This window comes from Pinus tabuliformis, chromosome 3_1 (genome assembly GCF_031772625.1).
Source record: "Pinus tabuliformis cultivar Carrire ecotype Pingquan chromosome 3_1, CPIR1, whole genome shotgun sequence".
In the NCBI taxonomy this organism is placed as follows: domain Eukaryota; kingdom Viridiplantae; phylum Streptophyta; class Pinopsida; order Pinales; family Pinaceae; genus Pinus; species Pinus tabuliformis.
Window position 1 is genome coordinate 583,582,907 of NC_142301.1, and position 72,089 is coordinate 583,654,995.

Below are 72,089 nucleotides of genomic sequence, written 5' to 3' on the forward strand. Positions count from 1 at the left end.
TAAAGTATTGTACTTCTTGACTTGACTTGTTTCATTCAATTTTTATGGAACACCAACTTGCGATCAATTCACTTCCTTCCACAAGCTAATTTTCTCAAATCCCATGTCTCATTCTTATGCAAAGAATCCATTTCTTCCTTCATGGCTCTCGATTAGAGCTTACCCTCGATCAAGTCTATTTATTCCTCAACTAAACTGGGTTTATCATTAATGATAAATATCAAAAACGAAGACTAAAAATTAGGTGGGGTATAACTTTTAGGTTATTTCCTTTACCAAACCTCCTCAAAACTTTTTTTTTTCATTCCATCTCTTCGTTTAACTTAGTCGACTCATCTAACTATCTTTCCTCCAAATTCAAGTTAAGCACTATATTTTGTTTTATTTCTCTTTTTGTAGAGCTTGTTTAGTATTGGAAGTACACCTAACTTCCCTCAAGTTCACATCGTGATTATAAACTATCTTCTTTATCATCAAATCCCACAGCTTATATCCTTTCATTCCATCCTTGTAACGTATGACAATATACTTAAATTCCTTATTATTTAGTTTTTCCCTCTTCTCCTTTATATTGTGGAAATATTCCTAACAACTTAAAACTTCGAGATGACATGTGAGTGATGGAGTTTTACCAAACCATACTTCATATGGATTTTTGTAGACAAACGGTGATAATGGATACCTATTCGCCAAGTGTAAGGTAGTGTTTTCTACCATCACCCAAAAATATTGTGCTAATCTCACACTATTGACCATGGTCCTTGCCTTGTCCATCAATGTATTATTCATTTTTTAAAAAACTCCATTCTACTAAGGAATGTGTGTAGTAGTTATTTGGATTTTTAGCCTATGATTCTTGGAGAAATTCTTAAATTATTTACCACATAATTCACCTCCATTGCCAATTCTTAATACCATTATCTTTCTATTTGTATGGTTTCCCATAAGAGATTTGAACTCATAAAAAATATCAAGAACCTCTGACTTCTTCAAGAAATACACTCATGTCAGCGTAGATAAATCATCAATTAAGGATACATAAATGACATGTCATCACCTAGCAAATACATTGATGCTGGCCTAAGTACATCACTATAAATTAGCTCCACAATTATTTTTTCCCTTGTAGCACTAGATGGAGATCTATCATGATTATATTTCCCATAAAAAAAAAATCATGAAAGACTTCTAGAGAGTTGTTAGAAAAACCTTTGACCATACTTTTTCTTTACATACATTGAAGTCCTTTCTCCTCAATGTGTCCCATCCTTGGATGCCAAGGTATGTTATTTCCAACTAAAGAAGAGGACGACTCAACAATTTTGGGAAACATTGCACCACTACATCCACTTAAGTGTCTAAGCCCAAATAACTTGTATAATTTCCCTATCCAAACATCTTTCATTAACACCATCACTCCATGAACCATTTTACTCGAATCCTTCTCGAATATAATATGTACACCTGCACCACACATTCAATTGACAAATATGAGGTTTCTAGCCAGACTTGGAATTTATAGTGCCCTCAAAAATGTTTTTCTCTGACAGTTCTTCAATACTTTTCAAACTCAAATTCGACTGACTATGTCGGTTATTGAATCATCACCTAAGTAGACATCCCCTCCATCGTATTTTTTATATTATCATAACCACTCTTTATGGGGTGTTATATGATAGGATTCTTCTGAGTTGATCAACCATTCCTTGTGATTTGATTGTGTGCTTATTGAAGCTAAATACATGTCTCCTCCTTCATCTGATAAATTTATCCCTTTAGTCGATTATTTATAAAATCACTTGCTCTATTTAGAAGTATTCAATTTGCAATCTATTTTGTAATCCTCAGCTTTATTACATTTTTGATATATTCTTGTCAACTTGGCTGGAGAATTAGATATTCCTTTTGATCTATATCTCACTTTAGAGAATTTTCCCTTTCCTTAGTTTATTTTCCGATCTATCACTAACAACACATCTTTGGTCGATCCTTCCATATTCCTTCACCTCATCTCCTCTGATAATAGATATGTTACCACATCATCAAGGTTAGTGTGGTTGTGTTACTCCCAATAGCCATAAGTAGACTATTCCATGAGTCCAGAGAATAATAAAACTTATAGATACACTTTTATTCTTATTTAACAGAGATATCCATAATCAATATATGAATGGTCACAATATTGAATGCATGTATGTGTTTTGTGACTAAATCAACCTAATTCATTCTCAAAAGGTTGATTTTGTTTTTAAGAAACAACTTATTCACTGATGATTTTAAATGGTATAAGTTTCCCAACTTATCCCATAGTTTTTTGTCGTTGTCTTCCCCTATGATATTCAACAACACTGAATTTTCAAGATAAAGTCTAAATGTAATCCATGCTTTTATTTAAGTTTCTCCTTGTCAGACTAGGAAGTAACTCCTCAAATCAAATCATGAAATTCATTCAGGCTATTATTATTATATACAGGAGGGAGAGACCATTCATTTCATCTCCCGTTGACTTCATCTTTTCTATTATTTATTTACATTAATTATAGTTTTTCACCCAATCCCTATGATTAGGTGTCAACATTCCCCACCTTAATCTGAAGGGATTTTGGTGAGTCCAGGCATCGTTCTGAATCTTTCAAGCTTTTCTGTTCCAAGCGCTTTGGTGAAGATGTCTACAATTTTCTCATTAGTGGAACAATGGCGGAGATGGATTGTTTTGGCCTCAACAAGATGTCGAATCAAATGATATTTAGTATTGATGTGCTTCGTTCGATCATGGAACTTTGGGTTCTTGGCCAACTTTATTGCCAAGGTATTTTCAATCATGAGTGGAGTCGATTGTACTTGTTTTACTTGCAAATCTTCAAAAAATTTCCTGAGCCACACAATTTCTTTTGTTGCCTCAACTGCTGCCACATATACTGCCTCTGTTGTGGAATCTACTAGAACTGATTGTTTGTGTGATCTCCAGGAGACAGCTCCCGATCCAAGACTCATAACATAACCTGAAGTAGATACCCTAGTTTCTTTGTCTCCATCGAAGTCTGAATCAGAGTATCCAATCAAGATGAAGTCGCCCACTTGTGTATACTTGATTGCAACGTCTTGAGTTCCCTTCAAGTACTTTAGAACTATTTTTGCAGCAGACCAATGTCCCTCACAAATATTTTGCATAAATTTGGAGAGGATTCCAACAATGAACGAAATGTCTGGTCTGGTAGTAGTTAGGTAGTTGAGACTTCATACAAGCTGTCTATACTTTGTTGCATCCTCAAATTCTTTTCCTTCAATGGATGTGAGCTTTAAGTTTTGTTCCATTGGAGTAGTCAGAGGATTGCATTCAGTCATGCTAAACGTGTTCAACAGATTTCCAATGTACTTCTTTTGAGAAAGGAATATGGACTTTGGATGTTGAGTTACTTCAATACCCAGATACTAATGAACATAGCCCAAATTAGTCATTTCAAAACCTTTCTTCAATTCCTTCTTTATGGATGCAATGTAGCTTTCATTGTTCCCTGTCATCAAAATATCATCTACATATACCACAAGATATACAACTGTTTTGCCAACTTTCTTGACAAAGAAAGTTGCATCATCAAGATCATAATGTTCAAAATTGAGTTTCAGAAGATGCTCAGTCAGTTTTTCACACCAGGATCATGGTGCTTGTTTGAGGCCATACAAGGATTTCACAAGTTTGCATACTTTATGTTCATGTCCTTTCACAACAAATCCTTTAGGTTGGGACATAATATTTTATATCTCCATTCAAGAAAGTAGTTTTTACATCCATTTGATCAAATTTCCAACCGTTCTAAGCTACTAGGGAAAAGAGTGTTTGGATGGTAGCCCATTTTGCTGTGGGGGAAAATTTATCCTTATAATCAACCCCTTCCTTCTGTGCAAGACCTTTTTCCACAAGCCTGGCTTTGTGCTTATCAAGTGAGCCATCAGCTTTGTACTTGTTCTTGTAGACCCACTTGCAGCCAATTGGTTTGGTTCCTAATGGAGGATCGACCAGCTTCCAAGTGCCATTCTTTATCAGGGCATCATACTCCTTTTGCATTGCTTCTTTCCATTCATCATGAGAAGCAGCTTCTTTGAATGAAGTTGGTTCAAAGTCTGTAGAAAAATTCAATTCACAATCATAAGAAACATCCATATTAATAGGTGAGTTAGAGTCATCTACATCACCTCCATTTTGCCGGTTTGAATTTCTAGTTCCTATCTTTCCAACCTCATCAGGATGAACACTTTCAAGTGTCTTTGTCAGCCACTTTGGGGTACCTTTCTCAGATGGTCCAGGCTGCTCCGTTGATTAAGTTGGGATTGAATCAAGATTGAGTCTCCCAATTCTATCAATCACATCACTTAAAGTATCATCCATTGTTGGAGTTTCATGCGGGGGAGAGAGTTCTTCAGAAGAATATTCCACAAGTTGATATAGTATAGGAATCCCCCCTTCAAGATGTGGAATCTGATTATCAAATTCTTGAAATGATTTTGCATTTGCAAATCTATCCAAGCGATCAAGTTGCCGCTCAACAACATTGTCAGTTTTGGATGATTCAAGAAAGATTACATCTCTAGATACAACAAAATTTTTATTGACTTCATCATAAAAACGGTATGCTTTGGAAGTGTTTGAATGCCCCAGGAAGATACACTTATGACTTCTTGCACCAATTTTGTTTCTATGTACCTTTGGTATCAAGGCATAACAGGTGGAACCAAAGACCCTGAGATGCTTTACTGAAGGAATGTGCCCATACCACATTTCATAAGGAGTCTTGTTTTTGATAGCATTAGATGGACATCTATTCTTTATATATACAACACATAGAACTGCATCAGCCCAAAACATCAATTTTACATTTTTGAAAAACATCATGGAGTGCACCATATTTAAGATTGTCCTATTCATTCTTTCAGCTACACCGTTTTGTTGGGGATTATAAGGCACAATTCTTTGATGTTTTATCCCATGTTGGTTAAGATAGTTTTCAAATTCATTTGAAGTGTATTATTTTCCATTATCAATGTGAATAGAGCCAATATGAGATTGTGCATCATTTTCAATCCATGTATGAAAGTTCTTGAATGTTTGAAAAGCATAAGATTTGTTCTTCAATAAATAAACCCAACACATTCTAGTGTAGTCATCAATAAATGTCATCATATACTTATTTCCATTTGCAGAAGGAACAGGAATTGGACCACAGAAATCTCAATGAATTAGTTCAAGTTTTCTATGTGCTCTTGAATGTGAATCATGAAAAGACTGTTTCTATGCTTTCCTAGAATGCAAGCATCACATTGCTTAAGTTTCCTAGGAATTGTAGGCAAACCATAATACCATTTTTCTTCAACAAGCAGAGGCTTTCATAGTTCAAGTGTCCAAATCTAGCATGCCATAATAAACTTAATGGAAGTGTACCTTCTTCATAATGAGAATTGTATGAGAAATGTTGTGCACGAGCAGAGGTACCCTGCAGCTTGAGAAGCCTTTCTTCTTCTATATCTATCATGACAAGTGAGTGGTTAGATGCTTTTCTCACCTCAAGCTTGCCATCAAACATATGAATGGAGTGACCTTGCTAGTATATGTGGACCAAGGACAACCAGTTTCTCCTCAGCTGTGGGATATATAGAACATGATGCAAAAGAAACTCTGGAAGACCAGGCAATTTAAGCCCGATTGTGCCAAGCCCTGATGGCTTGATTTTTGATTGGCCTGCAAAGTATACTGCTCCATCAACATTGTCAGTAAATTCTTCAAAAAAATCTTTTCTATGAGTCATGTGGAAAGTTGCTCCTGAATCAAGCAACCAATCATTTTTCCAAGAAGCAAGTGAAGCATTAAATAAGTCTTCATTTAATCCAATATTACAGTGTGCCACAACATATTTAGTGGATTCAGGTGCTTTAGCTTTCTCAGTGTCATTAGTTTTACCTTTGGGCTGGTTTCTTTGCTGCTCAATTTTGTCCCAAGGTAACTTTCATGTGGAGGCATCATGTGATCCATTTATTTTGCAGCGTATGTAGTGCAAATCTGACTTTTCTCCTTGAGTGTCTACCCTCCCTACCTCTGAAATATCTTCCACTTCCTCTTCAACCACCTCTTCCTCTGGAAGAATCTTGAGCAAGATTCTTTTCTCTTTGAGCAAGACACACAACCTCTTCAGAAGATTCAGGGGTTGTCTTCTTTCCAAAAGCTTTCTCTCTTTCAACAATTTTTTTCACAAGAGAGTCAAAGGTAATATTTGTGAGATTTCCATTCGCTTGCAATGAATCAAAATAATTGGAGTAAGTAGGATAAAGTTCCTTGAGAAAAGCGATCAGAGGAATATCCAATTCAACCTTAGTGGCTTTGATATCATGCATTATAGATTTTACTTTAGTCTGAGGTAGGTTGTTCTGGCTCTTTGTCTCCGTCTCCAACACACACTCCTTTCCACAACTCATTGAAAATGAGAGTGTGTTTCATTTTCCTGGACCACTCAGGATAGTTCTCCCTTCTAGTGAGAACTACTCCCACAATAGATATGATTGAATGCATTGTAAAATTTGTGTGCTGTAAAAAATACTTCTACTGGCAAAAAATTTGTTTTTGATGTAAAAAAAAAAAATGCACTGTAGTAGCAATATTATAAATTCTTATGAAAATCAAGAAACAAGCTACACAGATCGGGGTTTCTAAGGCTTCTTTTGGAAAATAACAGGATCGAATAATATTAGATTTCACAATGAATAATATCAGACAACCAAGTTCCAATCCATTTGGAGCACAACCAACATTTAGGCAGACCAACGCTGCAACAAATACTAATCCATTTATCCTGAGGCCTTTTGGGAACATGACATGGATCACAACCTTTAAAACATTCACACCATATATCAAAATGTAGTCAACACATATCTGCCTTTTCAACCATGGGCAACGCACATAATTCAATACGACACTTCATATAATTCAAGATCGTACAACACTCACCAAAGGCAGGAGAATGCGCTATAAAAAAACATACAACCCTTCACACTATCAACACTTCTCAGATGTCAAGAACTTCCAGACATTGCTGATTACATAGTTGTTGGAATTCAGACAGTTTATTTGTAGTGCAGATTGGCAGTTCAATGTTTGGCGACACAACAACTAGTGTTTTTTGGAGCCACACAGACTCCATCGCCACTAGCTTCTTTCGTGCCAGCAAAAGACACCTTTAATTGTTACGCACAAGATATGGTAACAGAGTGGGGAGTAATACTAAAAACGTGCTCCAAAAATACTCCAGAGTGGCTGGGAATGGGAGCAGTAACGCTTTTTAGTTCTTTTATCGCATATGGGAGTGAGGACTCCACACTCACCGCATCTCCACCAGACTGTGTACGGGAACGAGGTTTAGGGGAGAGGCCGAGGGGCTAAGGTCGATACCAGGTGGGAGGGTACTATGATACCACTACGTTTTGAGCGATTCCATTGATACCACCGAGCATGATTCAATGAGATACCACTGAGCCAGTGGATGGTTGGAGGGTCGACTGTTCAGAGGGAATATAAAACGCATATGATAGTGTATGGAAGGTGGGTCCAGGCCTCAGGAGCATGGAAGTGGTGTGAGATCTGCAAAAGAGGCAGAACATAGGCAGGAAACTAATACCAGGAGTTACACAAAAGCTAATTTTGGGAGCTTGCTCTAATACCATGTCAGACCAGGAGGTAACTCGTCAAATCAAATCATGAAATTTATTCAGGATGCTCATTATTATATACAGGAGGGAGAGACTATTCATTTCATCTCCCGGTGACTCTTCATATTTTCTATTATTTATTTACATTAATTACAGTTATTCACCCAATCCCTATGATTAGGTGTCAACAATCCTAATCCTCCATCGTGTTGTAGTGGCTGAAACAACCTCCAAAATTTTGGCCTACACTCAATTTTGGAGCCTATTGTGGATCTTGTGATCAGTCATTCCTTAGTCACTTGTTGGTAAGCTTATGATTTCAATATCTCTTCTTCGATCTCAATATTCGTTCACACTTATCTATTTATATAGCAAGTGTCATCTTCGAGCATGGGAGTTACTGCTTGTCATGAAAAGGGAAGTTTTGGTTTGCTTCAAGGGCCAATATTTATGAATCTGAGTTGTTCCCATCATGTAGACATGTTTCGCACTCATTTCCAAAATTTCACGCACTATTAAACGTGTTGTCATTATCCTCACAAAGTCTATCCTCGGAGCCACACTTGTCGTAAGTTGCCACAAAGGGTGTTTTATTAAGTGAAGTATGTTTTAATATGTTCTGGATGATCTATGTTGTATAACTAAGTGTCCAAGTGTGTGGTGACAATCAAGTTCTATCAATATTCACATCAGTTCCACTAATCCCACACTTAGCCAAATTCTAGAGGATTCCTCGCAACCTAGCCTAATCTAGCCTTCCTAAATTGTGAACTTTGCATTTGCAACCCTCAAGAATTTTTATTTCCTATTGGAACTGTGCAATGCGTAGAAATCCCATCATCCCTTCGTATCCAGAACTATGCATATTTTTCCTCTAGGCCTCTCTCTTGCCCAACCCCCCTTGCCTCCGAAAACTATGCAAATTTGTTCTCTAAGGCCTCATCCCGCAACTGCCACTTCCTTCTTGAACTACGCAATTTTCTCCCTCAGTGGGAACTACGAAATTTTTTCCTTTAGTGGGAACTATGGAGTATAATCCCTTAGTCCATCTCAGTCACTGAACCTTGCCCACTTGACCTAATATCAGTCCCTATCTTAGTTCGTGGATAGTAATGCATCATCTTAGACTAGGGAGTTTTTGGATTGATGTCGTCCCATCATGAGTGAATTGTAGGAACAGGCACACTATCAATTCATGGGGAGATGATGAGGAAGGAGAAGAAGGATGAAAACATTCCTAAGGCTCACTTATGGCTTAACAGATGATTGAACCTATCAAGAGAAAGAAAAGGGAAACAAGTTTGCAACCAGCTCCGAAGACCAAAGATCACTGAATACCCTGCATCATCAAGTTATGTAGAGGAAAATAGAAAGCATATCGAAGAACATATCGATCACTCAACAAAAATAATGACTTGACATTACTGCATCATCAAGCTAGTTAATGTCAGTAGTGTCGTGTCAAGTCATGTCAGGAGTTGTCATATGCCAGATCACTATTATGGGCCATTTATATGTAAATCAAATATATTGTAAAGTGAAAGTCCTATGGACAAACATGAATATGAAGATTCATGTAAGTTGAAAAGTCATAGGAAGTCGAACAATCATAAGGGTAGTCAAAGAGTCACAAGGGGGAGAATCACCCTTGGCTATATATACCCCCTCATTGTATGAGCAAAGGAATTTTCACCTTGGCTCCTCCTGCAAGGCATATGAGAGATCAATTAGTTCTTTGAGGAGCAAGGAGTGGTTCCAATGTCCCACTACTAGGGCTATTGATGTACAATGTAAATATGTGTCTTGGAAATTTTTCTTAATTACAGAACCCTTTTAAGGCCAACACATTCTTCATGAATGACTTATGAATATTTGTAAGGCTATTCCGTAGACGTTTGTATTTCATGTTTTCCTTCACATGTACTAAGATAATTGAACTATTTTAGTTATTTTAGTGCTTATCTTGTTGAGAATGCATTGTAATGGTAATAGACATATCTTTCATTACTTATTGGTTATAATGATCGTCACATCCGCTGGATGTTAGACAGACCTTGCCTTGTTTGTTGGTTGTAATGACTATCGCATCCACTGTGGACTATTCTGCTGGATGCTAGACGGGTCCTTTTGGTTCATGTGTGTCTCTTCCTAGGTGATACTATTACCTCTCATTTAGAGGCTCACTTTTCATCCCCCTCTTTGCAGTAAGAGAACCTAGACATAGTTGCACTGCACACACACTAGGCACACTCACCTTACTTTTCGAAAATACCATTACACCACTTTCTTGTGCTGACAGCTAGAGCCAAGTCAAATATTTAAGGATTCAGAACTAGGCCTTTATACTGGATGGGACTCCTACACCAAATGGTGTGAGGTATGATTGGGACTTCATATCGGGGATATCCCCTTGGTTGATGGATTTTCAGCACTGTCAACACATCAATATTCCAATTAGAGGTGTTATGGGATGCACTATGTTAAATTATTATGGATCTATGAGGAGATCCTCCATTTAAGATTCTGAAGCTCAAAATTATGGCCATTAGAATTCTCAATCTCAATTATTCTATTGCTAGTCACCCTTCTTTAACAAAATTTCTATCTTAAGACTCCCATTCGAATATTCTTACCTTTAATCAAATAAATAACAACATTCCTAAATATATCCATGTTCAAGATTCTCAATATTTCACAATAAAGACATTCGTTTGCAACCAAAATGAGCTAGGATACAATATGTTGGGCTTAAGGCACCTTATTTTCACTTCAGATACCAAATATTCAAATATAGAGTTGATTAGACATATAAAGTAGACTGATAGGTCAATTAACACAAAACTCTAAAGATCATGAGAGAACTTAAAGATCAGAAAATAAACAATGTTACATCATGAGTAATTATATAGGTCAATTTTTTTTACCTTGGAAACCCTTAACTGAGAATCCCAAAATGATATTTGAGCTTCAGTTCTCTAATATTATTAATTTAATATCACATATATTTTATAATAAATTTCAACCTTGGTGCACACCTAAGACCAATACACTCATACATTGTCTTATATCTACTGTTCATGATTATTTCACATTGTCTCTCATTATCCTTTCATCATTTTCTATTTATGGGCATAATAAAACTTAATTTGAAGCATCTTGAATATGTACAGGTTGTTGAAGATTACTAGCTAAGATCCCAGGAATCTTGGGATTCATAACTCTTTCCAACCAATTTCAATTGTATTCAATTCCCTTTGACCACTAATCAAACACTAGTCTGAGTCAATTATGCACCAATGCTTGAATGTGATCCCCTCGACTAGTCTAAGTCGATTATTGAATTCCTGTGGCTAATTGATTTCCCATCAAATTTCATCAAAGTAACTTCCATCTACTTAGCTATCAACCTAGTGACTCAATCATCAATTTTTTGTCCTAGTTGATTGTTCTTGACCAAACTTGTCAAGGTTAACTCCAACTCATCTTACCTGACTAGACTATTGACTAGCAAAACTCCAATTGACTAAAATTACTTGAAAATGTTGAAACCTAATGCTTTGTGATTGGGAAAATATGTTGTATATATGTAAATACAAATTAAAAAGATGAAGAGACCTTGGAATGTGTATCCCAAGGGTCTCTCTCTTATGTGTATACATTAATGTTCTTCTTAATAGAAAAGTCAAATTTTTTAGAGTTACCATATACTTGGCTTGACATGTTACAGAGAATAGGTCCACAAACCCCATTTTATCATTCATGAGCCTTTTAACTCTTGTCTACTACCATTTTTTTCTACTCCCACTTAGATCCATCCCCACAAACAAACATAGTCCATGTCCTCTCTCTTGTTCAAAAATTTTGCTCCATGTTTCCAAATGCTCCTCTCTAAATACCTACACACCATTTCACCTACTCAACACCTTGTCTACGAGGCTTTCCAAACCGTTCAATATAATTGAGATGTGAAATTCTAGGGCTTGTTTGTGAGGCTTCATGCTTCCTTTACAACTTTTTAAAGCAAGCATTTCTAGTTTCGGAAAATCATTCATTGAAACTCCCATCCCATTCAATTGCCTATCATACCAATTTTTTTCCTACAAAAAACTCCTCTATTACTACTATTATTACTTCTTCCTGTAAATTTAATTTTTTTGTTGTTCCATATCTGTGTTTTAATAGATTTCATCATTGGGGGTAGTAGAGGAGCCATGTTCAAATATCTAGCAGATTGATAAAGAAAGGAGTATTTAATAATGGATCTTAATGGTATATGATAGCTTAAGAAACTTGTACTAAGGTGACTACCGACCATGTCCCTTAGAGCTCTCTGGTGTAAGTCATAATCCGTTCATTCATCCTTTATTTATATAGGTGTTTATTATATATATGTGACTTAATATATATGCAAGATGGAAGTAATGGTTTATATAGTCGGAATATATAATAGTAGGTTTTCTGCTGGTGGTTTATGTTTTTGGTTTGATGCATATGCGTGTTGGTCGGTTCATATGAAAAATGGTTTAGTCTTATTTGTATGTCATGTTGATTTTATACTTTATGTCTTGTATACTCTATACTCTCTACAGTATGTGTGAATTGGTTTATGTCAAAGTGGAGAAAATTGGTTGTTTTAGATCAAGAGTCTACATGATTATTTTTTGGGTTATTTTGATTAATTAGAATTGGAGCCAAGTTATATGATGGGTCTCTAATGTTATATATATATATATATATATATATATATATATATATATATATATATTTTATAATATATTATTGTTACTACAAGTATTTCGACTATTCAAGGCCTAGCTTAGAATTTTATTTAATAATGCATTCTTTCATCTCAATAGTTGGAGTAGTTCTCACTGGTAAAGAAAACTACAATGAATGGTTGAGAAAGATAAATCATGCCTTCATTTTCAATGAATTATGGAAAGGAGTATGTAAAGGAGAAGATGGGAATCCATGTTTCACCAAGTATCAATGCTTTTAATACTTTAAAGAAGTTGAAAAACTTATATGAATCACACTAAAGCTTAAGGTAGTACATCTAATGATCAAACTCTTCAATATAGAATTGAAATATGATGATCCCTTTTCCCTATCCTTTTAAAAGTTATTATGAATAATGTAGATGCCACGAAAGTTAAAATGGATGTTCCTCTCATAGCTTTCGTAGAGGCACTATATCCCACATATTCTCACTACATTGAATCATTACAAGCTAGTGGCCAACTTAAAGAGATTACTTTTGACACTCTTGTGGAGAAGTTTGTAGGAAGAGATAAATATTTTGGGAAGAGGAAGATTGTTGCTCAGTATTTTGAAGAAGTTGTGTGACTTTCATAGAAAGAGAAGAATCAAGCACAATACTCTTCTAGAGGAAGAGGTGGCAGAAGAGTACGTGGAAAGAAGAATAACAAAGGTGCGGGGGGGGGGACATTACCAAGGAGCAAGACCTAATGTTCATTGTATACATTGCAAAAATGATTGACATGATGCATACAAATGTAAGCTCTCTTAGGACAAAATCAAGTAGGAAATAATTGAAGAGAAAGGTAAAACAACAGATCTAGGAAAGGATAAAACACCTTAATCAACTCATTATATTATGACGCATTTCAATATTAGAGTAGTTAAAGACTTGTTCAATACTTCATTTGCTTCGTGGAAAGATGCATGGTTGCTTGATATAGGTGCAACCTACCACATGACCTTTCAAAAATTTTCCTTTGAAGATTTCAATGACAAACTAGATGGAGAAATCTATTGTGTAGACAAGTCAAAACTGAAGCCATTCATACTTGGCACAATAAGGCTCATTCTTCCTGGAATCCCTTACTTTATTCTGCAAGATGTTCTCTGCGTCAAAGAGCTACGAAGAAACCAGTTGTCATTGGTTCACATCTACAATCAAGGACACTCCATTGACATGTTTGATGGAAAGGTTGAGGTGAGAAAAGCATCAAACAATGCACTTTTCATGACATGATTAGAAGAAGAAAGATTCTTGAAGCTCCAAGAAATTTATGCTCATGCACAAAACTATGCATACAATTTTCAATATAATGAAGGTACATTTCCATATACTCTTTTATGGAATGCAATATTTGGACATCTATACTATGACAATCTTTGTTTACTAAAGACAAATCATGTTACTAGTTTACCAACCATTCTTAGGAAATTGAAATAATGTGATGCTTGTATCTTAGGAAAACATAGCAAAAACCTATTTCATGATTATGTTTCTAGAGCACACAAAAAGCTTAAAGTGGTTCATTCTAACTTGTGTGGACCTATTGGGTGTGGAGCCTGATTATCTTCATTATTAAGAGGTATCACCGCATTGGACCCCAGTTCTAAATGGGGTGAAAAAACAGCCCGTAATATTTGCACTGCAGGGGGGCTCCATGGGGGGCGGCTGCAACCTTTGGGAGCCCCCCTGGTGGGGGGATCAGGGGAAGTGCCCCCGAAGCTAAAAATAGATGTAAAATTTCCTTGTAAAAAGTTGTAATTTCATAGTCAATCTGGGCCATTCATTAGGCGGAGATCTGACAGTAGAAGTTACGTTTAATTTAGGGTTTTTTTCCCTAGAAGGAAACCCCTCGCTATATATGATAGAATTGTATTGCATCTGTGTAGATATGGATTCTGAGCGAGAAGAGAGAGGAGATTGAGTGAGAGAGAAGAGGGAATTACAGCAGATCTACTGTAGGTTGTATCTCTTCAGTTTGCTGGATAATATAAAAGGAAGGACTGGCTGTTTCTCCATGGACGTCGCCCAAATTGGGTGAACCACATATATCTGTGTCACTCTTATTTTATGTGTTTTATGTGTTTATATTTCTACAATATTTTATGTGTTCCATTTCTCTGTAATATATAATTTTCTAACAACTGGTATCAGAGCCGAAGGTCTATTTGGCTGATAAACTTGCAGGAGAGAAGGGTTCCTAGTTCGAGTGGGAGCAATGGCGGAAGATGGTAGGTTTAGGGTAGAAAAATTTAATGGCCAAAACTACCAGCTACGGAAGATGGAGATGGAAGATTATTTGTACCAGAAAGATCTGTACCAACCATTGAGTGGAAAGGAAAATAAGTTGACGAGTATGACAGAAATAGAATGGGATATTCTTGATAGAAAAGCACTTGGAACAATACGGCTATGCCTAGTGGCGTTAGTAGCATTTAATATCTCAAAGGAAACGACAACAGAGGGTTTAATGTCAACATTGGACAAACTATATGAAAAATCCCCAGCCTCGAATAAGTTATTTCTTATGAAGTGTTTATCTAATATGAAGATGTTAGAAGGTGGATCTGTTACTGATCATTTAAATGAATTTAATATAGTTAAAAGTCAGTTAAGTTCTGTAGGGGTAAATTTTGATGATGAAGTTAGGGCTCTGTTATTTCTATGCTCATTGCCAGAAAGTTGGAATGGTTTAGTTATGTCCATTAGCAATTCTATCTCTGGATCTAGTACTTTAAAGTTTGGTGATGTTGTCGATGCAATCGTTAGCTAGGAAATGTGATGGAAAAGCTTTGATGAGACATCAGGTAATCCTTTGACTGCAGAGACTAGGGGAAGTAAAATGGAAAGGGGAAAGAGCCCAGGATATCGCAGTAAGTCAAGGAAAGGTAGATCCAAGTCCAGATCAGGGATAGTGTGCTATAAATGCGAGAAGAAAGACTACAATTCTTGGAAGGGAAAAGAAGGAGATGCGCAGCAAGAAAATAATCATGAAGCGAATGTGACAGGTGATGTGTTGCAAGATGCTTTGATTCTTTCATTAGAAAATATTATTGATGCCTAGGTGGTAGATTCAGGGGCCTCATTCCATGCCACACCTGATAGGAAACATTTTCATGATTATGTTCAAGGAGATTCTGGACAGGTTCGATTGGGTGATGATAAACCTTGTAAAATCATTGGAATGGGTACAGTTTTCGTAAAATAGCAAAATGGAATCAATGGCTATTGAAGGAGGTAAGGCATGTTCCAGATCTGAAGAAAAATCTAATTTCAATAGGACAGTTGGGAGGTGAAGGTTGTGTAACTACTTTCACAGATAAAACTTGGAAGGTCACTAAAGGAGCCCTGGTAATAGCAAAAGGAGAAAAGGTTGGTACATTATATTTATGCAATGGTATTTCTAATTCTGTTAATGCTTTAACCTCTACAGCAGCAGATACGACATTGTGGCATCATAGGATTGGGCACATGAGTGAGAATGGGATGCAGATTCTTCACTCAAGAAATTTGTTGCCAGGTTTGAAGCATGTTGATTTAAAATTTTGTGAGAAATGTGTTTATGGAAAACAAAAGAGAGTCAGATTCCTTAGAGCTGGGAAAGAAAAGAAGAGTGAAAAATTATAGCTTGTGCATACAGATGTATGGGGACCTGCTCAGGTATCATCTCTCGGTGGCTCTCGCTATTATGTTACTTTTATTGATGATGCAACCAGAAAGACCTGGATCTATTGTATTCGAAATAAATCTGATGTATTTGATACTTTCAAGAAATGGAAAGCTTTGGTTGAAAATGAGATAGGAAAAAGGTTGAACAATCTCAGATCAGACAATGGAGGTGAATATTGCAGCAAAGAGTTTGATATGTACTATTCAGAGAATGGAATTCGCAGAGAGAAGATAGTTCAAGGAACACCACCAGAAAATGGTGTGTCAGAAAGGATGAAAAAGACAATCATGGAGTGTGCAAGGTGCATGAGATTGCATTCAGGATTGCCTTTACAATTTTGGGCAGATGCTGTAGATACTGTTGTTTATTTAATAAACAAAGGGCCTTCAAGTTCCTTGGATTGTGGTATTCCAGAGGAGGCATGGACAGGTAAAATGGTAAACTACTTATTTTTAAATAATTTTGGTTGTGAAGCCTCTGTCCACATTAATAAAGAAAATAGAACAAAGCTTGAGGCAAAATCAAAGAAACGTAATTTTATTAGATATGGTGTTAATGGTTTTGGTTATCACTTTTATTATTATGAAAAACAAAAAATCATTAGGAGGAGAGATGTCATATCTAATGAAAAGGTTTGTATAAGGATCAGTTGTAGGTAAGGAAACAAGAAAAAGAAAACAGAGAATATGCAGTGCCTGATGAGATCAAAGAAAAAGTGATGCTGCCTGAAAATCATAATGATCAATGGAGAGAAAAACAACCACAACAGCAAGAAGCACCTCAAACACTTGAAAGTGGTGTTAGAAGATCTACCCAGATAAGTAGACACCCTGAATGATACTCTCCTTCATTATATTATGTATTGTTGACTGATTCTGGTGAACCAAAATGTTATGAAGAAGCAGTGTAGGTAGAAACCAGGAAGAAGTGGGAGAAAGCCATGAAAGAAGAGATGGACTCTTTAGCACATAGCTAGACTTGGGACTTAGTCACGTTGCCTACAGGTAAAACATCATTGCAGAATAAATGGGTTTACAAGTTGAAGGAAGAAGATGGAGGTAGAAAAAGGTATAAAGCTAGACTTGTGGTGAAAGGGTTTGCATAGAAAAAGGGTATAGACTTTGATGAGATATTTTCTCCTTTTGTTAAAATGACTTCAATCAGAACTATTTTGAGTCTAGTAGCAGCTGAAGATTTGCATCTTGAGCAGTTAGATGTAAAAAAAAACTTTCTCCATGGGGATTTGGAGGAAGAGATATATATGCAACAACCACAAGGATACGAGGTAAAAGGGAAGGAGAAACTAGTGTGTAGGTTGAAGAAGAGCTTGTATGGCTTAAAACAAGCTCCAAGGCAGTGGTATCTAAAATTTGACAGGTTTATGTCTAAATAAGGTTATACTAGATGTCACTCTGATCATTGTGTTTATATCAAAAGTTGAAATGATGGAAACTATATTATATTATTATTGTATGTAGATGACATGATTGTTGTAGGTTCTAACATGCAGGAAATAAATTTGCTCAAAAGAAAATTGGCGAACTCATTTACAATGAAGGATTTGGGTGCTGCAAAACAAATCCTTGGTATGAGAATAACTAGAGACAGGAAGAATCACAAATTAACATTGTCTCAAAGTGAGTACATAGAAAAGGTGTTGAAACGGTTTAATATGCAGAATGCAAAACCAATTAGTATATCTTTGGCTAGCCATTTCAAATTAAGTAAGGAGAAGTGTCCTTAGAATCAGGAAGAAATGGCTCATATGTCTAAAGTTCCATATGCATCAGCCTTTGGAAGATTAATGTATGCAATGGTTTTCACAAGGCCTGATATTGCACATGCAGTGGGAATTGTAATGAGGTACATGAGCAATCCAAGAACAGAACATTGGATGGTGATGAAGTGGATTCTCACGTATTTGAGAGGTACCACAAATAAAGCATTATTCTTTGGTGGTTCAAACATTGCTCTACATGGATATGTTGATGTAGATATGGCGGGTGATAGAGATAACATGAGGAGCACAACAGGGTATGTGTTTACTTTAGGTGGAACAACTGCCAGTTGGGTTTCAAAACTGCAAAGTATTGTCGCACTCTCAACAACGGAAGCAGAGTATGTTGCTGCTACAGAGGCTAGTAAATAAATGATTTGGTTACAAAGGTTTCTGGATGAATTGGGTAAGAAGCAGGAGTTGGGCAGGTTATACAGTGAGAGCCAGAGTGCCATACATCTTGCAAAGAATCTGCATTTCATTCCAAGACTAAACATATACATCTCAAGTACCATTTCATACGGTTAGCATTGGAAGATGGACAGTTGAAGCTGGAAAATAAACACACTAGCCAGAATCTTGCAGATATGTTAACAAAAGTTGTAACTAGGGAGAAACTAAGAGTCTGCTTAGTTTCAATTGGTCTTCAAGTATGATGAAGAAGATGAGAAACATCCAAGTCTAGAGTGGATTCATTATCCAACAAATCAAGCAGCAGTGGAGTTGCTATAATCAGTCTTCAAGTGGGAGATTGTTGGGTGTGGGGCCCGATTATCTTCATTATTCAGAGGTATCACCGCATTGGATCCTAGTTCATAATGGGCCCGTAATATTTCCGCTGCAAGGGGGTCTAAGCGTAGTTAATTAGGCAGAGATCTGACGGTAGAAGTTATGTTTAATTTAGAGGTTTTCTTCCCTAGAAGGCAATGCCTCAGTATATATGAGGGAATTGTATTGTGTCTATGTAGATCTGTATTCTGAGCGAGAAGAGAGAGGAGATTGAGCGAGTGAGAAGAGGGAATTATAGCGAATCTGTTGTACGTTGTATCTCTTTAGTTTGCTGAATAATATAAAAGGAAGGATTGACTGTTTCTCTGTGGGTGTAGCCCAAATTGGGTGAACCATGTATATCTATGTCTCTCTTGTTTTATGTGTTTTCTTTGTTTATATTTCTTCATATTTTTATGTGTTAAATTGCTCTGTAATATATAATTTTCTAACAAGACCTATGAATATTCCTTTTGTAAATGGAAATAAACATATGAAGAATTTTATTGATTACTATACCAGAACGTGTTGGGTATATTTGTTGAAAAATAGATCTAATGTTTTTGAAACTTTCAAAAACTTTCATGCATGGATTGAAAATGATACAAAATCTCATATTGTCTCTATTCATACTATTAATGGAAAAGAATATACTTCAAATTAATTTTAAAAACTACCTTCGCTAGCATGGGATTCAACATCAAATTGTTGAAAATTGGTAGCTCAGGGATAAATTTATAAAAATAGAATTTCTAAAAATAAAAAGTCTAAAAAGAGAAAGTCTCAAGTATGCATTTCCAAAAATAGCAAATCACCTTGCATAAGTGGTAATCAAGAATTGTTGATGGAAAATCCATTTTGATCATCAATAAATCATAATACCTCATTTTTTACTTAATCATTATTATTATTATTATTATTATTATGATAATATTATTTTATTATTAAAAAGAAATTAAAGTCTCTCAATCTTGAGACTCAATCATGTCATATGTAACTCCCCTCAATTAATTCATATGTTACTCTCTCCCTCTCTCTCTCTCTCTCTCTTAATGGATTCATTCCACTCTCTCTTTAATTCTCTTACACACCTCTTACACACTCTTACACACTTTAATGACGTCATAAAAAGATTCCTCTTACACCTCTTTAATGTTTAAGTTACACTCCTCTCTTTTATGGCACAAGTTACAATCCTATTTTGGCATATGTAACTCCTCCTCAAGGCATGTGTATTTCTCCTCTATGTCAATAATTCATTGCCCCTCCCATATATATGTGTCTCATATCATCTCACCTCACTTACTTCTAAATTGTGAATTCAAACATGAGAGAGAGAGTTGGAGAGACTTGATGGGGATTTGTAGAGAGAGAGACTTGGAGAGTAAGAGCAAATCTTGGAGAGCCAACGTGATTCAGTGTTTGCATTAGCTACTGCTATTGGAGATATTCTTGATATTTGAGTGAACTTCTTCATTCTCTCATTGTACTTTGTATCTCTATTGAACAATTGATTTCTAATAGAAGAAGAATCTGGTCAGGTATGTCCCCTTGTGGGCTTTTCCCTGGTCATTGACCTAACTTCTCTATGTCTCATTGAGTTATTGGTTTTATTTCATTGTGCATATGGTTTATATGGCTTATGTTCTATCTACAATTACTTAACTTATTTTGTAGCATAAAGAAGTTATGGATTCATGTGATTATAACAACATAGAACATTAAAATTTCAACATGGTATCAAAGATTTGGTAAAGACAAAATCAAGAAGACAAGCTCCATTTGTTGCTCTCTTTCTTCTGGAATATATCTTTCTGTCCTCTCCACTTGAAACTCTCTTTCTGCTAGCTGAAATATATCTTGTTGTCTGCTCCATTTACAACTCTCTTTTTTTCCTGAAATTTCTCTTATTGTTCCTTCTACTTGATGCTCATTTTCTGCTGAAATATCTCCTCTTTTATCGCTGAAATTTACAGCTGAAATTTTACTGCTGAATTTTATTGCTGAAATTTACAGCTGAAATTTTACTGCTGAATTTTATTGCTGAAATCTACTGCTAAAATTTTATCGTTGAAATTTACAGTTGAAATTTTACTGCTGAAATTTTACTGTTGAAATTTTACTGCTGAAATTTTGTTTCTAAAATTTTACTGCTACCGTTCTTCCAAGATTCCAAGGAACTCAAGATATGATAGTAATTTTGCAGATAGTGATTAAGGCGTTGCATGTGTTTAATAGTTGTGGTTTTCGTACTTGTTAATGCATGCAAAAGTAAAGAGTAGTTTTATTTCTATTTATGCACATGTAAGAAGGTGTTGTCTTCAAAAAAAATATAATGCTTAAAATATTATGAAAGAATAACTAATAGAAATTAAATGCTAAAGATAGGGGGGTTTTGATTCTCTCAGATTATTTGAGAATGGTCATAATCTTATGGGTTTTGGTAATTTTGATATAAATTTTACTAACAATAGTGGTTGTAGGTAAGAATCATGAATTTTGTAAAAGATGGAGTGGTAGTTTTCTAAATTAACATCTTTTGCAACAATCAAAGATGGATTATAACTAATATCATTACAAACAATGAAGTCAATATGTATAATTATTATTACAAGCTTTCACTCTGGGATCAATATTTGAAGATCTGTATAAAATAAATGGAAGACCTATCCATTCATTGATTCATGATAAGTAATTATCAATATAAATTGTGGCACCAAAAATTCAGTCATCTTCATTATGAAGCATTACCTCATGTGAGAAAGACGGTTTCCAAAATACTTGAGATTATAGTGGATCATGATGGATTTTTCCAAGTGGTGATCAAGAAGATGCATTTATTCTGGAAATGACATATGACTTATGGACAATGGTAACCTATAGAGGCCGGATCTAGAGGGAGCTAAGAACTTCCTTCAATCCCAAAGTATTTTCAAGTCTTATGTTGTTTATTTGTGTCACCGTTCTTGTTTAGATTTATCTTTATAGATCATTGGTTCTTTTTCCTGCATGAGTATTCAAATGATTCTTTCACTAACTTCATGATGAGAATGTGATCAAGAAAAATAGATCCTGAAGATCTTTAGGGTGTAGAATAGTGCAGGAAGAGTAAACTCCAAGAGGAATTTGCTACAAGGATAACGAAAGAGCCACTCTCACTTCTAGAAAATAAATAAATGTTTGCCTCATCACCAGGTATACTTTCATTATGTTTGTTTACTTTGCTACTATTGTTCTTGCTCTTGTTTTGGGATCAACAAGCACATTTGATGAATGTGAGAACCAAGAAATTTGTATCAAGATTGAGTAAGGTGTCAAGCCATTCCATGAATTGAAGTGCACAAGAGCTCAAGACTTCGTCAAAGAAGTTGGAAAGAGGAAAGAGACCATCATACTATATAACTTAGAACAAAATGGGCACTTAAGGATATTTGATTTCCCTATCTACTTTCATGTGCCAAAGGAAAATAGTAACAAGTTGGAAGCTTCGGGTAAGAAAGGTATAATTGTCGGTTATTGTGAAAATTCCAAAGCTTATAGAATGTATGTACCTAGAAAAAGAAATATAGAGCTTATAAAAGATATAAAATTTGATGAACATGCAACTCTTTGAAAAACCATAGACACTCCTCCTACTAATGTTGAAAGACATGATGATGCCTTGGATGCATAAGAAGATCCGAAGCCTGATCTTGATCTTGTTAATGAACCCATGGATCCCATGGACTCCTTGGATCCTTATCCATGTGCTAGAAAAATATGATTATGGTTTCATGACACTTTACATGATGTTGATAGACATGCTGATCCCAAAGGAAACTTAAGAGAAAGCAAGAAACCATGCCAATTCCAAGGATATGTTGTAGCCATGAGAAACATTATTCAAGTTGAACCATGCACTCGGGAAGAAGCTATGTAGGCTCAAGTGTTGAAAGATGAAATGGCTAAAAAATATGAGTCCAGCATTCATAATGATGTATGGTAAGTGGTTCCAAGACCCCATGCCAAGGATGGTCCCTTCGCCAAATGAATGAGAAGATTTCTTTTCTGCATGGATTCCGTAAGGAAGAAGTATTTGTGGAGAAACCATAGGATTTAAAGTACATTACCAGAAAACTCGTGTTCAGACTAAAGAAAGCCCTCTATGGTTTGAATAAATCTCCAAGAGCTTGGTATGCCCACATTGGTAGCTTCGTGATGAAGCTTTGTTTTACTAGAAGTAATATTGATCCAAATATTTAATTCAAGATAGTCCAAGGTTTGCCTTTTGTTTTTGGTATTATATGCTTAAGATTTATTTATGACTAGTGGTGAACCATTTATCCTCTACTGTAAGAGGGGGTTATCTTCTAAATTAGAAATGAATGATATTCATTTGATGCACTACTTTCTGGGTCTTGAAGTATGGCATAGACCTGGTGAGGTTTTCCTTTCTCAAGGAAAACATGTTGTCAAGCTACTGGAGTGATTTGGTATGACATAATGCAAGTCCATGAATTCTCCAATGGAAATTAATTTAAAGAAAATATGCGGTGAAGCTGTAGGTCTTGATTTGGAAAATCCTTCTAACTATCGTCAACTAATTGGGACACTAATGTTCTTAGTGAACACTAACTCGACATATGTTATGCAGTCAATACTCTGAGCCAATATACAATTAAGCGATCACATACACATTGGATTGTTGCAAATCATGTGTTGATATACCTACATGGGACCATTAATATTGGATTGAGATATACTTATAAAAATGTAAGACTTAATGGAGATACTGATGTTGATTGGGCTGGTAACTCTGTTGATAGAAAGAGCACTTCTAGGTGATTCTTTAGCTTTGGATTTGCCAAGATCTCTTGGATGAGAAGAAAATAGAAACCTATTGCACTAAGTATAGATGAAGTTGAGTACATTATTGCTAGCATGGCTAGCTGTGAGGTATTTTGGATGAGGAAGCTCTTTGGAGATCTATTTGAGCAAGCTCCAGACACAAGAGTTATATATTGTGACAATTGGGATTTTTCTTATGTTCCATGACAAGTCCAAGCACATTGAGATCAAATATCACTATATCCAAGGTATGGTGCAGAGAGGATCAATGAGTCTCCATCATATTGTGACTAGTGATCAGATAGCTAACATCCTTACCAAGCCTTTACCAAAAGGAAAGTTCTTTTTTTTTTTAGAGAGAAGCTTGGACTTATGGGCGTGACCCTTTCGGGAAGTGGTCATAGCTAATCGAGAACATTAAGTTGCCTTTCCCCCTATCAGAGCTCACATGATTAGGGAATGATGCTAGAAATCTCTTGAGGATGAGGTACTTCTTATGTGTGTGCCACAAGAGCAGGCCTCAATATGCATCTAACCCACAATATGAGAGGTGGGAAGAGCCACCTATTTGGCCAATAGGTGTAGTGAGACTTTACTAGGATGTAGGTGTTCCACCACTTGAAATTTAATGAGACTTCGATGTGTGAGATGCTGGTAATGTGTTGACAAGTGGATCTCCCTAAGTAGTGATAAGCCTTGGATGTGCGAGATCCTTGTCATGTGTGGACAAGTGGATCCCCGCAAGTAGTGATGATACTTGGATGTGCGAGATGCTTGCCATGTGATGGCAAGTGGATCCCCGCAAGCAGTGATGAGCCTTGGATGTGTGATATGATTGTCATGTGGATCCCCCTAAGCAATGATGAGACTTGGTTGTGCGAGGTCCTTATCATATGTTGGAAAGTGGTATTTCTCCCAAGTGAATATACGGTGATGGATGAATCTCCCCTACGATTATTCTTCTTAATTAGACTGAGACATCCATGTTCTAGATGATATAAAGAAAAGTTGAACAGATATGAGTAGAGAAAGAGAACATTCTTTTTTGTAGAAAGAAATTCCTCCATAGCTGAGACAGAGTGTTGAAAATTGGCAGCTCAGGGATGAATGTCTAAAAATAGAAAGTCTCAAGTATGACTTTCCAAAAAGAAAAATCACCTTGCATTAATTGGTGATTGGGAATTGTTGATGGAAAATCCTTTTTTATCATCAATCAATCCCGATAGTTCAATTTTGACTTAAACATCAATATTATTATTATTATTATTATTATTATTATATTATTATTATTATTAAAAGGAAATTGAAGTCTCTCAATCATGAGACTCAATCATCTAATATGTAACTCCCCTCAATTAATGCATATGTTACTTTCTCTCTCTCTCTTAATGGATTCATTCCTCTCTCTCTTTAATGCTCTTACACACCTCTTACACTCTCTTACACACTTTAATGACTTGTCATAAAAATTTTCCTCTTACACCTCTTTAATGCATAAGTTACAATCCTATTTTTGCATATGTAACTTCTCCTCAAGGCATGTGTATTTCTCCTCCTTTATCTCAATAATATATTTCCCCTCCCATATATATGTGTCTCATATCATCTCACCTCACTTACTTGTGCATTGTGAATTCAAACTTGAGAGAGAGTTGGAGAGACCTGAAGGAGATTGTGTGAGAGAGAGACTTGGAGAGTAAGAGCAGACCTTGGAGAGCCAAAGTGATTTAGTGTCTTACCAGCTAGTGCTATCAGAAAAATTCTTTAGATTTGGGTGAACTTATTCATTCTCTCATTGTAATTTGTATCTCTTCTAAACAATTGATTTCTAATAGAAGAAGAATTTCGTTAGGTTTTCCTCTTATGGGTTTTTCGTTGGTTGTTGACGTAACTTCTCTGTGTCTCATTGAGGTTTCAGTTGTATTTCATTGTGAATATGGTTTATATGGCTTATGTTCTATGTATAATTACATAAATTATTTTGCATCATAAATAAGTTCTAGATTTAAGTGATTGTAATAACATAGAACATTAAAATTTCAACACAAATAACAAGGCCTCATAATCCTCAATAGAATGGTGTAGCCTAAATAATGAACAAGAAAATCTTAAATATGGTCTGTTCAATGATATTTAAAAAAAAATATTAGTTTATTTTTTGGGCTTATACATTTCCGTGTGCAATTTATATTAGAAACATATGTCCATATCATACTCTCAAAAGAAGGACTCCTTATGAAATGCGGTATGACTACACTCCTTCGGTAAGGCATCAGAGAATTTTTTATTCCCCCTACTATACCTTAATTCCTAACGAATAGAGAAACAAAATTGGTACAAGGAGTTGAAAGTGCATCTTCTTGGGCTTGTTGGATACCTCTGAAACATATCATCTCTATGATGAATTAAATATGAAGTTTATATTGTTTAGAGATGTGATTTTTCTTAAATTGTCCAAGACTAATAATATTGTTGAGCATTAACTCAATCACTTGGAAATATTCAAGCATGAAAATTATTTTTAGGAATTTGAAAATGAGATTCCACATATTGAAGGGGGGATCCCTATCCTAGATCAATATGTGGAATATCCTTTTGAAGCTCTCTCTCCCCCTCATGAAGTTCTAACCACTTCTTCGAATCAAGAAGACACTTTGAATGATGTGATTGAGAGGATTGGAAGGCTAGATATTTATGCATCCCCACCTCAGTCAATAGAACAATATGGACCATCTAAGAAAGATCCTCCAAAATGGCTCACTAAGACACTTGAAATTGTTTGTAATGATGAGATTGGAAAGAAGTGAATGAGAATTTATACTAGAAAAAATGGAGGTGATGTTGTTGATTCTAATTCAACTTTTGATATGGATGTTTCTTATGATTTTGAATTAATTTTTTCTACTAATTTCAAACTAGCTTCATTTAAGGAAGTTGCTTCTCATGATTAATAGAAATAAGTAATGCAAAAAGAGTATGATGTTATTATAAAGAATGGAACCTGAAAGATGGTGGACCCTCCATTTGGAAACAAATTGATTGGTTGCAAGTGAGTTTTCAAGGAAAAGTATAAATAACATGGCTCACTTGAGAAACACAAATAAAGTCTCATGGAAAAAGGATTTTCACAAAAATAAATGGGTCGATTATAACAATACTTTTGATCCCACAGGAAAATTGGCTACGATCTGAAATCTCTTTGCCTTGGTAGCTCAGAATGGATGGAGAGTACATCAAATGGATGTAAAGGCTTCTTTTTATTGAATGTACATATGAAATAAAATGTTTTAATCTCAACCAAATGGATTTGTTGTGAAGGGACAAGAGAACAAAGTATGTAAGTTGATCAAATATTTTTATGGCTGAAATAAGCACCATGAGCCTAATATGTAAAATTGATTGAGCATCGTAAAAAACTAATTTTCAAATACTTCGACCTTGATGATGCACTTTATTTATCAAGAAAGCTAGAAAAACTATTATCTATCTCATGGTCTATGTAGATGATCTAATGATGATAGGGAACAATGCGAATTATATTGCATCCATAAAGAAATAATTGAGGAGAGGATTTGAGTCGAAAGATTTGGGATATCTTCACTACTATTTGGGTATTAAAGTAACCCAACATTAGACATTTATATTCCTATCTCAAAATAACTACATTGGAGATATGGTGAACAAATATGACATGGTTGAATGAAATCCGTTGTCCACTTTAACGGAACAAAATTTGAAGCCGGCATCTAAAGAAGAAAATTAATTTGAGGATGCAACTAAGTACAAACAACTAATAGGTAGTCTTAAATACCTCACTACTACCCGAACAAACATTTCATTCATTGTTGGAATCCTTTTGAGGTTTGTGAAAAAACCTTATGAGGGTCATTGGTTTGCTACAAAAAGAGTTTTGTGGTACTTGAAGGGAACTCAAGACTTTGGATTCAAATATACACATGGATGATTTCATCTTGATTGGATTCTCTAATTTAAACTGTGATGGATATAAGGAAAACGAAGTATGATGGGACCAACCCTAAACGTAGATTAATGAATGGATAAAATAAATGATGATTAACACTAACCCGATGATTAAGTAGATATTTTGGATTTGGCTTGATTGCTGATTAATTACTAGGTACGGAGACAGATGTGAGGGGACACCTGTACTCTCTCTCGATTTCCTCACTCCCGCGCTTGGCCTTTACTCCTCTATTCCGTGTTCATTCACGACTTTGGCATTTGGGTGCTTTCTGCTCTTAGACGAGGGTTTGACTATCTGCTATCTGTGGAAATGCCGAGGTCTGTCAATGGTGTTTTGTGCTGTAATGGGGTTCCTTTGTCTTTGATTAACAACTACACTTGTTCTTCCTATTATGCTGCTCGGTTGGTGATTCTCAGGTTCGTTGTAATTGGTTTTGCCAGCTTTTATCACTCTAAGGGATTTCTCCTGTTTTGAGACTATTCGGCTCTCTGTCTACTTTTTATTGTTTGTTGGATCATATGCTTTTTCATACGCACTACTGGTTAACTGAGGTTCCTTCTGTATGTGTTTCTTCCAGGTTGTGGTCACAGGGGACCGATTCCTCGCTCCTTTCAACAAGGTAAGCCCTCCGTTCCCTGTCACAATTCTTTTCCTCACTTCTCTATCTTTACTGAGGGTGTCTGCTCCTTGTGAGTAGGAATTTTCCTCTGTGGCTATGACCTGGTTACGATTTCTCCAAGTTGTTGCCGCCTGCTCCTTCGGTAAGTCACCAAACCCTCTTCTTGGCTACTTTCTTAGTTTTCCATCCTCAATTTGTCATGCACACACAGATTAATACTTTGGTTGGCCGTATCTACAGGTGTTTATGGCTTGGAACGATTGGTTGCTCGACTAATGCCACTTTGAGAACCTGGTAGGGTCGCTCCTGGTCTTTGTCTTCCATAACAATGCTATTCTTGGCTACCCTTAGGTTCTTGTGCTTGTATTTTCTGGAATTTTTGTTGGCTCTGAGAGCATCACCTTCTATTGGACATTGGCCACTTCGGTTTAAGCTTTTGGTGTGCTGTTTGTAAATTGATTCTTAGTTGTCTTGTAGTTTTTTGAGGGTTTCGAAACCCTGGGACTATAACCATTGGTCTCTGTTGGGCTTGTTCTATTTTGGCATCGAGCTATTCTGAAATGCTTAGTAACTTAACTATCTGTTCACATATTATTTGAAACAAAGCAACAGGACTTAGGTGAAAGGTTATGGTTTTACTTGGATGTTCTTCGCAATTGATTTTTATGCTGAACCAGTTTTGCAGTAGTTTCTCTGTGTGGTTAGTCCGTCCCTCGTGGCTTGGAACTTGATCGTCTAGAACTGTAGTTTTGCTTCTGCCTGTAGACTCCTTGTTCTTCCCTTTTTAAGAAAAAAACATAATAGAAAAAAAAACAAAAGGAATTACTTCACTCTGCGTTCTGTCAATGTATGATATGACTGTTCGGAAGGGTTTGAAAAATTCTCTCTATGAGTTCATAACTCTGTTCTGCTGGCTTACACAATGGCTTCTTAGGAAGGAAATGATTCTAATTCTAAATGAAATTCATCTCTCTATTTTGGTTTAAATGCACAGTAATTAATAATTAAAAAAAATCAAAGTAACAGTAGAAGCTATAGATAGATACAGATGGTTTTTTTCAAATAGAATGGAATTATTATTCTCTTTCTTCTGTTCTTGTCTCTCTACTCCAATCCTTACAAAATATGAGTTTGTTTCTTTTGTACTCTTCTGAGCCAATTTCCGACAACTGCTCACGGTTACATTTTTCAGTTACATAGTTGTGAAAACTATTTTAATGTTTTCTTGTTCTGTTGAAAATAAATGCAAAGAAAAAAAGATGTTATAAAGAAAATTGGCTGTAACAACTTTTCCCTACCATAATGTCCCTAATTACCATTAACTAAATAATTAACTATGTAATGTTCTTGACTACTGTTTTAACCAACTACTAAAAATGAAACTGAACAATGAGTGTAACCTTAGACCAAACACCTTAGCCACGACACCCTTAGTTGGATGCTCCTACATCAGACTCCCGGGGTAAGAAAAATTCATAGCTCTGGTCCATGAGCTCCTTGACTGAAAAACTTGCCTGCTGTATTTTTCTGGCATCAAGCCATGAACTATCTTCAATGGGACAGTTCTTCCACTTGACCAGATACTATAGCTATTCCTTCCACTGAGTTTGCTTGGCCACCTGAGTGTCGAGAATATTCTCGATCTCAAAGGGCTGAGCTGAAGACATTTGCCTCATCCAAGTATTACTTCCCTCTTGTGTATCCCATGTAGGTCACGTGGTATTGTCATCTTTAGGACTAGCAATATATGGAAACAAATCTACTACGTTGAATATGGGTGATATTCCTATCCCTGGAGGCAACTGCAATTCATAAGAATGGGCTGAAAATTTACGTAGAATTTTACAAGGGCCAATATTCTTATACTTTAGTTTGTTGTATTCACCCCTAGGAAACCGTTCTCTGGGCAAATGTGCGAGGACTTCATACCCCACATTAAACTGTACCTCTCGCCATTTCAAATCTGCCCACTGCTTATACTTGTGACTACTGTCCTGCAACTTCATCTTTACCTACTTGTGTAGGTCATTCATTGCTTTGATGAAATCTTCCCCATCAGCACTTCGTCTTTCCTGCTGTCCTAGATCTAGTAACGCATGCACTCTGTGAGGATGCATGCCATATAAGATCTAGAAAATACTGTAACTTGTGCTACGATTCGGTGAGTCGTTATAAGCGAACTCCACCTGGGCAAGTACACGATCCCATATCCGTGAATTTTCTCCTATCAAACTTTGTAGTAGTTTTCCCAAGCTCCTGTTTACCACCTCTGTTTGCTCGTCGGTTTGTGGGTGATAAGCAGAGCTAAAATTTAATTGTGTGTCCATCTTCTTCCACAAGGTACGCCAGAAGTGCCCTGTAAATTTCACATCCCTGTCAGAAACAATGGACTTAGGCAGGCCGTGTAGCCTGACTATCTCTGTGAAAAATAAGTGGGCCACGTGAGTGGCATCACTGGTTTTTTTACAAGGGATGAAATGTGCCCTTTTTGAGAACCGGTCTACTACCACCATCACAGAATCATAACCCCACTGCGTTCTTGGTAGACCCAAGACAAAGTCCAAGCTGACCAAGTCCCACAGTCTACTCAGAATAGGCAATGGTGTATAGAGTCTTGTATTCTGACTATGTCCTTTCACCAACTACCACACTTTGCATCTAGTTACAAATCTCTCTACATCCCTTCCCATCCTTGGCTAGTAATAAAAATGGCTAAGCTGATCTAAGGTCTTATCAATGCCGAAATGTCCCGCTAGACCTCTATTGTGCTTCTCCTTGATGATGTTCTCCCTTATCGAACAGTCCAGAATGCATAGCTGTCCCCCTTTAAAGAGAAGCTTCTCCTATAAATTATAGTCCAGCCATGGACTATTTTTCCTCAACAAAGGATTTTGGCAGGCTTCATATGCCTCCTTGAAATCCGTATCTGTCTGATACAAGTCAGTTAAGTGTTCGAATTCCAACACTTGTATCGTGCTGTCCTGTAAGAGAAAAGCTCTTCTGCTCAATGCATCCGCTACCTTATTGGCCTGTCTGCTGATATGCTTCAAGACAAACGTGAAACTCTGCAAGTACTCAACACACTTTACATTTTTGTGGTTCAACTTATGCTGCTGCATCACGTACTGTAATGCAGAATTATCAGAAAACAAAACAATTTCATTCCCCAACAAATAGTGTCTCCAATGCTTCAATGCTAAGATGACGACATAGAATTCCTTGTCATAAGATGAGTACTTCTTCCTGCTTTCGTTTAGTTTTTCGCTGAAGTAAGCAACAGGTTTGTCTTCCTGGCTGAGTATGGCTCTAATGGCTGTACCACTAGCATCACAGTGAACCTGGAAAGCTTGTTAAAATCTGGCAATCTCAGGATTAGTCTTTCTCTAATATTCTTCTTTAGTAACTGAATGCTTTTCACTGCTGCCTCGGTCCAACGAAAAGGCTGACTTGCAGTTTTTATAGTATCCAACATAGGTGCATAGATCTCACTGAAATTCCTTATAAATTTGCAATAAAAACTTGCCAACCCATGAAAACTACGTACCTCAAACAAACGTTTTGGGGATGGCTAGTTAATGATTGCTGCAATCTTCTCTGGGTCCATATTCATCTCATTCTCCGCAATCCAAAAACCCAAATAAACTAGTTCTTTCTGAAGAAAAGAACATTTTTTCATATTTATCAGCAACTTAGTTTGCTACAACTTCTCCAGCACACTTCGAACATGTCGAAAATGTTCTTCTCTGGTTTTGCTGAAAATCTGTATATCATCAAGATATACAATCACAAACTTTCAGATGAACTCTTTCAACATTTCATTCAACAAGCGCATAAAATTACTAGGGGCATTACTCAATCCAAATGGCATTACCATCCACTCATACAGTCCTTCGTTGGTCTTGAACGCTGTTTTCCATTCATCCCCTTCCCTGATTCGAATCTTGTGATAACCACTCTTCAGATCAATTTTCAAGAAATATGTTGCCCCACTGAAACAGTCCATCATATCGTCCATCCATGGTAAGGGAAACCTATACCTAATGGTGATCTTGTTGATGGCTCTTGAATCTGTGAACATCCGCCATTCTCATCCTTTCCTAGTAGCTAAAACTGTTGGAACTGCACAGGGACTTAAAATTTCCCTTATCAAACCCTTATCCAAATTCCTGTACTTATTTCCTAATCTCCTCATTGCCTTTAGGACTCATTCGGTATGATACCTTGTTTGGTAGACTAGCTCCAGGTATAAAGTCGATGTGATGACTAATACTTCTCTTACGAGGCAATTTATCTGGAAAATCGTCCACCACAATGTCACTGAATTCCTGTAGCATTTTCTGAATTTCTGTGGGTAATTCAGACTTTTCTGTGTGCAACAACACTATTCTTTGCCTTCTCACAATAGCATAGTTCACTTCACTATCCTCAATCTGCTTCAAAAACTGTTTTCCACTCATTAATAACACTTTTATTCCGCTTGTTTCTGCTGTTTCCTCCTCCTTTATGGGCATAAGTATGTGCTAAATCCCATCCTTGATAGACTTGTAACAGTTTGTCTTCCCATCATGAACTACCTTCCCATCATACTACCATGGCCTTCCTAGCAGTATGTGACATACGTCCATTGGCTTAATATCACAAACAACCTTGTCCTTATACCTTCGAATATGGAATTCAACTTCACACTGTTCATCCACCAACAGTTGATGGCCTTTCTGCAACCACGATACCTTGTAGGGAGTGGGATGTTTTATCCGCTTCAAACCCAACTTCTCCACCATCTCGGTGGCAACCAGATTATCCATACTCCCACTATCGATAATCAGCTTGCAGCATTTTCCGTGTGACTTACAAATGGTCCGGAATAATGCCTTCCTTTGAGTTTGTTCAGCCGTTTCCTTTGCTAGCTTCAGCAACACTTTATTCAAAATTAAAGCTTCCCCTATTTCCAGCACATTTTCCACTTCTTGGGGTGGTGCCTCTGCCTCCTCTAGTTGTGCAAAATATGCTCCTCTTTGACCAACTTGTTCCGCTTCAGGACACTCAAATTACCTGTGCCCCCACTTGTTGCACCTGTAGCACTAATAGGAAACTCCTTTGCCCCTACCATTTCCCCTTCCTCGCTGATAGGGCCTTCCTCCTCTAGTGTTGTCCCCTTTTTCCATTGTCCCTGAAGTTTTAGAACTGCTGACCTCTTCACTATTATTCGCAGTTCGTCCTCTGCCATAGGATTGTCCTCTTCCTCTACTAGTTCCCCGTCCTCTCCCAGCATTATGTTTTCTTGTGATCTTCTCCTCTACCTTCATGGCACTCTGGTAGGCTTGCTCTATGTTCTTTGGGGAAAGAATGCTTATATCATCCAGTATTTCCAATCTTAGGCCATTTACATGCCTTGCTATTTTTTCCGGGGTATCCTTCGTGTAACCAGCTCTTAAATTTACCTAATAGAATTCTTCAGTATATTCTTTCACTGTTATCCCTTTTTGCTTCAAATTCTGCACTTGCCAATGCAGAGCAATCTGGTAATCTTTGGGCAAAAATTTTCCCTTCATCTTGGCCACCATTCTTGGCCATTTCTTTATTGGCAACTTATTCATCCTTCTTCTTTCTGCTTGGACACTGTCCCACCACAAGGTTGTGTGTCCTTTCAGCTTCGTTGCAGTGAACTTAAGTCTCAGATCTTCGCTGACCTCTTCACATTCAAAATATTTATCCAACTCGATAATCTAGTCCAACAGAACTTCTGTGGACAAGCTACCATCGTAATTTGGAATTTTTGGTTTAGGCTTGCTACTAGCCAATAGGACCAACCTCAATAATATAATTTCAGGTCCTTCCTCATCTGATCTATCTCTCGCAACTATAGCTTCTTCTTTGCTTCATCTCCTACCTCCGAATCCCTTCTCCTTCCTGCTTCAATTGCCTCCAAACGGGCAGTAAGGATCCTCATCTCCTCCCGCAATCCTTCCTCTGCTACTCTCCAAGCACCTCTTCCACGACCTCGTCCTCCAACTTCCGTTTCTCAGGAAAACTCCAAATCCTACTCTGCTACCACAATTTTATGGGACCGGCCCTAAACATATATTAATGAACAAATAAAATAAACGATGATTAACACTAACCCGATGATTAAGTAGATATTTTGGATTTGGCTTGATTGTTGATTAATTACTGGGTATGGAGACAGATGTGAGGGGACACTTGTACTCTCTCTCGATTTCCTCACTCCTGCGCTCAACCTTTACTCCTCTATTCCGCGTTCATTCACCACTTTGGCATTTGGGTGCTCTCTGCTCTTAGACGAGGGTTTCACTATTTGTTGTATGTGGAAATGCCGAGATCTGTCAATGGTGTTTTGTGATGTAATGGGGTTCCTTTGTCGTCGACTAACAGCTACACTCATTCTTCCTATTATGTTGCTCGGTTGGTGATTCTCACGTTCGTTGTCATTGGTTTTGTCGGCTTTTATCACTCTAAGGGATTTCTCCTGTTCTGAGACTATTCGACTCTCTGTTTACTTTTTATTGTTTGTTGGCTCATATGTTGGTTCATACACACTACTGGTTAACTGAGGTTCCTTCTGTATGTGTTTCTTCTAGGTTGTGGTCATAGGGGTCTGATTCCTCATTCTGTTTGACAAGGTAAGCCCTCCGTTCCCTGTCAGAATTCTTTTCCTCACTTCTCCCTCTTTATTGAGGGTTTTTGCTCCTTGTTGAGTAGGAATGTTCCTCTGTGGCAATGACCTAGTTACGATTTCTCCAAGTTGTTGCCACTTGGTCCTTTGGTAAGTCACCAAACCCTCTTTCCGGCTACTTTCTTAGTTTTCCATCCTCGATTTGTCATGCACCCACTGATTAATACTCTGGTTGGTTGTATCTATAGGTGTTGGTGGCTTGGAACGGTTTCTTGCTCGACTAACGCCGCTTTGAGAACCCGATAGGGTTGCTCTTGATCCTTTTTATTTTGTAACAGTGCTATTCTCAGTTAGCCTTAGGTTCTTGTGCTTGTATTTTTGGAAATTTGGTTGGCTCTGAGAGCCTCACCTTCTATTGGCCATTGGTTGCTACAGTTTAAGCTTCTGGTGTGCTGTTTGTAAATTGATTCTCAGTTATCTTGTAGATTGTTGAGGGTTTCAAAACCATGGGACCATAATCGTTGGTCTCTGTTGGGCTTGTTCTATTTTGGCATCGAGCTATTCCGAAATGCTCTGTAACTTAACTGTCTATTCACATATTATTTGAAACAAACCAACAGGACTTAGGCAAATGGTTATGGTTTTACTTGGATGTTCTTCGCAATCGATTTTTATGATGAGCTAGTTTTGCGGTAGTTTCTCTGTGTGGTTAGTCCATCCCTCGTGGCCTGGAACTTGATCATCTAGAACTATAGTTTTGCTTCTGCCTGTAGACTCCTTGTTCTTCCTTTTTAAGAAAAACATAATAGAAAAAGAACAAAAGCAATTACTTCGCTCTGCTTTCTATCAATGTATGATATGACTGTTTGGAAGGGTTTGAAAAATTCTCTCTGTGAGTTCGTAACTTTGTTATACCGGCTTACATAATGGCTTCTTAGGAAGGAAATGATTTCTAATTCTGAATGAAATTCATCTCTCTGTTTTGGTCTAAATGCACAGTAATTAATAATTAAAAAAAAACAAAGTAACAGTAGAAGCTGTAGATAGATACATATGTTTTCTTCAAATAGAATGGAATTATTATTCTCTTTCTTCTGTTCTTGTCTCTCTACTCCAACCCTTACACAATATGAGTTTGTTTCTTTTGTACTCTTCTGAGCCAGTTTCCCACAACTGCTCACAGTTACATTTTTTAGTTACATAGTTGTGAAAACTGTTTTAATGTTTTCTTGTTCTGTTGAAAAGAAATGCGAAGAAAAAAAAGAAGTTATAAAGAAAAGTGGCTATAACAACTTTTCCCTACCATAATGTCCCTAATTACCATTAACTAAATAATTAACTATGCAATGTTCTTGACTACCGTTTTAACCAAATACTAAAAATGAAACTGAACAATGAGTGTAACTTGAGACCAAACACCTCAGCCATGACACCCTTAGTTGGATGCTCCTGCATCAAAGTATCTAATTCAAGTTTTGTAATGAGTCTTCGAGTAGGAGTTATCTATTGGAGGTTACACAAACAACCATTTCCAGTAGAATCCACAATAGAGGCAAAATGTGTGGCAACTACAAAATCAACCAACAAGATTGTGTGGCTCAAGAAAATTCTTGAAGGTTTGTAGGAGAAACAAGTGCACATTAATTTTCTTTTATTTGACAATACTTATGCAATAAAATTGGTTGAGAATCCAAATTCCATGATTGAACAAAACATATCAATACAAAGTATCATTTTATTCGACATAATGTTGAGGCCAATACTATTCACCTACACTAGTGTTCCACAAATGAGTTGATTGTAGTCACCTTAAAGAAATCAATTGGAAGAGAAAAGTTTGAAAGATTCAAAATGATGCTTGGACTTACAAACACTTCTTCAAATTAAGGGGAAGAATGTTGAAACCTAATCCTTTGGGATTAGGAAAATATGTTGTAAATTTGGAAATAGAAAAAGAGAAAATGAAGAGACCTTGGAATGTGAATCCTAAGGGTCTCATATGTATATATACTAATGTTCTTATTAATAGGAAAAACATGTTTTTAGAGTGACCATATACCTGGCCAGAAACAAAAAGTACAACATTTCAAAAAAAATTATATACCATAATTATATATTTAAATTTAAAATTCACAAATTTAACTTATAATAAATTAACAATTAATAAAAATTTAATATAATTAAAAAAATAACAATAAATATTTAATTAAAGCCAATGTATTATTATATAACAAATTTTCATTTCATCATAACGAATTTTATAATTTTATTTAATAAATAAATTTAAAAAAAACATAAACTTAAAAAATTAAAATATAATGTAAATGAGATAATTAACCATAATTATTTTAAGTAACCATCTCATATTATTTACACAAAATTGTAATACACATTGTAAGATAAAACACAAAAGAACTACACCCTCTTCGACAACAATCTCCAAAGCATCAAATGAAAACGAAGGTATTAATAATTTAATATACAATTAAAAGGAAATCTAAAATTGTTATTGAAATATGAAAGATTAAAATCATTGTGTTTTTTGGGATAAGAATGAGAATATTTTCACTCTGACAGAATTAGTAAGTTCCCTGTTATTTAACGAGACTTCAACCTTCAACCTTGGTAGGTTGGGCCACAAAATGTGTGTCTTTACTGCTTGTGCTAAGTTCCTTCAATAACAAAAAATTAAAATTATTATTATTATTATTTTTGTTTTTCAAGTTGTCTATGATCCTCAAAGCTTGGCCTGTGGCTTGAGGAGTTGCGACCCAGGGGCATCTAGTTTGTCAAAGTTACGCAGGGATTGGATTTTTTAGCATGAATCCTCCCACTAGCACAAAGCACAACCACACCCTGTTAGGTTCCATCCTAGATCGCGTTGCTAACTAGGCCCATCTTCAACCTGTTGTGTTAGTGAGACTTAAAAAAATCACTATTAATATTAAATATAATAATAATTTATTATCTAAATTAAAATTTAACCTAAAACATATTTTTAAATATTATTTTTTAAATCATTCATTCATTTATTTTATTCTTGCACATTACCAAAAGAAAAATTAAATAAAAATATTAAGAACCACATTCTATCAAGTGCACTCATTTTTTATATATATGTTGACCTAAAACCACTCACTCCCCCACCATTTAATTATTCTCACCATCTATAAACTGGCATTTGGACCAAAAAGGCTTCAAAGACAATCCAATAAAATTGTAGATAAATGTAGGGAGGTGCATAGGTAGCCCTACAGGAAATAAGGATGTGGGCGTGGAATGTGAGGAATCAAGAGGTGAGAGATGGGGAATGGATGGGGTGAATGGCAAGAAATTGGTAGAGTAGAGGACTGCATGTGTAATATGGTTGTGTTATGGAAATCTACGAGTTGTCGGGGTGATCATATGCCCTTATAGAAGCCCCGAGGAGATAGAGATAGTCAAAAATTAATCGGAAAGACAATGAATCAAGCAAGTAAAAGCTTGAGAATTAAATTTGTTGAAATAGTGAAACGAAAGTAGAAAAAAACATATATGAAAATGCTGACATGCACCCTATCACATAAATTTTCTATAATTATGCTTAAATACTAAATGGTCATCATGTCCCCATTCTTCACCATCTCTTCTTATATAAGAAGTGTATACATGGCATAGAAGCAACAAATATTTGCTTTGCAACCAGTACTTGCAAGCATTCTTTGGACAATTCGATTCCTGTTTGTGGAAGCAATTCTGGACTTATTAGCGAAGCCTCGACTATAAGGCCATCAGATACTCCTTTACACATGTGCGATATTCTCCTTGGAACAATCTTCTGGAAGATGGCATGAAATAGTATGTACGTAAGATTTAACTCTGAAGACAGATCACCAACCAAAGAATTAAGCTATTCAGATTGGAAAATCATAACAATGTTTGTTGCCCTTATTTTGTATGTTATAGACTGTTTGATCTTTCTATCAACTGCGCAAGTTTTCGTTGCAGTAGTTAGGACTGTGTTATACAGAAAAGGTTGTAGGAATTTACGCTATCTTGCCTTATGATTTGGCTCTGGTTAGTCATATTTCATTGTAACATTTCATTTTCTATCATTATTGTCCATATCCAGATTCTCCATGTTCCGAATATTTCCGATAAAGAACAATATAAACCTCTGGCATTGCCAATTCAAGAGAAATCTTTAGGAACAATGTGCCAGTCCCTTTCAATGTGAGTTTTACTTTGGCTCTTGCATACCCACAACGTGAGTTGCTTCTCTAGAATAATATATGTCATTTTCCTTCTGTTCATTTTTTTAACCGAACTCTTTCATATACGAAATAATGTAAGATTTGTTTGTGCATAGCTCTTGGGTAACCTAAAGCTGCCATTTCTGAGGAAGAACTTGAAAAAATTCTAAGTCGAAGAGAATGGTACCAAGCAAGGACATAATAGAAAGTCATCAAGATCAAAGAGAGGGTCTTTTACAGATGATAATAATGCATGTAAGATAACTGTTAGCCTAGTCTTCTTTAACATTTCGTGAATAGATTAAGGGGAATAGATGGAAAATGAACTCCATGATATTGAGTTCTATAATAATTTCTTCTTTGCTTGGTTATGCAGATCAAAAGAATGAGCAACCAATCAACTACTATAGAAGGCAATAATTAGTTGGGTTTGCAGGTTGCGACGGGAGTTCCTCCAAAGCGAGGAATGCTTCTTCCATTCAAAGAACTGGCCATGTCTGATGAATATTTCAATTACTTTGTTGGAATTCCCCACATATGAATTTGAGCCCTAAGACTGGTCTATTACGTGATTCAATTATTGCTAATTTTTGTGGCTTCTTTTACCTGAAAAGTTTGGTTTAAAAGTTACGAAATTTTTCTACACGAAATGAAGGATCAAGGAGTTACTGAGAACATACATCAATTGCACCGAGATGTTACAGGGGCATTCAGAACTGATGCTTTTACAACATTATGGGTGTTAATGGTGCCAAGAAGACAACTCTCATGGATGTCTTAGCTGACACATTTTTCACAGATCAAATTCTTCAAATTTTATCTTTTCTTTTACATTATGCCTTGGTTCCTATATACGCATGCATCACTGAATATAATTGGATATTGTGATTCTCTGCATTAGCTAAGCTGTAAAATTACCGTTAAATTCTTTGACATTGTCTGCATTACATGACTAGATGGTAATCATACTTGAAGTCTTATTGTCCATTTTGTCATGATTTAGTCTTTATGGGACATTATTAGCTCTTTATATTGTGATCAAGTGTGATTTTTTAATGGGAAAAGATAAGTATTGCTTTGAACTACCCAAGTTTTGTGAACATGCTACTTCTGATAACTCCATCATTGTTTGGTGATGAGGGTGTCTGACAACAACTCTTTTTTTCTTAAACACTCTTCTGTTTGTACTCAATCAGAATTCCCATTCATGACTATAGAAATACTTAATTCCACCCAAATCTACTATGATTTTTATAGTATCTTCCTTGTTTAGATATATTCCCATGTATTTATTGTGGAAAACGTTTTATATAATTCATAATTTGCCCAATTCTTGATATTGATGTGCTAGTTTTTCCAAGTATCTGCCTTAAAAGTAGTATTTTTGTTGTTGTTCTCTTTCATGATATTGAGCTCTGCATTTTTCCTTTCGTGGATAGCTTTTCAAAATTCTTATTTTGTCCAATTCTTGATAGTGGTGTCTTGGTTTTTCTGTGTATTGGTTTAAAATTAGTAGATTTTGTTGTTCCTTTTGCTGAAGTTGGCCCCTGCATTTGTCTTTATTGTAAAAAGCTTTCCATAATTGATATTTTCCCCAAATCTTTATCCTAGTCTCCTGGTTTTTACATGTATGTGTTTGAAAGTGGTATCTTTTAGTTGTTCCTCATGCTCACGATGTTTGGTTGGAAATGAATTGTACAATAAGTTATTAGTAGGCACATGTTGTTGAAATATATAACAAAATTCAAAAGGTGACTGACCTATTGAGTCATTTCAAGCTTGTAATAGATTGTTTAAGTTGTCGACACATGAAGAGAACGTGTATAAGCCTGCCTTATTAATAAGCTTAATTTCACAATCTCTCTGAGGGCATCATTGATAAGCTTAATTTCACAATCTCTCTGAGGATGATAAGCGTAATTTCACAATCTCTCTAAGGATGAAGAGTTGAGGAAAACAATCTTAATTTGAGTCAAGGAAAAAATTAGTTGATAGTCGAACATTTTCCATAACAATCGTAAAAAATGGCCAGCTAAGAAAATAAAAATCCTTGAATGAAATAATGGTCAACAAGAAGCCACATACTCGGAAGAATTTAATCCTAAATTGTTCGTGGTTTCGTTGCAAGGTCGCATCCTCGAACTAAAACCAGGAACCAAAGTGTGCTAAAAGTCCAAAGTCCAAAAGCAATTGATTGTTTTTTTGAAAAATTGTGGAAGGATTAACTTTAATGTCTGTACCTAAGGATTTAACATACAAATCTAATGGATTATTTTTACCTGAAATAGTGCTTGTATGAGGTAGAAGATGATTCTTTACTTTTATAAAAATTCAAATTTAGTATTGGGCATATACGATGAATAATAAATACTTTGGGCTGAAATTTGTCTCATATCAAAGGTACATGTAAAATATATCTATGGGACAATTGCAATACTCAACCAAACATTTATATTCAACCTACAATCTACAATTAAGTATTTTTAATAATGAATATCTCCTTTTATATGCACCCATTCTAGATCTTTTGCATAAAGGAAATGCACTGTATAATGATTATTCACATTCACATTCTAATGGGAGGAACCCACATTTTACAATGATTTACTTACATAATCGTTAATTTGATAATTTCGTGACTTTAACTTAATATCATATTTAAATTGATTTATACGAAAATTATTTGCTTGTACAAATATTAATTTGATAATTTCAATTTTATTATTTAAATGTGACATAACATTTAATTTCATTTATATAAAACTTAATAGTGATGTTTTATATATATATATATAAAAAGTGGATTGACGATATGTCAATGTTGGAAGCTTAAAAATAAATATGTGTCCCCCTCCTAGTCTATTCTTGCATCCTCCTACAAATTGTCATATTGCATAAAAATCAATGTTGTGCAAATGTGCTCAATGTGTCATTCAATTGTAGAAGACTATCCAAGATACACTTTCTAACAATTTGCAATTAGAATGTGTTTTGTTGCCAAAGTGTTTCTTTTTAGCACTATAAGTCAAAGTCACATGGTTCAAATTCATTTTTTTGTTCCCAAAAAATGAGATTAGGTTCTAACTCACTCAATAGCAAGTTGTTCTGAGGTTGCACATCCATCACACTAAACTAAGACGGAGACAACACTACGAAGTTCCAACAACATGTGGAAATGTGGGTGTACTGAATAGATGTGTGGGAAGAAAATGGAGAAAGCCAATGCAGAAACTAAAATTAGGAGAAAACCTCCTCGAATTAGGGTTGAACCTCCAATTTTTATTGAAATTCATCGAACTTTGAACTTCAACCTTTGTTTGGTGAAACTTATGGCTTAGATATAAGCCCTATGAGATGATCTTAGAATATAAATTTTATATGTGTAATGAAGTTACTTTAGTGACATGGGTTCAAAGGATAATATTTTAAGTTAATATTAGCTTTTAGGGTTTTGGAAAAGGATCACCTATTAAGAGGGGTTAATCCTATTGTAATGTTGAGGCATTTTTCATACTTTAATAATGTGTTATTTTGCAATCCTCATTAATGCTCAATGATGTGGCTAAACCATATCTAGGGTTTCATCATTAAATCATCTAGCTCATGTAATAAGATTCAAGAAGATATAATCAATATAAAGTCTAGACAACACACTTCTTGCCAATAAAGCTCACTCATGCCTCACAATATCCCATTCAAAGTAGCTACCTAACACTCAGCTGCTTGTTAGCAATCAAGTGGACATGTGAGTGGCATGGAAAATTTTAGGGGCTAATATTTACAAGTGAGCTAATTTTCCATGCTTTTTCCAAAAAACAGATTCGCCAATTTAAATTTTTTATAAAAATGACTCGCTCAAAGTTTGCAATATAAAATTATTCTAGATTAAAAATGGCCAACATTATAGAGAGTATATATAAAATCATTATAAATTTTAATAATTTTATAAATACATCAAAAAACACTTTATAGTTTTCATATTAGGGACTAGTGAGATTCGCTAATGTTTTTAAGCTTCAAGATAATTTTCCATCCTTAAAATTTTCCCTGGTGAGTGGTAGATAAGCACTACTAAAAGAAAGAAAATTTATATTATCTTTGTCTTTCAATTTAGTCTTCGAGTAAGTGGGAATGGTCAAAGAGATATTGTATGAATGGTTTTGAGGCCTAGGTAACCCCATGAATGTGTATTGCAAACATAGTATCAACAAAAAAACAGGGGGGAATCATCAACTCGATAAATTCTTGCCAAGCATAAAATTATATACAGAAATCTCAGAAAAATGGGTTACCTCACAAATTAAGAGAAAATCAAAAAATAGATAAGAATTTCAAAAATCAGACACTTTTGCAACACATCCATGCACCATATGATATAGTACAGATAGAGAGACAAGGTACTACTGTTATGATATTTTTGGTTTGAAAATTTTCTGAAAATTTGCAGGGATAGATGGGAGGCTTAATAAAACCACCACTGCAAATGAACCATGGTAGAACCATACATATCCTCTAACTGTAGCATGGAAAATAAGATGTAATCTTTTACAATAATGTATATCACTTGAATTATTGATTTATTGAGAACTATCAAAACTAAAAAACAAACCTCCTCTTTCTCCTTTGCATCTTTCATACTAATATTTATGTTTTTCTCCATATTTTCACTGCTTTTAGGAGGGGCCTATTAAGACTAAGCAAAATAAATTCATGACAAATATGACAAAATATAAACAACGAAGTAGTTATCCTTGGAATATAGAGACATAATTGCATCGAAATTTAAACATTCTTCTGATAAAATAGGGTAGATGCATACACAAACCTGTAAAAAAAAATTGCAAATAAATTCTTAAGAAAAATAACCAATGAACCATACAACTTTAACTCTGAAGAAAAAAGTGAGAAAAACAACTATTTTTATAAGAAAAGAATCCATAGACATCCATTGTAACATGAAGTCTATAATTCAGTATCAAGGTTGGATGCAATTATGTGAACAATCTTTCCAAAAAAAATTGCAAACAGATAATACATGAGCAGGAGCTACACGATCGTTCCTGAACTTTCTTAAGTTAAAAAAAAGAAACCCATTTAGGATTTTTCTTTTAGATTCCAACACACATGAATATACCGATAACTTGCAAAAGAAACTACCCTAGTCTAGCTTACCATCAAATCAATTTCAACTTTTGTAGTACAAGCAACTTCAAATGACGGAGATGGCATTAATCAGTGAGCAATATGCATAACATTGTTAGAATATCACATCAACGGTATTTATGCTATACCAACATATTTAGAATTACAAAGGACAGAAATTAAACTTACCTTTCCTCAATATTAATATAGTCATGTCTTCTCTCGCAATAGAGCTCCCAACAACATCCTCACTCTTGTCAGCAACAACTACAGATTCTTTAGCACTTGTGTTTTAGACCAATGCATAGCCATTGACTTCAATTCTAGATGAATTTTTATCACTTGTTGTAGAGTTATTGTCCACCATTTGGAATTATTTAGTTGGAAAATATGATACAGGAACGACAGTTGAGTTAGGGGGGCTAGTTTCCAATGCTACCTCTGGAACTACGATTTCCATGCTGAAGCAATTCTGGTACACTGTGTCTATTCCTAAACTTGTTTAGTATCAACAAACTCTATAGAAACTCCCAATGAAGTGGTTGATATGCATGGGCTAGTTGTAGTTGATTCCATTGGGTTTCCTCTAACCTTCACCTTTGTGCTACGTGGTATTTGTGCCACTAGGGTTCTTGCTCTAGAGATCATGAAGAATGAAAAAACTTTTTTGTCTATTTGTAAGTCATTTAATTGTTTGATAAATCCTAGTTGCATTTGTTATTGTTGGTTTTGAAAAATATTGGGTGATAAGGGTTTTTCACTTGTTTCCATTTCTTGTTGCAAATGTCGACGTCGCGTACACTATGATTGTGATCCCAAGGGTAGTGGAGAGGAAGATTATTGTTCTGATTCTAAAAAATTTGTATCCATGAATTATTCACCCTTTAAATGGACTAGGGATGGATTCAATGGGGGAAAGTTAGGTTTGAGTCTAGGAGGGAGTTAGGGTTTGAAAACTATGGGAAAGAAAATGGTTGCATGAGACAAAATGAGCTAAGGTTAGAAACTAGATGCAATTCAGATGTTAGGCCTTGGACATTATCAGTCTCTATAGTAGATGCTGGTGTATGTTTTGGAGATAAAAACTCAAGGTGTTTTGTGCATCAAGTTTTAGGTAAATAGTCATTGATCAATAGTGAGTTCGGTGAAGCATGTTGTTCCTTTAAGCTGCAATCAACACTCTTACCTTTTTCTTCTTGATATGTCCTTCTATATTGATAGTTTGAGGAGTGGTAATTTCTTCCAATGCACTATAAGATATGGTCAGATTGCTTTCTTGAGACTCAATGTGATCTTTCAATTCTTGAACATTTTTCTTCTTGATATGTCCTTCTATATTGATAGTTTGAGGAGTGGTAATTCCGCCCAATGCACTACAAGATATGATCAGATTCATTTCTTTTTTCTCAATTTGATATTTCACTTCTTGAAACTTTTTCTTCTTGATATGTCCTTCTATCTTGAGAGTTTTAGGAGTGGTAATTCTTTCCAATTCTTTACGAGATATGGTCGGATTCATTTCTTCTTTCTCTGGGGTTAGTTCTTGGTGTATATACTCTTCTTTTGACGTTTCTTGATCCTTTTCTTCCTCCTTTCCACAGTCAATGTAAAATAATACACTTATGACCTTTAATGTATTTGTTATCACAATTGTAACAAAGCCCTTTTTCTCTTTTTTCTTCCAATTGTTGTGGTGTAACCCTTGGAGGTTGTGGAAGGCTAGGAGAAACAACACTTCCATCTTTATAGTTGTGAGGGGTAGACTTCCTTGTTGCCATAATTTTTCTTTCCACTTTGTAACAAAGCCCTGTTTCTCTTTTTTCTTCCAATTGTTGTGGTGTTGCTCTAAAGAAGGTATTGCTCTTTGTATCCTCATAATGTGCTATCATTTCCTCCATGAAATTTGACCACGTAACAAGTTGTTTACGAGAACAAAGCCCTTTATACCCTAAAAATTGATCCGGTTTTAAAAAGGAAGATGGAGTACATACCTTTTGTAACAGTGGTACACCATGTATATCAAAATATTACTCCATCTGTAGTATCCAATTTACTCGATCCTTTCCATCAAACTTCTTCATATCGCCTTTTCTTGATTTCAAGAGTTATTTCTTTAAATGACTGTAACTCTGTACTTTCAGATCTCAAAGTTATGAAATTATCTCCTGCTAGCCTTCTGAGTCCTCTTTCTAACCCCACAAGTCTAATCAGAATTTGATTCTCCAAGAAAGAGTTATGCACAATCGCCTAATATGACATGATTATATATTGTTTCAGAAGAGCGAACTTGTACGATGTGCCACGTGTCATTGTTTCAACCTTTGGACCTGAAAACTATGCACAGAAAACTACAGTCCGTCCTCTTTCTATAACTTCTTATAAAATTTCAATTTTTTGCTTAGAGAGAAAGTTATGATGATTTTCCCACAGTGACCTGTTTGGAATGTAAATTGGGTGTTTGCACAAACCCTAAATTCCTCAGACTATATCCCCAAAAATATAGCGAGACATGATCTGAAATTCAGAGCCGAGGTTCAGATCGATTTCTTCTCAAATGGGTTTTTGTTTTAGCTTCTGAAACTTCGTAGCAAAAGAGGTATATCGAAAATCCCACGATGGCCTGTTTTAGATTAAATTCTAAAGCTTGAAAAAACCCTAAATTCCTGTGATCATATCTCCGAAAATATAGCAGAACAAGCTTTGAAATTTAGACCTGAGGTTCAACATGATGTCATCTCAAAGGGTTTTCTTTTTTGCTTCTGAAACATCACAGAAAAAAGTTATAGCGAAAATTCCACGATGACCTATTTGAAGCACCGAAACCCTAGAATCCAAAGCTCTGATACCAAATGTTATGAAACCAACTCACAAAAAGATAGAAAAGATAGATCAACACCTTAGAAATAAGCCTCTTCTAAGGGGTAACCTCCTTTACATTACACAAATGAATAATTCTTAGATGATACAAATGACAAGACATCCTTTCTATATATAGGAGTCCAAGGAGTCATAATATAATCAGAGCCGACATAATAATAATAATGTAAGGGCACAATAATAACAATATGGGGACTACATGGGCACAACAATATAATAAAGGGGTTGTACTAATAATAATAAGGGGTTACACTAGTAGTATAGGGACCTAACATTGGGCATGTTTACTGTAAGAAAAATATTGGGAAAATCAATCAAATCTTTAATTTCTTAATAATATATAAAAATATAAAGGTACCAACTATTCATTAATGACACCATTGAAAAGAAGTAAAAGTAGCACAACCACAATAGAAAATGTGGTTGACATATGCTAATAAGCATCATTTCCCCCGTTTTTCATTTTCTCCTTTTTAAAATTAATGATGCCCATTTCTTATTTTATTTTAAGGATTAGTTATTTTATTTATAAACCCAGTGTCTACATGATGCCATTTGTTATTTCATAATTTGCATGATAATTTCATAATTATATTAGGAAAATGTGTAAAGGTAAACAAAGATGCAAGGTAGTTAATATTTTAAATTTCCAACCATTGATGTAAAAGAGACAAAGAGAATATGCCAACATCTTTCATTTATGACCATAAAAAAAAAAATTGGATTAGAAAGAAAAGATTAATTTACTAATATTCAATAAGGAAATTCCTATTGATATAAATAAAAAAATACCACCATAAAGGCTTATTGACTAATAAAAAAATATTTCAATTGTCAACGTCACCGCATCACATGAGGAGCTTGATGACTAGAAGAGAGATCAAGGTTTTGCAAGACCACGCCACTTTCTTTTCCACATGGTTCTTTGGTTGTGAAAGCCTCGTGATATTCATCGTCGGTGTCTCAGAATTGGAAGTTCTTCGATACTCTTCTATTGGCACCATTGTTTTCATATGTTTGGAGAATGGAAAACTAGTAGTCCATCACAAAATATCACTAGAAAAATAAGTGGAAGGGTTTGAGTTGGAAGAGCTGAAATCAATAGAGTATATGTATGAAAAATTCCACTGACCCTTTAAGTAGCTTGAGGATAAATGTTGCCATAAATATGTTGATGCACGCATTGAGAGGAATGGCGATGATCAGGGCTTGTTTGCTAAGGTTTCTAGGGACTACGCCATCATCGATAGACAAATTTTATTTCTTGGAACTACTATGGTTTTGAATAGAGTGGTGATTCCTGCTATACACTCATAAACCCTACCTCAAGGGGAGGGTCAAAAGAAGCCAGATCTACATCGAAATATGGTGAAATAGAGAACTGCAACTACAAATCTATTGGAATTCTCAATATCTGTTAGGTCTTTCTCTAATAGGACTCTTTGCATCAAGGAGAAAGCAACTGATATAATATCTATGCCCATTGCTAGACTACAAGAATGTATAGGAATCCCCTTTTGTTTTATCATCCAACTTCTTCACGAAGGAAGACAACTTCAAGACGATCATTTACTGAGTGGTTATGGAATTACCAAGGATGATTCAGTCTCTCTCATTGCAAGCTTAAACAATGGTTTCATGGGTGGGGGGGGGGGTGTGCCTTTTGCTTCTAAGACTAAGTATTTTAAGGATGCCTTCAAGCTGGGACACATTTCTTTGACACATAAATACCTCTCAGGACCAACACTCGTGGTTGATCAGCCTGTGGACACCCCATCTCCTGAAGTGGAAAATGTTAAAACCAAATTTAGTGTAACTGATTATGAATGTATGAGGACTATTTTCTATTTTAATTCATTCTAGACCTCCACATATACTCTATAGGAATGGGTGCACTAGAATGGGTCTCAGAATATAATTTTTTTATTTTTCTCAAAAGGATTTTTTGTGGTGTTATTCAAAAATTTAAAGGATAGATATAATTTTTTTAACCAAGGACCCTAGTTTATGGACGAAGCCAATATATAAATGAAACCATGGTTATTGTATTTTAATCCACATACTATGAAATCTTTGGTTATTGTAGTCTAGGTAAGGCTTCGTAATTTACCCATTCACTTGATCCAACCAAAAATCTTAGAGGACGTTAGATATTTAATATGCCACTTCATTAAAATAGGCAAATTCTCACACTTGTTCGCATATGTGTCAAAGTGGACCTCATAAAATGGTTACAAGATGAGATCCTAATCAAATGGAGGTGTAGGATGTATTTGAAACTATTGGATTATGAAAATACTTCTTTTTTTTGCAATCTTGTCAACATCCCAACACCTCCTAAAATGCATAACCATTTTCAAAAGGGGATTTATTCTCCCTAGTATTTGAAGAAAATGAGTTGTGGATGGCAAGGTACGAAGGAAGAAGAATGGGGAAATAATAATATAGGTAAAAAATAGGACAACTATCAACAACAAATTAAATATATCGATGGTCCAACTACTCTAGAATGAGCTCAACCTCAAGAGGCATCACCTCATCCCTTAGCAGAGGAGACCAATCCTTTAAATGAAAATGAAAGAGACTCAACCATAATTCTGTCTAGAATGAGTGGGAAAAAATGAACTCATAAGTCAAATCACAAGGATAATGATAAGGAAATGACAAATATGGTTCAACCTTCAATGATGTAACTATCTCAAAGAAATGATGTAGCTACTCTATCTCGAGATATTCATGATAATTCCATAGGATCGATTGATGTACACAAGAGGAAAGGGAAAAAGGAAAGATCCATGATCTATCCTGAGATTTGATATCAAAAATGTAGTGAACGTAGTTTAATATATTGTGCTTATTGGTGATGGATAAATGTTGTAATATGCTATTTTGAATTAATATAAACAAATTTGCAAAAAAACTAATAAAAAATATTTTAAACTTAATAGAATACTACTTATAAACTATAAATACCCCCCACATCATTATATAATATATATATATATATATATATGGAAATAAGTTGTAATCTTCATTCATTAGAAAAGGCTAAAAATTAATTTTTGTCAATGCATTGTGTTAAATACATTTTGAGCATAAAATATAAGGACAATAAGGTTGACGTGTCTTTCAAACACCTCCATTGCATACATAGATGAAACAATATAAAAACTCTACAATATAACATGCATACGCACATATAAATGTGGAAGTTTTAAAACCTTCAATGATAAGAAGCATTATGCTTAAAAAAAGAATGTCTATCAAAAAGGAGTTTAAAGGTTGTTTTCTTCGTATTTCTTTGATAAAAAGACAGTGATAAAATTTGTCGCATTATGCTTCTTTATTTTCCTTTATCAACCACTACCCAAAACTCTATGTAAGACATGTTTTAGAGAGCTTTTCAAATATTTGATTCCTCTTCCTAGAGCTAATACTTCCTTTTGTACTAGTGCCAAGGTTTTACTGACTACCTGAACCTGTCTTGAGTTCATATCCGATAGCTACCTCTTGATCCCATGATTTGACGTCTAGTGAAGAGGATGAAGGATGACCCAAGCCTTTTCTGAACAAACATGAGGAGCTTCCATTATTCCATTTGTGTGCTTTTAGGGAATATTTTTATCTTTTGTGGAAAACTAACTCTGAGTTCCATGGAAGGGAAGTGTACATTCATTCATTATATTCCTTGTTTTATGGTACCTTTTGCAATGGAAGAAAAGTCCCTCATAGTCTAGAATATGTAAGTGTGAGTAACCAGCATCCCAATTTCCAACTCGGTGGCACCAAACCTTTTCTAGTATCTAAGTTTAGTAGAATATGTGCTACAATCATCACACCTTTCATAAGGAACGACATATTAGCATCCAAAAATTGCCCCAAATAATTCCTAATCTCATGGAAATCTTCCTAATACCAAAATCACATTGGTAACCTTGGCATGTACACATATGGGTGCTTTTTCCATGACTTCTTTTTTTTTGCATAAAAGAGAGGTATCCATCACTTTAATAAAATTATGGTTGATTCAATTGCCCAATATTTTTTCAAAACCCAGGGAACACGATGTCCTCATTTGAAGAGGAAACTAAACGAACCTCTTATTAAAAATGTGACTATTTGGAGTAGGTCGATCTACTACCTCCATTCCTTGGCCACCCAATCCTTGATAGTTTTAACATTAAACCATCGTCCCCTTTCCCATCCCACAATGGCTAGATCAACTTTCTTGTCTACCACATGGATAGGAAGATTGTCCCTAAGAAGCATTCTGCATCCTCCCTTCTTGGTATTTTCAAATCTTATTTTATTATTTTATCAACCATCCTTTAAACCATGATTATCATCAATTTACACCTCCTCACATATATGTTTCAAAGGGGCTTCTTGTAAAACCCTAGCTGTGAGTTCAACTTCTTTAGGGTCCCCAAAAAAAATTGTTGCACAAAGCATTGAAACCTATAGAGCAACTTGTCAAGGTTGTCGAGGATATAGGCCTTGAGCCGCCTTCATTAGGTAAAATCACATGATCCTTTTTCACTCCTTGCTCCACTAGGTCATCCACTGAAAACCGTTCTTCAAAAAATGTCATTGGGCATGGGACATGTGTTAAGACTGAGTTCATGACCATGCCCAACAAGGCCCAATTTGAGTCCCAAATTGGAAATTGAACCTCCTTTGCTACAATCAAAAGATTGAGGATTCAAGAAACAATCAAAACCCATACCTCTATGTGAGCTAAAAATCACCATTTCAGGTAATGGCAATGCCTCTGGGGAAACAAAACATGGCCCTGATCTAGGTATGAATTCGCCCCAACCAATATTTCCCCACAATCCATCATAGTAGTGATACTTGGTTCTAACCAAATTTGATAGTATTCTAGTAGGTCAAAAAAGAAGTCAACTTGGATTTCATCCATTCTAACCATAGCAACAAGCCTTCAACCATAACCACATCCCATTTTACCACCTACAACACAAATCCATCCTTGAAGTTGAAAATTGATACCATAATGAACTTTGAATTACTTCTAATGACTCTTATATATATATATATATAAACAATTTCTTTTATATATTAAAAAATCTTTTTAATCTAAACCATTTCCCATAACAAGCCCTTCATAATGAGCTAGGTAAATATTTCTTAGCAATAAAATTTCCAGTCATCATTAGGCCCACTATAGGTGCTCAAAATCCAAAGCCACACCGTACCAAAAAACAAGATTATTGTTATCCACATCCTTTTGCTGGATTCCCATGTCCTATGAAATCATACAGTATCAATGAACGATTTGATACTAATTGTTTTTTGCTTCCTAACATTACTAGTACAACCATATTAGTAAATATGGTTGATACACCTTGAAGGCTTCATTTTCCATCATTTATGTACCAATTAAATTTTGTAAATAAAACCAACTAACATAATTTAATATTATTTATTAATATTAATACTATTTATATTAAAAATGTTAATCTCATTAATAATAGTAATATTATTAATTAAATATTATTAATATTAAAATAATATAAAACATAAAACCTAATTTTAATCTAATTCATAAACATCAACTATATTAATGTTATATAAATTTTTAAATATTTCAAACAATACCTTGCGGACTAATTTTTTTATTTTTTATAATAAATTTGAGTTAGATTAAAAAAACATAAAAAATAGAGAAGTATGCGTGCTTCTTCCAAACTAATATATTCTTAGGAAAAATGAACTATAAAACCCAAATTCATAATTGTCATTATAAAACCCAAATTACTTTGGTCAATATAAAATAAAGAAATCATTTTAATTAATTTTTTACCAATAATTTTGAAATAAAATACAATGAATTAATAATCCCTGGAATTTTCCTTTTGAAACAACTCTCAATTTGAAATAAATAATCATTTTAATTGCATTTTTTTCCAATAATTACGTGGATCTTTCTTTTTAGAAGAACTCTCATAAAATGAAATAGGTAACGTAATGCTTATATACCTTCCCACAAAGGAAAAACCAGTGAGTGACTTTCAACGATTGAGACTGGTTGATCCTGGTTATTAAACTGTATCCATTAGTCTAGCCCGTATATGGAACCTGATACGAAAGCCGTAGAATGGCCCTGACGTTGGTTTATTTCTTCAGCTAGTGCTATCAGTCTGTATTGATAATCTTAGTAGCGACAAAATTGGATCATACCCACTATATCATTCGCTCAGAATTGGATTGTACACAACTATATCATTCACTTACGGAAAATTGCATTGTACACCACTATATCATTCACTCATGGAAATTGCATCTTGTATTTTGTCGGTCTAGTAGCTACAGAATTGGATCGTACACCACTATACCCTTCACTCATGAAATTTCTGTCAATAAAATCACAAAAGCAAACTGCATCTGACTATGTTCCACATTATGGGTTTTTCATCGCAGGATCCAACCTTCCAACGCTGTAGACAACTAGTTGTGATTGGGGAATGATGGGTCACAAGGTGCCTAAGAATGAAAAGAAAGCGATTGAAACTAAGTCATTCAAATCCAATCAGTCTAATATCTCTAATCGACTATTTAGCACAAACGTTTGGTGCATAACCTATCCATAGCACATAGCCACGTTTCATAATTATTTAATAACTTAAAGTTAAGAATTAATTTAAGAAACTGAAAAACTTTAGGCAAATTTTTCATTTTGTCTATTAGATGTTAGATATATATATATATATTTTTTTCATTTTGTCTATTAAATATGTATTAAACTAAAAACTCGACCTTCTATAATTTAAAAATTTTAAATGTAAACTCAATTCCAATATAAACCACTGCTCCAAATATCAAGGGCATTATCCATCCTATTCCCTGTTTCTTATTTTCTTGTTTTAATTAGACAATTATTTTAGTTTCTTTTCCTTTTTCAAATGCTCTACACTTACTACTATTTTAGTATCATTCTATTCTTATTTATCGTATCTTTGTTTCCTTCCATTCTTATTTCTAGTGAGATAAGAAAATCACATCTATTATTTTAAATTTAAAGAAAAAGTGAGATCGATTACTTTAGATTTTTTATTTCATTAAAACATCTAAATAATTAACATTTAATATCTAAAAATATATATATATATATTTTTAATATGTTTATTAATAAAAATGGGATGGGTAACTTTTAGTAGGTTTGAGCCAGGGGAAATCTTAGATCGATGATTTTCTGGGAAGCTTTGGTTACCAGGTGCAAGCCCAGAAGTGACGATTGACACTATGTGATTCATTTCACTAGTTTCAATCCCATTTCTTCAACCCTGCAAGCATCACTCGATGCAATGAGTGTTAAGTGAGCTATTCAAAAATCATGAAATTAGTCAGTTACGACTACCTCTCATGGAAATGGTCACAGACGAATGACTTACTTAACGTAGTTGAATCCCAAAATGATATGTAATAAAATGCACTGCGAAAACCCCTCAAAACCCCTCAATACTTAAATTCAAAAGAGTGAAGGGAACTCTACTTGAATGGTTCATGAGGCACAATACTTGCTAAGGTTTTGCAAATGGGGTAGCAAGCTAAATGGGCTTGATTGTGGGGAAAACTCCATAGTTAAGGGTGCTTGAGCTAGAGGCGATTTGGGATGGGTGACCTCCTGGGAAGTCCTGGTTACGGGGTGAAAGCCCCAAAAGTGATGATTGACACTATGTGATTCATTTCACTAGTTTCAATCCCACTTCTTAGTGAACTATTCCAAAATCATGAGAAATTAGTCACTTACAACTAGCTCTGAAATGAATGCTAAGTGAACTATTCAAAAATCATGAGAAATTAGTCATATCTAATAAAAATAGACCTACATTTAACTTTTAATAATTAATGAAAAAAAATAATTATTTTAACAATAACCCCCCTCTCTCTCTATATATAAATCATAATTATTAAATAAAACTAATAAAAATGATATTAATAATTTATATAGGATGTTAATTAATATTCTTAACCTTTATTGTTAAAAAATACTAATACATATTAATCATTTAAATAAAACATTAACTATTAAATAAAACTAAAAAAATTCAAAAGATATTAATAATTTATATATTATGTTAATTAGTATTTTTAATTTTTTATGCTTAAAAAATACTCATACATATTCATCATTTAAATACAACATTTTATTTCTTAAATATATTGTTAAGATATCAATGGTTCCTCAATCAAGATTTTAAATATGTACATAAGTTTGATTTCGTTACCGTAAATTACGAATATGTCTTAATTAGATTTACACCTGCATGTTTTGAATAAATTAACTTATTTTTAACTAGTTGTCTGACTACATATATTCTGCTTTAGGTATGATTTCTTTATTTTACAATGCTATATATTTTAGTGTATTAATTAATTTATAAATTATCTTTGCTTCCAATGTCTAGCTGTCTTTTTGGATAGTATTATTTCGCATAGTCTAATGAGGTTGAGGAGTTGTCCGGAAAGTTAGGGAAATTCCGGTCATATTTAGAGAAAATCCAGTAAGGATTTTTGTAAATCCAAGTTATAGTTGTTAAACTTCAAAATTTTAGGTGTCTTAGACGTTTTTGATGGTGCTGAATCCATTTCCGACATTAAAGACGCGATTCAAACAATGCCTCTACAAGATTTTTTGAAAATTGTGCCCAGATTCCGACCATTTTTGGCCGTCCGGGCAATTCCTCCGCCTCGTTAGAAAACTCCGTACTATTTTGTTTGTTATCGACTGTTGCTATTCATTCAATTTTCTTCTAATCCCATGATAAGCTATTGTGTCAGAACAAAGAGATGCACAACGGATCCAAAGGTATTAGCATCCAATCGCACTTTTTTAGATTCTATCTTTTCTACTAGGTAATGTTGAATATCATATTCCTCAGTGGTACATGCACTTATATTGTTTCATTGCAAAAATGTTGCAAGATACAAGTTTTATGAATTGGTGGGAAAGGAAAACCAAATCTACATACATAATGTCTATGTTTTTTACAACTCTTTGTGTGTTGGTGTGTCTGAATTTTAGTCATCTCATTTGCTAACAGTGCTGAATCACAAGTCAAGATTAATGAATGCAATGACATCAACATCAGGAGAGTGTTGGTATAGTGCACGTATAGTGGTGCATTTTTAATCCAAAGAAATCAATGATCATGTTCTTATCCTCTGCTTTGGAACTCTGTGATAAAAAAATATTCTTGCACCTCCCCAAAAAACTCACTGTTTTTTTTTTTAGTTAGAGTATGCATGGATGCGATCCTATGTTTGTAGTATCGACTACAAATTATCGGGTGGCTTTTGATCAATTTGTTAATAGAATTTTCAGGAGATGTGTTATTGTCACTAACTGCATAACTTCCCCTTTTTTTCAATGCATTTGTCAATGGACTCCAAAGATGCTCAACACTAGTGAATGTGACAAAAAATGTTGGTGGACCAAGTTGATATATCATTGCAAATATGTATTTTCTTATAGTTTCAAAGTAGTCAGGAGATGTGTGAATTCTTCTTAGAAAATGATATGCAATTGGTGATTGTAGTATTTTTTGAAGAGCATAATTATTTTTGACATCTTTGGAAAGTAGTTTTTGTCCTTTTAGCTCTCCTTTGCGAATAAAAATCCATGCAGAGTTGGAAACTTGGTTTATAAAGATACATATTTCTTTGAAAAATACATTTGTAATGTGTGTTGAGAAGTACTCAGACATATGAAATAGTTTCCACTGTGAAAATTTTTGATAGGAGAAACAATTAGTGACATCAATGGATCAGGCCAAGCCATAAAACAAGGCTAGGAAGTTAACCTCTTTAGAAAATTTGTCTTAAAAAGTCCCGAAAGGATAGAATACTTCAAAAGGCACAATTTTCACAATTGTTGAATCAAGATCATGGATTAAATGTGCCTGTAGGAAGAAATGTCAAAGTGTTTCAAATTATTTATCCAAAGTGTTATCGACAGTTGGTGATTCTGCGTCATTTATATCACGAATATTATTGCCATGATTTTTTTTTCGTCGAAGTATTTTTGCTAGTCGTTATTGATTACTATGTGTTCATCTTTGTATAGAACCATGTTGTATAATTCATGCAAACCAGTCATCACTTTATTTGGTTGAGTGTTTCTTGACAAATAAGCATTCTTGTATTCCATTTTTTTTTTAAGCATAATTGCAACTATCATGGACTCATTGATATGTCTAGGTAAGGTTGTTTGAACCTTTTCCAAAATGGCAAGAATTTTTATAATTTTTCCTATTAACCGAGTCTGTGATATTTTGTACCCAAGTTTCCTTATTTGTGTGAAGGTCATCCTTGGAGCCACCAATATTTCCTCCAAAGGTGTCAACTCTCTAATATAAAGCAATGTCAGAGTTCGCCGAATGTGCAAAGGCAATGTAAATGCAGGAACTTCCCATTGAGAACATGAACATTGCAAGATTTGTAAATTTGGTCATTGAATTTGATGGATTTGGTTTTTGTTCTAGGAACAACATTCAGTAGTGTTGATAATTTGAATGTGTCAAAGTCTTGTATGTCTTTTGTAAAATACAATTACAAACACAACATGCGTAAGTAGGCGTGTCTTGGATTTATTGAAAATATGTCTTTACTGTTTTAATTGAATGTATATTCTTTCAATGTTCTTGATTTAGCATCGCACCCTATGCATATATTGCATATCCTAATTGATCCAAGTGACTTGTTTCCCAATGGATTTGTTGGAGAAAATGGCGGAGACCATCTTGCTTTTATCCTTGTGTAATGACAAAGAATCTATACTTTGTTCTAATGGTTTGCGATGTTTAGGTAGTTTGGCGAATCTTCTCTTTTTTTATGCTTTATTGTTGATTGATGGAAACTCTAGCAAGGAGCAAGACGTAATAACATTGGTTTCTTTATGAACAAGATGCTTAGAGGAAATATGTGATGCAACATTGGAATTATTTTCCTTTGACATTGAATCAATTTCTAGTTGTACATTGTCAACGTGCATGATATCATTACTACTATTTATTTCTGTAACTGTACAATAATGCATATTTGATATGCACAATTGAATACACATGAGGTATAACACTTTGGATGAACTGTTTGATGGATATAATCTAAAAGAAATATATTTTATTATTGCATTCCAAATGCATATGTTAACATTGAGTAGTTCACATATCCATTGGATTGTAAAAGTGCTTCCTTCTATATGTCCCTTTGCAAATGGCATTGATAAGTTAATAATATAGCCTTGCCAATTATTGATACATTGTTCATGTTCAATGATCCTAGCATCAAAGTGTTGTTGCAAACATTTAATAGCTCTAATGTCATTGCGAATGAAACAACTGTAAAAGTTTTGTGCCAATGTCTTTCTTAGACAAACCATGTCAAACCATGGAGCAAGTGCACAAATAGATTCAAACAACGAGTCATGGCAGTCATTGAAAATATGATCATAGATCAAGAACCCTTGTTGCATTAGGATGTGTCCAATTGAGAACATGTTTTATTATCTACAAGAGCATTAGCATCGAGAATTGCATGAGGAAATTTATCTAGGGATCAAAGGTGTCATGTCCATTATGTAGTGCAACAATAGTGGTTATAAATGGCCACACATAGGATTTTTGTTGTGCAGTAAAATATTATACTAATAGTCATCAATGTTTTTATTGAGCCAAAGATACAGTTTCCAATTTGAAAGTAACCAAACATTGACTGGAACTGAAAACCAATTAGAGAACCATTTGATGCAAAAAACATCTCCCTTAAGCTAATTGTAGAAGAAGTAGAAAGAGAAGAGGGTGTAGAAAATCCTTGCAAATATGTATGAACATCACTAACATGGTGTAGGTCTTCAAGATACTCAAGAGTTAGTTTAGTATGCAATGATTGCAAAGTAGTGTCATGTTGACAACTCAAGCAATAGTGGATGTAATTAAAAATTGCTTCTCATATTTTAAACGACGTATAACAGAAGTGAAGAACAACAACACAAGAATAAAAAAGACAATCCCTGGGATAATAGGGGAGGTGTTGTAGTCTATGTAAGTTGAATCTAGATAACTTGTGATCACTTTCTCAAAAATTTGACTCATTCAACACAAAATCTTTTTTCATTGCCATGTGGTCCAATGGGAAAATATGGCAGAGATTCAAATGCAAGATTTCTTTAGAATAGAAAAAGCACACAATATGCTAAATGGTTTATTACTTGTTACCACTAGAAAAAATTGTGGAATTTTTTGTACAATTGTAAGTCTATATATATATATATATATATTTTCACCATGTAACCAAACACAAAGAGTTGGTTATGGGAAAAAAGACGAAAAAAACTATAAGGAAATTTGAATATAGCATTGTCTACATTTTATCAAATAGAAACAAAATATAACACACAATCAAACAATGAAAAAATAAATCATAAATACAAAGAAACTCTAGATTTATTTTAATTGAAATTTATAAAATATATATATATAGAATAACAAAGAATTATATTAATTATCAAAATAAAAAGAAAATATCAACCAACATCTTTTTTAGTTAGTTTACAAATCAAATTTTTAGTTAGTTTACAAATCAATACCATATAAGCTAGTGAACAAAAATATGATAATCTAATCAATATTTATTTAATATCTATATTAAATTTATATACACTATACATATTGGTGGAAAAAGAATTTTTTTTTAAAAACAACCAACACCATAGCATAAAAAATGTTAATCAATTTTTGTGTCCTATTCTATTTTGGATAAAAAAACACACACACGCACATAATTTTTTTTTTTTTTGTCTTATTCTATCCTTGATATTTCATTGCGTGTGCACATATATAAAGAGGAAACACATATTTTATTTTATAACTACTAAAATTTCAGTGTATTTTGTAATCTTGAAAAAAGTTTGAAGCTTAGAATGTCTTCGTAAAATTGTGAGAATGGATTTTAGAAAATTTTGTCATGTATATATATTATATTTATAAATGAATGAAGATAAAAATAAGCGATTTATATTTATTAAAAGAAATTATAAAAAAGGGAAATTAAGGAGAAATATGAATATAAACTGAAAAAAATTACAAATCTAAAACATTTACAAAGTGCTTATTCCATTTTATAGTTATGAGATTGTTATTGTGGTGGGAAATTCGAAAATATTCTAAATCTAAAACTATTTTATAAAGCATTAAAAGAATTCAATTCCAGAGAATTTTGGTGTCATATATATGGGCTAGTCGCTCAATATGTATTTTAAATCTGTGAATGAATAAACACAAACCAAATGATGAGGTTGACCACAAAAAGAAAGGTAATGGTTAGAAAGGTAGTCTTGCTATATGTATTTTGTATGTGAGAAAAAGTCAAAATTAACAAATGTTACAATAATTATTTATGGAAATGTATATTTTTATATTTTAAGATATTTAATTAAGATTAAGAAAAACATATTTTATCTATATAGATTTTATCACATGGAAATGTATATTTTTATATTTTAAGATATTTAATTAAGATTAAGAAAAACATATTTTATCTATATAGATTTTATCACATTGGTAATTTACATGTAATGACTATAATGTAATTAAATAATATCTATGTTTTTTTTAAATCATTATTTTGAATTTATTATTTATATATAAAACAATAACTAAGTGGGTAATTCATATTTTATAGGTATTAAATTGTTATTATTTTTGGTAATTCTAAAAATATTTTAAATCTAAAACTATTTTATAAAGCCAGGAAAAATAAATTGTAACATTATATCTATATTATAAATTTGTGAATGAATAAAGGCAAACCAAATGATATATATCAACTATAAAAGACAAGTAATTGTTACAAAACTACTCTTGATATTATTGAATCTTGTTGTGTACATTTATGTATGGAGGAAAAAATCAAAAATAAGAAATATTATTATTATTATTATTAATATATATATATATATATATATATATATATATATATATATATATGATATTTACATATTATTGTTATTATAATATATATATATAATTAAAAAAAATATTTTATATAAATAAATTTTATTATTTTATTATTTTATATCATAACATAATTAAATAATTAAATATAATGTGTTTTATTTTAGAAACCATTATTTTGAATTTTAATAAAAGTTAATTATCATATATAGCTATCAAATTAGTATCGGAGAAAACCATCATTGGTGAGCCTAAACACTTGATTCCAAGTATATCATGAGAACAAAAAATTTATTAAAAAAAATATTGTTGTACTCTTTTACATGACGTATATGTATACAAAGTGAATAAAATAAGTATTTTTTTTCAAATATAGAACTGATTAAATTGGAACAGCGAAAAAAATATGAATTGTAAGAGATATAGAGAAAAAAAATTAAGCTCACTGGCCTCAAGTTTGCAAGTTGTTTCCTCTCGCAAGTTCAGTCAATCCCGCTTTTGCTCGTCTATCGTGGACCAAACAACATCTATCACAAGACCTCTGAGGTTACGAAAAAACATACACCAAAGGACAACGCAAAGGAAAACAATCAAACCCTGTCTCTACCCCCCAAAAAAGCAGCTAAACAATCACCAAAATAAACGGTTGTTTGGCACAATGTCTATAAACGAAAATCCCACACATTAAAATTTACAAATTTCATTACAGATTGAGGTATGCTGATTAAAGTATTTTGTTGATTGTTCAATATCCAAACTTGCCATTAACATAAATTCAAATCACATTCTACAATATTTTTTTTCAAAGAAATCAAAACATAATTTCATCATGAATTTCCAACTCAATGGCTTCTTTAAAAAAAACTCTTCTCGCAGGTCAAGCCATAACTTAACTTATTGAAAAGTAAAGGTAATAAACCCAGGTTAATAATTTTTTATTTAATTTAAATTTTATAATATTTTTAAAATAAAATATATGAAAATTAAAAATCTTATCTCATTTTTTATGTTAAATAATTAATCTGTTAACCAAGTATATTCTTACAAGTTATATATATACACATAATTTGGCCATATTGAAAGCTTAGGACTCCTCTCATGGTTAGTTGACTCAAAAGGAGGGTAATTGTTAACTCATTTAGTCTTAGGGCTTCACATAATTTGGCCATATTGAAAGCTTAGGACTCCTCCCATTGTTACTTGAGTCAAAAGGATGGTAATTGTTAACTCATTTAGTCTTGGGGCTTCCTTGCTTCTGGCCTCCCTCGTTTAGTCTTTCTCTGTCAATTAGTTTCTTTAGGTCGATTCTAGATGGGCCATATGTCAAACAAGCCCATTCATGGACGAACACCTTGACCCTCTCTAAACAAATCGTGCAAACTATAACCAAGCAATATGGATGACTAGCGTGATAAGAAAAATTTGGTTGGCCGCAAACTTTTTATGATCCTCCTAACTTGGTGTCGTTCATTATGGTTTTTCATAAATTTTCCTAACTTAGTCCCAAAAAAAGATTCATGGGGATCAACCAAATGTCATGGTGAGAGAATTATGATTTAGTTCTGTTGCAAATTGATTAACTAATATATAATATAATGAATAACATGGTCTTCTTGCAACACTAATATCTCTTTCAATTATGCAGCATCAACCACTCACCTAACTAATTTATGGTGAGAATAAAAAACAAAATCTTATATAAGCAACATATTTACCACTATAGGGGGGAGAGGAGAAATATGATGTTGCAGTAGCCATAACCAACAAATTGGCTGTGTATATCGATCTATATTGAGAAGAGGTATAGATCAAACAAGTTGGGGGAACTACATATAGATTTGTTCATTCAAAAGACATTCTAGATAGAGAGCTATATAAATAGGTCATAGTAAATGAGAAGAACAATAGCCAACTCAATCATTTGTAAGTTTCCATCAGAGCTAGTGGTTGTTTAGCTAGTCCACTCGATTCAATCATGTCATCAAATACGTTATGCTTTTGTCACAAAAGAGCCCAAGCCTGAGCGATTGAGGGAAGAAAATAATTCCCCACCGCTATGCATGATCATCCCCCTATCTCTATGGGAAAGGGTATCTTCTCATGCTAAGGAGAACCATGCTGATGAGAAATGAGAAATGATTCTCCGGAGAGAAAAGGTAGGTGCCATTCGGTCTACCACTTAAAGAGAAAGGTCTAGCAATCCCAACCAACTCTTTTTTGTTTAACTAATGAATATGTTTTCTGCAACCTTGGCTTGATATAGATTGGATCATTATATTGTTTTTCATCCATATTGATGCATTTGGAGTGGAAAAAGTGGAGGAATCAGCTTATGGGATCATTTTTATTGGCGGGACACAGTTTGGAAAAACATGGTCTGAAACCTTTCGAGAGTGTTTTGAGGCATCAAATGACATTTTTTTTAGGATACAAATTTTCCACTTTAAAATGACACCACTTCATGTATTACACACACAAATATCTTTCCAACAATGCAAGAAGCGCGTCAATCAAAGTCTGTATGCAAAATTCATGTCACTCAGAAGATGACCTTCCTTTTTTTACACCAATATTTCGGGAGGATGCTGCATCAGCCACAGTTATTGATGGAAAATGGGCTAGCCACATGATTATGTTGTAAACGAATCTATAAGAGTCTATATTGTAACTCTAGTTAAGAGTTGATGTAGTCAAAATTAATTGCTAGTAGGTTATCAGGATGTGTTATAACCAAGCGAGAAGGAGGAAGAGACATCCCATTATTTTGAGAGAATTTTGTTCCATAACTAAGAAAATATAGCGAGGAGAGGTAGGAGGTATATCACACAGAGAGGATATGTGCACTGTAGCATCTTGCAAGACACATGCGTTACTTTTTTGCACCTGTAGCCACATTTCTAGACAAAGAAAGAGAGTTGAGCGACGTCACGTTCGAACTTGGTTTTCTCTGGAAAAGGTTTCCCATAAAGCATATCTTGTGTCCTCTGTGTGTGTGTGAGCTTATTTTGTTGTTCTCTACTTTTCTGTGTGATTTTCATTCAAATGCATGCACTAATCATAGTTAAAGCTACATATATTAAAGTTTAATAAGGCTATAATAATGTAGAATCACATATTTTTAATATAGTATTATTAGATCTGTTGTGATGATATGGCCAGTGGAATATCCACGGCAGTTTAAAGATCATTTAGTATTGAAGCAGGTTTCAGTAATTATTTTATGGAGATTACAGGGATCTAGATCAACAAGGCTAAAAATCATAAAACCCTAATCATGCCGATGAATATGTAAATGAACCTTGTGATCCTGCGGAGGTGAGTTTTACATAGTTGGAGCAACAAGTCACAAATATCAACCACAATTTAAGTCTACTCATGGCGGCCTTGAATAGAAATCTGGGGATATTTGGAGAAGATGGGGGTTCAAATGAAAAGGAAAAATTAGAATAGGGATCAAAAGATTAGGGAGAAACAAAGAACCAGTTGAAGAAAGGACCTGAAAAAGATCAACCTAGTTCGAGTGTCATGAACTAACCATAGTCCCTATTTAAAATGGAAGAAAAAATAGATACCAAGCCATACAATGGAAATATCGATGATCTAAAGTTGAACCACTGGTTGCAGCAACTAGAAGTTTATTTTAGTGTCCATCAGCTCAAGGAAGGGAAAAAGATCTCATTCGCACAACTAAAATTAGAGGGCCATTCACTGACTTGGTGGGAGAGCCACAGAGAAACCTCGAGGTTGGAGGGAAAACCTCTCATGTCTAAGTGGGAGGGTTTTAAAACCCTCATTAAGTATTAGTTTGATCCCATTGGGTACGTGGAGGACCAGTGGGTCCAATGGCATTACTTCAGACAAAAGTCGGGCCAAAGCATGAAGGACTACACCACGAAATTTAGGAAGATGGCTCTAATGTTTGTTATCTCTCCAAAGAACCCATATGTACTACTCAAGTATTTTGGGGGACTACACCATCATCTCTGTGAGCAAGTGATGTTTTTCAAGCCCAAATCAGTGGACGAGGCTTGTGTACAGGCACAATACCTGGAGAACACAGGCTTGAAGAGAGTGGAATTAAGTGGTTGGAAGTCAAATCAGCAACAAGAAGCTTCTAAGGAGGGGAAGATGAAGAAAAAAGGGGGTAAAGACAAGAATACGAAAACCAAAACACACCAATGAAAAGATCCTAACAACAACTACACCCACTGCAACATCGATGGCCATATAGAGGAAAAATGTCGAAAGTTGCATCTAGAGCTAAACCTGAAAAAAAAGAAGAAAGATAACAAGAAGAATATTCTCATGGCCACTGATTCGAGCAACCAAGTTGAAAGCAACTCAGATGTGGATGATAATATAGTGTGTACGTTACTACAAAAGGAGGTGAATCTGAGTGGCCTTCAGCAATAGGAAGGGAAATAAATGACCAAACTCTTCCATATAAATATACATGTCAAGAAGACAAATACTGATACTCTATTTGACTCAAGATGAAAGGAAAATCACATTCCAGCAGAGCTGGTCAAGAAGTTGGGGCTGGAAATTCGTGATTAGCCAAACCCATATCCATGGGTAAATAAGGATGCAAAGTTGAAGGTAACAAAATAGTTTAAAATTAGATTTCCAATCAGTGTTGATTTTATTGATGAAGTAGACCTAGTTGTGCTTCCCCTTGATGTATGTAGAGCCATGTTTAGGAATCCATACATGTACATGCATGATGAAATATTCATGAGGAGACCAACCATTATCTACTCATCAAAAATGGAAAATCATTCATCATCAACGTGCACAAAGGCAAGTGAAAAAACTCACTAGTAAGTGCCAACCAAGCCAAGAAATTGACCAGTTCCAACAAGAAGTACGTTTTATTTTTTTTAAGAGAAAGTCAGTCTAAAGAGGAGTCAATAAGAGGAAAGGTATCCATCGAGGGGTGTACTAAGAAGCATACACCACATTTGGAGGAGTTGTTATAAGCATACACTAATGTGTTTTGATAGCCTAAAGGGTTACAACCTAAGAGAGAAGTCGAGCATGAGATCAAGTTATTTCCAAAGTCCCCATTGCCAAATATTAGGTTGTATAGGTAGTCTGTTTTGGTAACGCCAGAAAGGGTGTCATTCAATGAGTGCATCACCATGTGGGTCACACTCAAGAACATATACCCCCTTCCTAGGATAGACGATCCATTAGATCAATTGCAACAAGGAAAGTTCTTAACCAAGTTAGAATTGAATTTTGGATATCACCAGGTTCGTTTCAAAGAAGAATATACATGGAATACCGCCTTCAAAACGAGGCAAGGTTTATATGAGTGGTTAGACAAGCCATTTGGCCTATGTAATACACTAGCTACATTTATGAGATTAAAGAATGATGTACTGCACCCTTTTATAGATTCATTTGTTATTGTCTATTTGGATGATATACTAGTATATAGTGCTACCTTGCAGGAGCATATGTCACATTTGACGCAGGTGCTGGAAACATTGAACAAGCACCAACTGCTAGAAAATTTCTAGTGCAAGTTTACAAAACAATCTTTGGTGTATCTAGGGTATGTGATCGGTGGAGAAGAACTAAAGATAGATCCTTCAAAGATGGAGGCCATCATGAAATGGCTAGTGCCTACTAATTTTTCTGAGGTCAAGAGTTTCATTGGGGCAATGTAGTTCCTGAGGAAGTTCATAGCCTCATTTTTAGTAGTAGAAACACTGTTCCACACCATAACAGCAAGGGGAAAGAGTTTCCAGTAAGGAAAATGTCAGCAAAAGGATTTTTAAGAACTAAATAAGAAGATCAACTGAGCACCCTTTCTTTCATTACCAAAATTGGAGCGACCCTTAGAAGTGGAGATAGATGTGAGAGTGTATGTTATGGGAGTTGTCTTGATGTAGGGAAGAAGGACTATATGCTACCATTTTGAAGTATTCCATGGTGCAGTCCTTAACTACGCTACCTAATACAAGGAGCTCTATGCCATGGTGCAAGCTATGAAGAAGTGGAAGCACTATCTGATGGGAAAGGAGAAAGTAATCCACACAGATCACTAGTTGTTACAGTACTTGTAGGCCTAGAGTAAGCTACAATAGATCAAGTATTACAAGTGAATGGGGTTTTTTATAGAAGTTTCATTTGGTGATCAAGTATAAGAAGGGAAGCACAAACAAGTTGGCCAACATGCTTTCAAATCCACCCACATCAAAGATCACAACTTTGGGGACTCTTATGGACATGGAGTCATTCACCCATGATGCATATAGAGATTCATATTCAGAAGATGAGGAATTCAAGGAGGTGTATCAACAATTTCAGAGTTAGAGTCATGCGCATGATGGCGATAACACAATTGATTACTATCTCCAGGATGGGTTACTCTACAGGCTGTATAAGCTATGTGTTCCTAAAAATGAGTGATTGCAAGCAATAAAAGAGGCTCACACCTCGAAGGTTGCAGGACACTTTGGTGTAGGGAAGCTCATGGTTAACTTGCAGAGGTATGTGTATTGGCCCAAGATGCAAGAAAAGGTAGCTAGGTTCATAAGAGGCTGCACACCTTGTTGTACCATCAAGCCTAGCAATGGAAAACAAGGTCTATATCATCCCTTACCTGTAACTACTGAGGAAAATTTTAGGGGCTAATATTTGCAAGTGGGATAATTTTCCATGACTTTCCCCCAAAAAATATTCGTTAATTTCCATTTTTTCTAAAAATCATTCGCCCAAATTTTATAGTATAAAATTGTTCTACCTCAAAAATCAACAAAATTTTATATAGAGACTAATATATGAAATTATTAGAAATTTGAATATTTTTACAAAAACATTGCCAAACATTTTAAAAATAGCATATTATGTAATAGTGATATTCGCCAAGGTTTCTAAAATTTAAAATAATTTTACATCATTAAAATTTTCCCTGGTATCTACTCATCCTTGGGAAAGCATTTCCATGGACTTTGTGGGAGGTTTAATGATAACCAAGAAGGCACATGATTACTTGTTCGTGGTAGTTGACATGTTTAGCAAGATGTGTATTTTCATGCCATGTAAAAAGAACATTAGCGGAAAAGAAGCGACAAACATGTTCTTTGGACAAGTCTGGGTTAGGGAAAATTTTAAACATGAAAAGTTATCTTAAATTTTAGAAACATTGGCGAGTCTTAGTAGTCCATAATATGCAATTTGTAAAATGTGTTGTGATATTTTTGTAAAATTATTCAAATTAATAATAATTTTGTATACTCCCTATAACAATTTTTTGTGCTTTATAAGGTAAAATAATTTTATACTATAAAATTTTGGCGAATCATTTAAAAAAAATGGAAATTAGCAAATTGTTTTTTTTTTTGAAAAAACATTGAAAATTAGCCCAGTTGCGAATATTAGCCCCCTAAAATTTTCCCTGGTCTGGGTGGACTTTGGGATACTAAGGAGCATCATTTCAAAGAGGGAAACAAGATTTCTCAGTGCATTACATTGTGCGAGACGTTGAACACAAAGTTGAAGAGATCTATAGCATTCTGTCCACAGATAGATGGGAAAACCAAAAGTAGTCAACAAGACTTTGGTGTAGCTTCTGAGGGGATACAAATAGAAGCATTTGAAGACATAGAATGAAAATATGGTATATATACAAAATTCTTACAATAAATTAGTTCACACTTCTACAAGAAATATAGCACCCTCCTCCCACACCTACCCAAGCAACCGACCAGCCGGGGTAAACATGCGATGAGAGGCCACTATGATATGATTATACCTCCTAATTCACATTAAGGAAGTGGAACTGATGGAAACATACAATACAAACATTCAACATGAGCACTAGGACTCTCAAAAACCAATCTAATCTTTCTACAAACCAGCCCCTCGGTCCCACCGAGCTTTTTGACCACTTGACCTCCAAATGCTCTCATGCCATGGAAATTCCAACATCTAGGGACCTATTGATGCTCTCACAGAACTAAAAGCCATCCTCCAGGGACTATTTTTCTCAGCTCTATGCCAGTGTCCCTAAGATTTAAACCACATTTTCAGGCCAAGAGCCTAGGTCACTGCCCAGAATTGAATGACACCTTCAGAATAATAAGATAACATGGAAAGAACAATACCAATGCAATTACTTGAATAAAACCTTGAATGGACCCCTACCAGCCATGATAGGTATTTTGTCAAACATATCATGAATATGTAATCTACATGTGTAAATAACATATCTAAGCATAGGGGTCTCATACTTATCTAAGAATCGCTAAGAACCATTGTTCCCTCATATCATTTGCTGCATTATCATCTATTAGGTTATAGATAAATTGTTCATCTATTTACAAGTAAGAACATGATGAGAGCCATACATAGCCATTATCATAAAGCATATACCTAATGAGCATGATAGAGACATAAATACCGATGAAATCAAAACCATATGATACACATATAAACCAATATAATACTCATAGAAATACAATGAGAAATAACCTTTTATTGATGATGCAAATCCAAACTCGAGATGGAACTTCCATGTTCTACCTGACCATAGAATGGTTGAGCCAAATCTCTCTTCATCCATTCAACCCGTGCCATATTCCAAGCATGAATCTAGGATCTCATAAAACACATCAATCTAAAACCATCCAGGGATTTTAGAGGCCAACCACCATCAAATAGTGATTCTAAGTCATGTTCGAACATCACAAAACCATCATCAAAATGGTCTCTATCCAAGCATTTCAGGCTCAAGGCATTTATTCGAACTGAGGCTCTGGCACTAGTAACTCAACCCACAACTGTCGTCGAGCTTCCATAGTATTTTTTCGAAGAAATCTTCTAGGACTAGCAATTTGACCCACCAATGGCTTCTAGAGCGTTTGTCCAACCAAGGCTTCCAGGACTAGTAACTCAACCCAACTTGTTACAGGGCTTCCAAAGCATTTGTTCAACCGGGGGTTTTAGGAACTAATAACTCAAGCTAAGCTAATGAAACATGAGAACCAACCAAAACAAAACAATGCAATAAATCCATAACCACAATGGCTATCTAGGAAATGGAAAGGCTAGGAAATCCACTATCAATCTAGGCAATCCTCCATGCCAATGACAAATCATGACCAAAAACCCACATGCATATTCCACGAATGCCAAAACTAGTGAGGAAAACATACATGCAACTTGTTACCTGCAAGAAAATCCCACTGTGGCTATTGATCCTCATGTCCCCTTGCACTTTCCTACTCTTACTTTGCCTTCTGGCTCCAAAAATCCAAGTATGCCACTCTCTCCAAGAGTGCTCCAAGAAGACTCTGAGTGTCCAACAGTGAGAGAGACAGAATAGAAGTGAGTTCCACCAAAACTGAACTGGCCAAGCCTACCCTAAGCAAGCTTACCCTAACCAAGCCTAGCCACTAATCCTCAAAATCCTTTTTATCAATGATGCCTCTAATTTCTTCATTTTCCATTACCTTCCTTCAATTTACTCCTCACATGCAACCTATGACCTTTAACCTTTATTTTCTCCTAATTTCCATTATTTTCATATTTAAAAGGTCAATTAATGCCTCATGCCTTTCCAAAGACTTTGCCATTGCCTTTTCCAATTTCCTTAGCCATAATAAACCGAATGAACACCCACTAGGATGTTTTCCCCACCATTCAACTTGGAATACGTGTTCAATGGCCATGGTATTATATATTTTCGCATGGATATTTAACCAGGGTTGTTACAGAACCCTCACCCTTCAGGGAGCACTGTCTTCGGTGTTCAATGACACCTATAACCAATAAGGCTGCTAAAAACAAATCATATTGCCCATGGAGCTTTATAACATATCTCATTGTAGTATTTACAATGACCATCTACTAATACATGACAAACATATCATTTACTGGAACATTATAACACAACTCATTACAGTATTTACAATAATAACCACATATAGACACATACACATTTTCTTCAACTAGCAAATAACCATACTATTTATGGAGCATTATAAACTAGCTGAATACAATATTTACAATAATATACACATATATACATTTTCTCGACCAACAAATAAAAGGATACGATGCCTGCATCCTCAACAAGGGAATCTAGAGGCCCACGGGGCTTTGGATTGACGGTGAATGGGTGCGCTGTTAAGGCACTCCTTGCGATAGGTCACTTGTTCAAATCCCACATGGGTACTTAGGTTAGTCTTAACTAGAGAAGAAAACAAGGGAATCTAGAGGCTCATACCTCCACCCTCAAAGTAATACCAGGGTTCACCTCCTTCCCAGGAAGTTCAGAATCCACTACAAAGTAAAATATGCATCCAACATCTAACGCTAAAATCCTGTGCCACTTGTCCTCTCAGTGATTACATAGCCCCTTAGGAAATCCGGTCACCTCCTTTTGTGCAATCACACACCTTCCAAGTTCAGCTAGCACCCCCATCTCTGGAAGTCCATCCATCGGCAAGACTTCCTTGCATCAGAAGATATAAAAGCCAAGGCATATCCCTGCCTCAAACCATCATACCAGTCATAGCATGCTCATGGAAATCAATGGACACTATTGGGTACTAGCCATAATGGCCTTACTTTTGAATACTTTACAAGCATACTACTACATTTTCCAATTCTCGTTTCTATTGCAAATTCTTATAGTTAGTTTTAGCGACTAAACTAGGCTTTTCCTTGCCAATTGTACCAAGCACATAGCTTCCATTAGATTTAAAATAAATTGAAATAAATTCACATCGTACCTCATTGGTAGCTCATCAATAAGGTATACTTGCAATCCTCTTTGCTTCCTGTCACAACAAGTCAAACTAACATCTTTGACCAAATCATCATGTATAAACATATCACATCAGGTTAGCTCGAAAAACAACCATTATAGATCAAAATCATAACTCACAAGTAACCATCATAAACCAGAATCATAGATCACATATAATCATCATAGACCAGAATCACAAATCACATGCATAATAAAACTAAAATAAAATACTGATAATTATCCTTTAATCAATCCTTAACGTCTACCTTTGTCCTTATCTTGTATGCACTTTGAATCAGTTACCACACCAGATAAACACCCAGTGTATTGTCCTTAACCATGTGCACATACACATAGTGTGTATCA

General features: G+C 34.8%; 1 long non-coding RNA gene across 1 annotated transcript; it reads left to right on the forward strand.

Moving 5' to 3' along the window:
- Positions 1 to 27,790: 27,790 nt before the first annotated feature.
- Positions 27,791 to 39,821, forward strand: LOC149188357 (uncharacterized). The gene is made up of 6 exons (XR_016255589.1): positions 27,791 to 27,821; positions 28,059 to 28,100; positions 28,179 to 28,242; positions 38,846 to 38,946; positions 39,083 to 39,221; positions 39,343 to 39,821. It is a non-coding gene; the product is annotated as an uncharacterized LOC149188357 (long non-coding RNA).
- The last annotated feature ends 32,268 nt before the right edge of the window (positions 39,822 to 72,089 follow it).